General features: G+C 34.5%; 18 protein-coding genes across 29 annotated transcripts; 8 read left to right on the top strand and 10 right to left on the bottom strand.

The window, feature by feature from the left end:
* The first annotated feature begins 875 nt into the window (after positions 1 to 875).
* LOC108967450 (peptidyl-prolyl cis-trans isomerase FKBP2) lies at positions 876 to 1,528 on the top strand. Its single transcript, XM_018930865.1, has 2 exons — positions 876 to 1,154; positions 1,212 to 1,528. The coding sequence occupies exons 1-2, from the start codon at positions 996 to 998 to the stop codon at positions 1,470 to 1,472; spliced, it is 420 nt and encodes a 139-aa protein (XP_018786410.1). The 5' UTR covers positions 876 to 995; the 3' UTR covers positions 1,473 to 1,528.
* Positions 1,529 to 1,538: 10 nt separating this feature from the next.
* On the bottom strand, positions 1,539 to 2,879 carry LOC108967449 (transcription initiation factor TFIID subunit 12). Of its 3 annotated transcripts, none has more exons than XM_018930863.1 (3): positions 2,739 to 2,879; positions 2,027 to 2,611; positions 1,539 to 1,955 (listed from the first exon to the last, which is right to left on the bottom strand). In XM_018930863.1, exons 2-3 carry the CDS (start codon positions 2,279 to 2,281, stop codon positions 1,635 to 1,637), a joined length of 576 nt encoding a protein of 191 aa, XP_018786408.1. In that variant the 5' UTR covers positions 2,282 to 2,611; positions 2,739 to 2,879; the 3' UTR covers positions 1,539 to 1,634. The 3 variants fall into 3 exon arrangements, with proteins under 3 accessions (XP_018786408.1, XP_018786406.1, XP_018786409.1); XM_018930861.1 differs by having other exon boundaries at positions 2,027 to 2,569; XM_018930864.1 differs by having other exon boundaries at positions 2,027 to 2,252; positions 2,739 to 2,878.
* A 1,321-nt stretch (positions 2,880 to 4,200) lies between these two features.
* LOC108967495 (heme oxygenase 1) lies at positions 4,201 to 5,367 on the bottom strand. Its single transcript, XM_018930956.1, has 2 exons — positions 5,043 to 5,367; positions 4,201 to 4,992 (listed from the first exon to the last, which is right to left on the bottom strand). Exons 1-2 carry the CDS (start codon positions 5,215 to 5,217, stop codon positions 4,292 to 4,294), a joined length of 876 nt encoding a protein of 291 aa, XP_018786501.1. The 5' UTR covers positions 5,218 to 5,367; the 3' UTR covers positions 4,201 to 4,291.
* Positions 5,368 to 5,508: 141 nt separating this feature from the next.
* On the bottom strand, positions 5,509 to 6,970 carry LOC108967496 (dihydrofolate reductase-like). Its single transcript, XM_018930957.1, has 2 exons — positions 6,871 to 6,970; positions 5,509 to 6,785 (listed from the first exon to the last, which is right to left on the bottom strand). The coding sequence occupies exons 1-2, from the start codon at positions 6,948 to 6,950 to the stop codon at positions 6,314 to 6,316; spliced, it is 552 nt and encodes a 183-aa protein (XP_018786502.1). The 5' UTR covers positions 6,951 to 6,970; the 3' UTR covers positions 5,509 to 6,313.
* A 24-nt stretch (positions 6,971 to 6,994) lies between these two features.
* On the top strand, positions 6,995 to 8,557 carry LOC108967497. 3 transcript variants are annotated; one of them, XM_018930960.1, is made up of 2 exons: positions 6,995 to 7,075; positions 7,913 to 8,557. In XM_018930960.1, exon 2 carries the CDS (start codon positions 7,918 to 7,920, stop codon positions 8,428 to 8,430), a length of 513 nt encoding a protein of 170 aa, XP_018786505.1. In that variant the 5' UTR covers positions 6,995 to 7,075; positions 7,913 to 7,917; the 3' UTR covers positions 8,431 to 8,557. The 3 variants fall into 3 exon arrangements, with proteins under 3 accessions (XP_018786505.1, XP_018786504.1, XP_018786503.1); XM_018930959.1 differs by lacking the exon at positions 6,995 to 7,075 and adding an exon at positions 7,642 to 7,755; XM_018930958.1 differs by lacking the exon at positions 6,995 to 7,075 and adding an exon at positions 7,642 to 7,755 and having other exon boundaries at positions 7,847 to 8,557.
* Positions 8,558 to 9,297: 740 nt separating this feature from the next.
* On the bottom strand, positions 9,298 to 12,410 carry LOC108967476 (structure-specific endonuclease subunit SLX1 homolog). The gene is made up of 4 exons (XM_018930911.1): positions 12,370 to 12,410; positions 10,224 to 10,457; positions 9,967 to 10,161; positions 9,298 to 9,896 (listed from the first exon to the last, which is right to left on the bottom strand). The coding sequence occupies exons 2-4, from the start codon at positions 10,446 to 10,448 to the stop codon at positions 9,348 to 9,350; spliced, it is 969 nt and encodes a 322-aa protein (XP_018786456.1). The 5' UTR covers positions 10,449 to 10,457; positions 12,370 to 12,410; the 3' UTR covers positions 9,298 to 9,347.
* On the bottom strand, positions 10,593 to 12,410 carry LOC108967477 (mediator of RNA polymerase II transcription subunit 31). 3 transcript variants are annotated; one of them, XM_018930913.1, is made up of 4 exons: positions 12,370 to 12,410; positions 11,598 to 11,976; positions 11,288 to 11,377; positions 10,593 to 11,228 (listed from the first exon to the last, which is right to left on the bottom strand). In XM_018930913.1, the coding sequence occupies exons 2-4, from the start codon at positions 11,623 to 11,625 to the stop codon at positions 10,696 to 10,698; spliced, it is 651 nt and encodes a 216-aa protein (XP_018786458.1). In that variant the 5' UTR covers positions 11,626 to 11,976; positions 12,370 to 12,410; the 3' UTR covers positions 10,593 to 10,695. The 3 variants fall into 3 exon arrangements, with proteins under 3 accessions (XP_018786458.1, XP_018786460.1, XP_018786457.1); XM_018930915.1 differs by lacking the exon at positions 11,598 to 11,976 and having other exon boundaries at positions 12,370 to 12,404; XM_018930912.1 differs by lacking the exon at positions 12,370 to 12,410 and having other exon boundaries at positions 11,598 to 12,363.
* A 476-nt stretch (positions 12,411 to 12,886) lies between these two features.
* LOC108967475 (DDB1- and CUL4-associated factor 12) lies at positions 12,887 to 15,325 on the top strand. The gene is made up of 6 exons (XM_018930910.1): positions 12,887 to 13,555; positions 13,618 to 13,770; positions 13,829 to 14,230; positions 14,296 to 14,511; positions 14,581 to 14,769; positions 14,844 to 15,325. Exons 1-6 carry the CDS (start codon positions 13,259 to 13,261, stop codon positions 14,994 to 14,996), a joined length of 1,410 nt encoding a protein of 469 aa, XP_018786455.1. The 5' UTR covers positions 12,887 to 13,258; the 3' UTR covers positions 14,997 to 15,325.
* Positions 15,326 to 15,463: 138 nt separating this feature from the next.
* Positions 15,464 to 20,322, bottom strand: LOC108967474 (GRIP and coiled-coil domain-containing protein 2). Its single transcript, XM_018930909.1, has 6 exons — positions 20,142 to 20,322; positions 19,976 to 20,069; positions 19,573 to 19,868; positions 16,276 to 19,515; positions 16,108 to 16,225; positions 15,464 to 16,049 (listed from the first exon to the last, which is right to left on the bottom strand). Exons 1-6 carry the CDS (start codon positions 20,175 to 20,177, stop codon positions 15,979 to 15,981), a joined length of 3,855 nt encoding a protein of 1,284 aa, XP_018786454.1. The 5' UTR covers positions 20,178 to 20,322; the 3' UTR covers positions 15,464 to 15,978.
* Positions 20,323 to 20,654: 332 nt separating this feature from the next.
* Positions 20,655 to 26,884, top strand: LOC108967482 (AT-rich interactive domain-containing protein 2). The gene is made up of 3 exons (XM_018930926.1): positions 20,655 to 21,054; positions 21,131 to 25,445; positions 25,582 to 26,884. The coding sequence occupies exons 1-3, from the start codon at positions 20,768 to 20,770 to the stop codon at positions 26,731 to 26,733; spliced, it is 5,754 nt and encodes a 1,917-aa protein (XP_018786471.1). The 5' UTR covers positions 20,655 to 20,767; the 3' UTR covers positions 26,734 to 26,884.
* A 41-nt stretch (positions 26,885 to 26,925) lies between these two features.
* On the bottom strand, positions 26,926 to 28,257 carry LOC108967484. Its single transcript, XM_018930928.1, has 2 exons — positions 27,566 to 28,257; positions 26,926 to 27,501 (listed from the first exon to the last, which is right to left on the bottom strand). The coding sequence occupies exons 1-2, from the start codon at positions 28,155 to 28,157 to the stop codon at positions 27,041 to 27,043; spliced, it is 1,053 nt and encodes a 350-aa protein (XP_018786473.1). The 5' UTR covers positions 28,158 to 28,257; the 3' UTR covers positions 26,926 to 27,040.
* Positions 28,258 to 28,521: 264 nt separating this feature from the next.
* On the top strand, positions 28,522 to 30,433 carry LOC108967483 (pickpocket protein 28). Its single transcript, XM_018930927.1, has 2 exons — positions 28,522 to 28,986; positions 29,051 to 30,433. Exons 1-2 carry the CDS (start codon positions 28,611 to 28,613, stop codon positions 30,358 to 30,360), a joined length of 1,686 nt encoding a protein of 561 aa, XP_018786472.1. The 5' UTR covers positions 28,522 to 28,610; the 3' UTR covers positions 30,361 to 30,433.
* Positions 30,434 to 30,717: 284 nt separating this feature from the next.
* On the top strand, positions 30,718 to 37,379 carry LOC108967486 (importin-5). 2 transcript variants are annotated; one of them, XM_018930930.1, is made up of 8 exons: positions 30,718 to 31,031; positions 32,426 to 32,575; positions 33,412 to 34,506; positions 34,604 to 35,234; positions 35,443 to 36,162; positions 36,227 to 36,351; positions 36,521 to 36,708; positions 36,769 to 37,379. In XM_018930930.1, exons 1-8 carry the CDS (start codon positions 30,951 to 30,953, stop codon positions 37,097 to 37,099), a joined length of 3,321 nt encoding a protein of 1,106 aa, XP_018786475.1. In that variant the 5' UTR covers positions 30,718 to 30,950; the 3' UTR covers positions 37,100 to 37,379. The 2 variants fall into 2 exon arrangements, with proteins under 2 accessions (XP_018786475.1, XP_018786477.1); XM_018930932.1 differs by lacking the exon at positions 30,718 to 31,031 and adding an exon at positions 32,120 to 32,142.
* A 509-nt stretch (positions 37,380 to 37,888) lies between these two features.
* On the bottom strand, positions 37,889 to 38,995 carry LOC108967485 (uncharacterized protein C11D3.03c-like). The gene is made up of 2 exons (XM_018930929.1): positions 38,214 to 38,995; positions 37,889 to 38,137 (listed from the first exon to the last, which is right to left on the bottom strand). Exons 1-2 carry the CDS (start codon positions 38,829 to 38,831, stop codon positions 37,946 to 37,948), a joined length of 810 nt encoding a protein of 269 aa, XP_018786474.1. The 5' UTR covers positions 38,832 to 38,995; the 3' UTR covers positions 37,889 to 37,945.
* A 1,358-nt stretch (positions 38,996 to 40,353) lies between these two features.
* On the bottom strand, positions 40,354 to 41,981 carry LOC108967454 (uncharacterized protein C11D3.03c-like). 3 transcript variants are annotated; one of them, XM_018930873.1, is made up of 3 exons: positions 40,867 to 41,981; positions 40,610 to 40,780; positions 40,354 to 40,389 (listed from the first exon to the last, which is right to left on the bottom strand). In XM_018930873.1, exons 1-3 carry the CDS (start codon positions 41,461 to 41,463, stop codon positions 40,363 to 40,365), a joined length of 795 nt encoding a protein of 264 aa, XP_018786418.1. In that variant the 5' UTR covers positions 41,464 to 41,981; the 3' UTR covers positions 40,354 to 40,362. The 3 variants fall into 3 exon arrangements, with proteins under 3 accessions (XP_018786418.1, XP_018786419.1, XP_018786417.1); XM_018930874.1 differs by lacking the exon at positions 40,354 to 40,389 and having other exon boundaries at positions 40,487 to 40,780; positions 40,867 to 41,175; positions 41,236 to 41,981; XM_018930872.1 differs by lacking the exon at positions 40,354 to 40,389 and having other exon boundaries at positions 40,487 to 40,780; positions 40,867 to 41,768; positions 41,818 to 41,981.
* A 1,420-nt stretch (positions 41,982 to 43,401) lies between these two features.
* On the top strand, positions 43,402 to 44,646 carry LOC108967473 (DNA repair protein RAD51 homolog 3). The gene is made up of 6 exons (XM_018930908.1): positions 43,402 to 43,613; positions 43,674 to 43,780; positions 43,842 to 44,029; positions 44,108 to 44,236; positions 44,336 to 44,524; positions 44,584 to 44,646. The coding sequence occupies exons 1-6, from the start codon at positions 43,453 to 43,455 to the stop codon at positions 44,614 to 44,616; spliced, it is 807 nt and encodes a 268-aa protein (XP_018786453.1). The 5' UTR covers positions 43,402 to 43,452; the 3' UTR covers positions 44,617 to 44,646.
* A 1,429-nt stretch (positions 44,647 to 46,075) lies between these two features.
* LOC108967472 (annexin B9) lies at positions 46,076 to 55,770 on the top strand. 3 transcript variants are annotated; one of them, XM_018930907.1, is made up of 6 exons: positions 46,076 to 46,170; positions 50,506 to 50,585; positions 51,342 to 51,824; positions 51,892 to 52,117; positions 52,172 to 52,353; positions 55,554 to 55,770. In XM_018930907.1, exons 2-6 carry the CDS (start codon positions 50,556 to 50,558, stop codon positions 55,605 to 55,607), a joined length of 975 nt encoding a protein of 324 aa, XP_018786452.1. In that variant the 5' UTR covers positions 46,076 to 46,170; positions 50,506 to 50,555; the 3' UTR covers positions 55,608 to 55,770. The 3 variants fall into 3 exon arrangements, with proteins under 3 accessions (XP_018786452.1, XP_018786451.1, XP_018786449.1); XM_018930906.1 differs by lacking the exon at positions 55,554 to 55,770 and adding an exon at positions 54,903 to 55,433; XM_018930904.1 differs by lacking the exon at positions 55,554 to 55,770 and adding an exon at positions 53,238 to 53,867.
* A 170-nt stretch (positions 55,771 to 55,940) lies between these two features.
* LOC108967471 (uridine 5'-monophosphate synthase) lies at positions 55,941 to 58,667 on the bottom strand. The gene is made up of 3 exons (XM_018930903.1): positions 58,209 to 58,667; positions 57,640 to 58,147; positions 55,941 to 56,969 (listed from the first exon to the last, which is right to left on the bottom strand). The coding sequence occupies exons 1-3, from the start codon at positions 58,347 to 58,349 to the stop codon at positions 56,155 to 56,157; spliced, it is 1,464 nt and encodes a 487-aa protein (XP_018786448.1). The 5' UTR covers positions 58,350 to 58,667; the 3' UTR covers positions 55,941 to 56,154.
* Positions 58,668 to 61,130: the final 2,463 nt, after the last annotated feature.

Raw genomic sequence — 61,130 nt, 5'->3', positions numbered from 1 at the left:
TCATCGTTCCATCGAATGCGATATCTACACTATAAAACTAATTCCCATAACAGCATTTTTTAGGGGGCCGGAGTTGACACAGATTTTATGTGGCCAAGGGTTGATATATTAAAAATCTAACCCTGTATCAGTAAATAAAAAAAAAATACTACATAACTAAAAAAAATAGATGTGTAAAAGTTTCTTGCACTAAATGTTTTTTGTACAGATTTTGGCCTATTTTAGCAATTGGGATTCGGAGAAACTATGAACTTGCCATGATATTTGAATAGACAGGAAAGCTCGAGCAAGCATCTAGGTGACATGAAAGTGCAAATCTTATTATATATATGTACATACTTACATAAGTACCCTACCAGACACCGATTTCAAAAGAAGAAAGTATTAACATATGTAGTATAACAACAAAATAAATTACAAATATGGAAAAGAAAACTATATACATATAACGAAATTTAAGGGTTCGGAAGCTTTTATACCTTATGAAAAAATTTCTTAAGCAGAGAAGACGTATAACGGMTAAATTAGTGAGTGTACTTCATTACTAATACATTTCACAAAACATCATGATTTTAATGAAATACATACAATAAAATATACAAAGTGTTTTAAAAAGTCACAATCATATTAAATAAAAAATCGAACAACTCATTTATTTGTATATATGTACATATKTATGTATGTATAAAATCAACAAATGATGCGCCAAATTGGAACCAACATTACATCAAACAGGAAGAAAAATATCTAGACAAGAAATACATGATAGTGTAAATCAGGTATGCATTCATACTTTGCGCTACCACATTTTACTACTTTGACGGTTTCTTAAAAACGGCAGCACTACTAATTTGTTTATCAGCTGTCAAAATTCTTATCTACTACAAATAACTACAAATCAACATCTACTGCGTGGAACAATTTAATTGCTATATCTATCTATTTAACAATAAGACAATATTCATAATTAACATTATAATAACATTCAAATAAAAATGAAGTTTTTTCTAATATTAGTTACATTAACTGTAATAACACTGAACGCTTTTGCCAAGGAAGATTCGAAACCCACGATAAAAATTGGTATTAAAAAGAGGGCGGAAAATTGCGAAGTAAAAGCTCGTAAGGGAGATACCATTCACGTTCATTATAGGGTATGTTTATATAATTATATAGACTTTAACTTCTCTTTAACAAGCGTATATTTATAGGGCACGTTAAAGGAYGGTACCGAATTCGACAATAGTTATGATCGTAATAAAGCATTTTCTGTGAGACTTGGAGCCGGTCAAGTGATAAAAGGATGGGACCAAGGGCTGTTGGGCATGTGCGAAGGTGAAAAACGTCGCTTGGTTATACCGCCTGAATTGGGTTATGGCAAAGCAGGAGCTGGTGACAAAATACCCCCAGATGCAACGTTGGTTTTTGATGTTGAATTAGAAAAGATTGATAGACCAAAAGTTGATCTGTAAAATCACTACTAGGTGAATTTCAATTTTCTTAATAAAATACTATTTTCCGAATAAAATCAGTTGTTATACTAGTATGAACAAAATTTGAAATGTATTTTCATAAAAAAAAGCTTAAAAACTATTTACGTATTTAAATAAAGATTGAAAAGTTCAGCACTCATTTTAATACTTTTTAATTGTTTTACGTATAAGTGCTAATCGTTGTTTATGTGCCTCTGTAATAGCTGCACGTTTATAGGGCCGCAACTCATCTGTACCGAATCCAGGTATCCACATATTCCATTTTCGTTCTAAATGTAGTTGAACATCACGCACTTCCACTTTTGAAACTTTTCTGTGTTTTGCAAACGCACAAGTCGCCTTTACTGCGTCCTCCACAAAATCATCTGCAATTTGTAGCAAGAGTTCTTCAACATCTTCATCAAGTTGTGCGGTGACATCAACTTCACGCACTAGTTCAAGTAATCGCGGTTTCGTTAAAATCTGTTGTGAATTAAAATTATTAGTAAGGTTTTCTATAATAAACTTATTTTATTTCCAAACAATTTACTTACGGGTTGATTTTCCGTTCCTCCACTTGTCTTTCCTCCACCACCCCCACTGCCACCAGCTGTTCCATTTGTACCTGAATTTCCAGAATTCGCATTTTGTGTGCCGCCGCTGCCACCACTTGCCGCATTATTGGTAGAAGTAATTCCAACAGAATTAGAGTTTGTCAAAGGACTACTTTGAGAGGGCGATGCCATAATGAAGTCCTGTGAGTCGTCGTTAGCGCCGTTGCTATCGAAATTTGTAAAAATATCCGACATTGTATGTTTTGATTTTTGTTACCAATGTATCGGATATGAGGTAAGACAATATGGAATTACCAGAAACCAGTCCAGTATTGAGGGGAAAGCTGGACTAGTGTTTTTAGTACTTGGATAGGMTGTTTACAGGAATTTTCATTAACAGGAGTGCATAGAGTAAAATATAAAGGTAAAACAGTTCTGTGACAAATTTAAGAAGATGCTTTGTTCCAAATATGTGGTTGTTTTAAAATTTTGTGTCCAAGAAGTTTTCAGTGAAGTAATCAGTTAAAACGTGTGTAACTTCGTCTGTAGTTTTGGTTTTAAAAAAATGCGTTAATTATAGGCACGCTATATTATAAATTTAAAATTTATATTAAATTAAAATAATAATAATAGTAGATAGACAAATGGGAGGGAGGTTCAGGAAATAAGCTATATTATTCCTTGTGTATTTTTGTTTAATTTGGCCACTTACTTCACTACTATTTCTCAAAATGTTCACCACAACAATATTTTTTTATTAAAAGTGTGTTTACTACAAGTTATTATATTCTTCACCGAGAACTAAATTGTTTTCTATTGTACTGTCAAAATATGGTGCAGATAATTACAATCCACAAAAGGTTGCCAGATTTTGTTTGACTCATATTTAAATAAACGCGGTGGCCACACTGAGAGTTTAAAATTTCGATTTTGACAGCACGTGAAGAATTAATTTTGCTTACAAATTTATTTACGCACGATGTTATTTCTTGTACAAAAAAWAATTATTAATTWATTAATTCGTTTTACATTTAATTWCTTTCGTACTAATTTTACAATTTAAGGGAGACCTTGGCGTAAAGTTGATACTTCATTTAGGGTTGCCGCGTCGGCGTTAACCTGTAGCTCAACGCTTTTGAGTATGCTAGTAAGACATAACATATGCACTAAATATTTATATGATTTGACGAAATTTTAACTATAGACATATATATTTACATCTTTAAAAAACCATTAGCATACATGAATACTCATACATCCTATTTAAAATAATTACACAGAAATAAGTTTAACAAGTTTTCGTTATTCAAGATAAAGTCGAGAACGATTACACAGTAMAACAGCTAATCTGGGGGGTGAGAAATTCCAAGTCAGGGTGATRGTACTAGGTCAGTATAGTAAAACCCTCAAAGGGTGTGAAAGTCACAGCTTATGGAAGTCGTCAGGCAAAGTGTCGCCGAGTGCAATAATTGCTTAAATTTGCTGGTGGAGTAAGATTGTGTGGCAACACAGGGATGATCTTGATGATAAAGAATTTTCAGGAGATGCAGAAGGGCCAACAGTGGAGTCACACATTGAGATTATGTGTGGTTCAGAAACTGACCATAGCGATGAATGCGATGCCACTAGTCCCGAACAACCACCATCGAAAAAGTCTAGGCAATATTTATTAAAATAAATAAATAAAATAAAAATAAAAAATTTTAAAAATGTTTACTTTATTTTTTTAGTAGTTTATGGCCTGAAGTCTGGAGTTATTGGGGAAAATTTATTTTAAAAAAAAGGCGATAAATGACACTTTTTTGAATAAAAACAAATAAAAGCAAATAGAAATTGTAATTCTTAATTTTTCTAAATTTGTTTCATCAAAATCGGACAAGTGGTTCGCGAGTTATGTTAAACTACGTTTTTGCCAAAATGTTACAACTAAGCGAAAAAACATCAAGATAAGGAAAAAATTTAAAAGGTCATAAAAAAAAACTGACACATACGAACGCCAAACCCTTTGAGGGTTTTACTATACTGACCTAGTACCATCACCCTGATTTGGAATTTCTCACCCCCCAAACAATAATCCCAAAAATGTTCCACAGTGTTATTATTACATATATTATCTAGATAATCTAGGGTTACATAATTAAAATTTAAATTTTTAAGGGATAGTTAACACCTAATATTTTTTATCGATATTTTGTATTTTGGAGCACTAAACTATATACATACATATTTTTTTATCTTTACCAGTCTATACAATTAGTGCAGGTTCTAACGCTTAGCTAATTTTAAAGCGAAATATACACCCATCACGAAAACTAAAACCATTGCCAATTTTCGTAAATTTGCACGGTTAACACCCTTTATAGAACGAACAACATCGCCGTTGTAAATAAAAACATTACGGCTTTCTTCTATAAATTCGGCACGTAGGTCGTCATTAAAATTTCCATAATTATCATTGAGTACTTGTCGTAATTTATCCTTCAAAACTGAAATTTTCTCCGGAAAATATGTTGCAGCACATCCCTCTGGGCAAATGGTGACTTGACAGGGCATTGGACGGTTCTCTAAATCGTCAACTTCCGGGTTTGAATTAGGTAATTTCACTTCTTCTTGTTCCTCCTCAGCTTGTTTACCAAACCAAAGTTTTCTCTTAATCATTCGTTTCTTTTGTAGTAATTGACCGCCAGACATTAAAGCCATATACATTTGATAAGCGTACGCAAACAAGAGTAATTTATTTTTTGCATTGACTTCTTCTAAATGATCGATATATTTTTTAACACTCTCCCTTGGTTCGTAATTATCTTTCCAATTTTTGCCAAGGAAATACGCCAAATCTTGTTCAAAAGCAGATTTGCGATGAAGTTCTTTGGGAAGTAAGTTTTCAGGAAGATTTTCCTCCAAGAATTTGTAAACTTCGTAAAATGCTAATAAACCATCAAACCAAACAGCATCGTCCGATAGCGCTGAAACAAAACGTTTTATAACAAAGGCTATTTCATCCTATGACACTCACCTAAAGCGAATTTTGCATTCACCAGCACATCACTAATTTTATGCACGTCTTTCGTGGCTTTACGCAATTCCTTCGTAAAAGTCATATCAACAACAGGCTTTGTAGCAACATCGTCATTTGTTTGATCTGATGTTAGTTTTCGTTCTGAAGAAACTGTTTGCGACACAGATTCCATAATTATTTGATTGCGCGATTTTTTTGGCAACACACTTCTAACGTAATCTTATACAGGCGTTTTTGGAAAACAACAAATTTATTGAAATTATTTTCTCCAAAAATTAATTGATAGACAAGGAAGAATAGTAATAAACAATACCAAACAAAATACTTCACCATCTGTGAATAATATAAGCACTTTGCAAGTGTTGCCGGACAAATTCAATTTACTTACACAAATAATATTGCTAGTCATGTAAATGTTAAATTGTTTAACTTTAACAAATATTAATAGTTTTGATAATAAAAAACAGGAAGATTAACATTATTAAAAATCTCAAAAATAAATTATATGTATAAAAAAATATTTTATCAAGTTCTTATTCAGCCCTATTCTGCATTTCGACTCGAATCGAAATTTTTTCAGCTTGGCAACTTTGGTATTCTGCGTTTCGATTAGTTTCGATCAATCTTCGACATTTCCAATTTTATGTATTCTACATTGCGATCGTAGTTCCGTTTTTGTAAGTTAAAACGTAATATAAATGCAGAATAGGGCTGATTATATTATGGTTCCGGAAACTTTAAAATACAATGTGTTGGCARCACTGTTGGTGAATCTTTTCTAGAGTGAATAACCGCCAACTTATAGTATTTGTTGACAAATTATTTTTATAAATGCGCCAACAAAAATAGTATTGAATATATATGTACGTATAAAATTAGTTATAAAGTAAAGTTTTTGAAAAGACGCTCAATAAAATGATGCAAAATAATGCACACTTCAACTTGTCGGGGAAAAGGAAATTTAAAATTGTTGCCTAAATTTTGAGTTCAAAGTTTCCCCTTCCTCTTCAGGAAGTAATACAAAGGTATTGTTTAATATTATGCTCATAACTTTGCATTTGTTTTTAAATTGTTTCCAACCAGAGGTGGCTGACTGCGAAATAGTGGAATTAGTGTACATAAAAGAARGATACTTTTGATTTTTTTTTTTTTCAAATCAAAAGATACTCGTTTTTTCTTGTTCTATAGCTCTGTTAGCGTATATATTGTTAACAAATTAGAAAAAAACACCTAATTTTTACTAATTATCAATTAATTAACTGTAAGGATTACTTTTGGTAAATTTTGAATTCATATTGCACACCATTTTCTTCCTGTACACCTAATGGCGTCTCCGGATCCGGTCCTATTTCTTTGAAACTATTTGGTATTTTAGGGAAAAATATATCACAGTTAAACTTTTGTTTAATGTTTGTTATATAGAGGCGATGACAGCGCGGTGAAGACATAGCTTCTCTGTAAACCCCACTTCCGCCAACTATCCAAACATTTTCAATTCGTTCTCGCAAATCTCTTTGTTCCAATCGTTTCATTGCTGACACTAGATTAGGAAATAAAAACACATTTGTTGGCAGATCGGTTGGCGATAAAGTTGAACTTAAAACAACATTTATGCGGTCTGCAAGCGGTCGCTCGTGTTCGGGTATACTTAAATAAGTACGTCGTCCCATTATAACAACATTATGCTTTGTGATATCACGTCGTCGTTTTGTTGTTTGTGTAAAATATTCATATTCCGACCTTGAATGTATAAAACAAAGTACATGAAGCTTGTTAATAATTGCTTTTAAATATACAAAAGAAAAAAATAAATACACATACACACTTTAAACTCCATGGCAAATCACCGTTTAAACCTATACCTGAGTTCTCGCAAACAGCGGCGATCAAATTAAAATTCAACATTTCAATTAAAATTTGTATTTTCCTGATGTTATACTTATAAAGCAGTTAAATATTAATTTAGTAATAAAGTGATTTTGCGAACTAATCACTTGTAACAACCGCTCACTTCAAGTTCCTGTTGACGAGTAAGTCTAGCTTTTGGTATTTTAGAAATAAATAATACACGATAAGCCATTCTAAAAAACATGTTTTAGAATTCATAGCCAGTTAGAACAACCATTGCAAAAATGTGAGAGGCCCAGCAGGAAATTCAAATTTTTCTATAAATATAGCTTGGCGAAATAGGCTAAAATAAATTTTTGCAAATAGTTTACTATAGGGGGAAAGTAGCTTAATCGTGCGAAACAAGTTTTTTGAAAAAAATCTCAATGGATTTTGAAATAAAAAAAAAATAAAAATATAATCGCTTTACCTATGTATGTAACGCTGGGAGGTTTTACTCCTCCTACTTTAAAAACCGCTATTTTATTCTTGCAATGTCAACATTCATTGTATGTTCTTGTAAAATAATTTTGAGTGAATTCATTTAACTTAGTGAAAACTGGATACTGGTTACGTGGCAAATTTTAAACAATAATAATGTATATTTTTTATTATTATTTCTACTTTGTATGTATTTATCGCTTTCAAATCTCAAAAGTTACAAAATATTGAAAATTTTAACTTTTTAACTCTCATTTTTGACAAAAGTTGTAAAAATAAAATGAAACAAACTACATATATTTAATGTCCGGAATAAAACATATTGACATTCAGCAACTAATCCACCACAACGCTGCTGTAATGCTCTTTCTGTAAACTAAATGTAAGCTAAAGGATTATATTCAACTATTCAGTAACTTTAAATTATATATATATTTCTATTATTTGAATTATTGCGGTTATGATACCGGAAGGTGCATAACTCAAAATTGCTTACCCATCGAAAATGTGTTCTAAACGGTGCAAACATTCCTTTAAAGATCGAATGCCCACTTGTGGCATAGAGCGCAAAACACATGAATGTCCAATACCATTACCTGCGTGCATATTACAGAAAGATGACGCTGTTGACTGCGATAAGTGCAGGCCACCGAATAGTGCACACGAGCATATATGCTTGTGCAAACCAGATCAGACGGGGTCTAAACTTTCAAGTCAACATGAATCAGAATTTCAGTCGCCACAACAACAAAGTAGCGTAGAATTTCAGCAATCAACAGAAAATACAAATAATGAGCCCCTTAACGGAACTAGCAGTCATGAAAATACAAACAATCTGCAGCCTACTATAAGTTATAAGAAGCAAGAGAAGGTTTCTCCAACACATATAAGATACATGGACGAATGGGAGGCAATGGGCGTTATGTTGGCAACAAATGGTCGTGTTTGGGGTTTAGAAGATAAGGGATTTGCACGACAATACAAGGCGGCATTAAGCGCGGTAAATACTAAATTTGAAGAGGAAGCTGCCAATATGGCTGGACGTTCAACTTATTAATGCCCATCATAGTAATATATTATTGAATTGAATAATTTACCTGACAATGTAAACATTAATATAGCCAATATTTAGTAATCCTTTGGAATCTACCATTTAAAGTATAAAAAAATATAAAAATAGCAAAACTTGGAGCTAATTTGGAGAATAATTAAAATTTGGTTGGAAAACTTCCGTTTGAAATAAAACTTAATTGTAGGAGAGTGCTAAGAATGCAAAGCTAAGAATCCACAATACATAAAATATTGATTTAAGGGGGAAATGGAGATTTTAATTTTTTTCGATTTTTTTTACTGTATATTTCAAGATCCCATTAAGATATCCAAATTAACGATCCCCTCATAGCTTCAAAACTACTGCACTGATCTTTTTGAAGACTCTTTTTTATACGTAATACGCTACGACCTTAAGGCTGGAGAGTTTTTTCAGACCTGTTAATCTTTTTTTATTACACAATACAATAACTAATTAACCGTTCTTTTTTTTTCTTCAAAGGGTTCCCAGAAAGTAAAAAATAGAAACTTTGAAAAACAGTTTAGCGTTACTTGGGAAAAGCGATTATCTAACGATATCATTTTGATTTCAGATTGCCGCATTTTTTGATATTTCTCCATGACAATGTTACAGAATATTCTTCAAATATTGTACTATAATGTGCCATTACTCTTTATAAAAAATTTTAACTGTTTCATAAAAATAATCATATAAATGTGCCTTGTTTTTGTGTATATACATACATGTGTATATCTTTATATGAGTACATTTACATACATGCATATGTACATATGGGTATGTAAATATAAATATGTGGTTAATTCAGTCTTTTCGAGGCTAAATAATGGTGTGATTGAAATAAAAATGTACGTGTTTTGAAATTTAAAAAACATCGCTTTATTTTCCATTCAATTAAAAAYTCATCAGTCGCTCAATTCATATATTTCATGTTGATCGCCACTTATATTTTGTATATTTGCTCCATCAAGAACGGAAGTTTCCATAAAATCAAACTTATCGAATTCAGTGTTTTTTTTAGATTCAGCACTTTCACATTCACTATCAGATTTACTTACACTAATATCACTATCATCACCATATTCATCGTCCTCTTCAATATGTTCCACACCACTTTGTTGAATTTTACGCTTACGCTGTAGTAAAGCGACCCAAGTAAATTTTTCCTCGCACAAYGGACATTCACCCGCAATAGGTATGTAATGCCCACGATTGTTTTCATCGGAAGATAATATATAATTGGCTAAGCAAATAATGTGACAAGTGAGCTTGCATAATGAATTAATGCATCCAATACGCGAACGGTCAGGGTCCTCAATACGATGCATACACAAGTGGCATTCGGTTGCCCAAATAGCCTTTGGTGGTTCCTCGCCATTTTTAGGTCGAGTGGCTTGAGATTTTGGTAGTTGAACATGGCCGCTTACAATTTCCATATGAAGCGGTGGTTTAAGCTGGTAAAGAATATTATTTTTTTTCACTCTTTATGCTTTATAATCAAAATAAAATTGTATGAGTACTTACTATAAAATCACATTCGTATTCTCTTTCTAACCAACGAATTGTGAGTGGTAATCGATTCCACGGGCCCACATTTAACATACGGCTCAATATTCGAAAATTGTACTGGAAATTACTTTCTTTTGGATATTTACGTCGCAACTCCGAATATTGTTTAAGCCGTGTAGAAAGTGCCGGTTGCTGCCACGCCCACTCAAACTGTAAACGATTGTAGCATCGTTTTTTTTTATTGATATTTATAGGGTTACATTAATATTCACCTGCAACGCTGAAATATTATTTGGAAAACCATGTACTATCATAACCATGTGCCAGGGTCCTTTGTTACTGGTGCGTTTGGCACCACCAAAATCTTTACCTCGATTATGCTGGTTTATACGGCGTTTGGGGTTTACGGTAAAACCAATATAGCAGCGTCCATTGTAGCGTTTTTCAGCACTTTGACTGCAAAGCAAATACACCCCATAGAAAAACGAGTTACTCATGCTGAATAACTAAAATAAAAGAAATAAAAAATGATAGATCTAAAACAATGGTAAAAATTCTCGACATTAAATTTCTTTCGTTCTTTTTTCGTTTCAAAGTTATWAGGTACAAAAAAGTATGGGATACAATAAAACAATCACACGTAAATGGTTTAGATAGTAAAGCTTTCTATATTATTTAAAGTTCATAATGACTAAATAAATTACTAACTAATGAGAGAAAAACTATGCAAATCTAGAAGCGCTTTCAGTTATTACTATTAGCGGCGGTATTATTTCCATTTGGTATGCCCATTAATGCGTTGCCAACACTTTGCTGTTGTTGTGCTTGCTGGGGTTGCTGYTGTTGTTGTTGTTGGAGTTGCGCATTATTCACCAAGCCATTTTGTAAGCCTGCATGCGCGTTACCAGCTCCCTGTTGCTGTTGCCCCGCCTGTTGCTGTTGCTGATTCTGTTGATTTTGCTGAGCATTTTGCTGCTGTGCATCCATTGCAGCCAAATCGGCAGCATTCATTTGCCCGATACCATTGACACTATTAAACATTTTAATACGCTTACGAGTATAATGTTGCCACTGCAATATAGCTTGATCATCGATGAATTTGCAACATTGCGAATTGACAATCTCACGTCGAAAGTGTTCGTATTGCAATAGATCAAGAAAATACAAACACATCGGGTACATTAGATATTTGGCATATTCAGGCTCTTTCCAATATTGCAGGTATTTAAGATAATTGATAAATGCTTGATCCTTAAAGTAACCTCGTTGAGCTAAAACTACAAGCGAAACTTTGTTGTTATTACTGTCTTCATAAAAATGAAATGCATTTACTTACAGTTTAAATAATTGGGATTAGCCAGGCACTGTACGAATTCAAGTTCAACTTGCCATCGTAATTTTTGTTGATCCTCTGATTCAATAGCCGCTWAAAGGGGAAAGAAAAATTAATATTTTTTTACAATCATTTTCGGAAACTTTCCATAAAATAAATATATAGTGTAGAGGGTTAAGATGTTAATCCAAAAGTTATTGTGTTGACATTTTTCGATTTACAAATTGTCAAATCAATGCGAATCACGAAATATGTATGTTATTGTTAAAATTATTAATTTTAATATGTAATAAAAAATTAGCAATTTACTTACTCTTACCCTTTCCATACATCTTGGCCATGGTGCATGGAAGGGCTCTGTTCTGTTTCTTAATGGTGTTGTTTCTAAATGTCAACTGTAGAAGCGCCTTTATTAAGACGCAAACATACAGTAACCTTGACCGGAAAGTTGTATTTGATTGTGGCGTTGGTGGAAGTTGTAGTAGCAGTTGTTATATTTGGGTGGTGGTGGTGTTGGAGAATGGTGACAAGTGATAATTGTTGTGGTACTGTTGGGCGTAGGTGTGTGAACGTGGCGATGAAAATGCGATAGTAATGTTGGTTGGTCGGGTGTAATGTTCTCGAACACAAATTTATTTATATCAAGTTTTGAGCTGTCTTTTCCTAAAAGTGTATATCTCCTACTCGACTAACTGCACGCACAATTAACGCATATACAAGTGTATTATGTGGAACACAAATTAAACATATGCAGATATATAAAAGAGATAATTTAAATGCAAAGGTTTTAGACCGATATTACTTTAGCTAGGCTTAACCCAAGCAGGGGTCATTACATATAACGCGTTAGCCAATGTATTATATTTACATTCATTCAGAACAGTTATGAAAATTGGGTAATATCAATAAAATCAATTCAAACATTAACTCTTACAGTAAAAGGTATAAGATAAATACACGAAATGTAAATGAAAAGCACAGAATTGGCGGCGAGATACAAAGTACCTCTCGCCTTTTATATGAAACAACTACTAATTTGTCAAATTATCCACAAAATYACACTTTGAATTTTTAATTTTACAAACCGTATGCGTTCATTGCCCAAATGCAACAAATTTGTTTTAAAATTCCTTCCCTCCTCAATATACAATTAAATATTTTTCGACGGAATGTAAAAAATTTGTAGAAGTGCAGAAAACTAAATCAACAAGAAAAAAATTAAATTTGGCAGAGGTAATTCTGGAAGTTGCCAGATTGCATTTTAAATATATATGGCTTAAACATGAAGTGAGGGCTTAAAGTGGCCATACACGACGCACATGTGCGTTCGATCTGTATGTGTGCGATCGCGGCTTACACACATGTATGTCGTGTATGGCGCTGTGTGCACACAAAATCTCATATTTCTCGTGTTGTCTGTGTAAAAAACGAACTTAAAATGGATTTGTATGTTGTGTGTGGCAAAAGATTTCTTCAGATCGAAAGCACGTGTGTGTCGTGTATGGCTCCTTTTCCAAAGTTTCGAAATAAATTAAATTTGCTAAACAATTTCTGAATCCAATTCAATATTTTGTAAACTAGTTTAATTATGTGATAAAAATAATGGACAATAAAATGGTTATAAAGCAGGAATAAAAATAATATTATGTCGTTTAAAATTTTGGAATTTGAACCAGTTTAAAAGACTGTAAACGTGGCATTATGTCAAACTATTTCAATTACATTACCCTTTATCGTTTTCATTTCACACTGACATTCGTTTTTCATTGTCGCAGAGAAAAAGTATCGTACAGAGATTTTTACGGCGACCGTGGTAAACAAAAAAATATATTTTTTATTTCGAAAACTTTAATGTGTTTCCGTTGTTTGAGTGTTAAAAAAAGCATATATAGATAGCGTTCAAGCACAGTTTCTGTCTGCTGCTACCAGGAGGGTTCAAAAGTCATATAGTGTGGTATAGTAACGACAGCAAAAATGTTTGAGATACGTAACAAAAACACTATGGTCTTTAGTTCCATGGTTAAAACTGTGCGACATAGTGTAGTAGGTACCCATCCTTCTTGTCATGTACCAGCACGTCTGGAAGAACGACGTGCTAAAGCACGAGCCTTACGCCAAGAACGACGCCGAAAACCCGACAAACCTGACGATTTCGTTACCTACGACGATTCTGGTAGTGATGAAGAGACTCCACAGCAACAAGAAGAGGTCTTGAATACCTCATTCAATCTATGCGATTATTTACGTAGCAGAGAGACAGGCTTAAAAGAGGTTTGAAATGAAATACACAGAGTTTATCTGAGAAAGTGATTTTTAATATTTTATATATTCAGCAACGCAGTTTTAACTTTGAGAATACTAGCCGCTATGTGTTGACGCATGATATGCTACGAGAAACGCAGATACATTTAGGTTATATCAATAAGGTGTTTTGCTCCAAATGGTTAAGTAATCGTCAAGTTGTTTTTGGGACCAAGTGCAATAAAGTGAGTAACTAYAAGATATTACATCCTTGAGTTCTCTTTAATTTGTATGAGTTTGTAGCTACTGGTCTACGATGTAAATATGCGCCGTGTGGATGCGATTCCAACGCTTTCCAATAATCGTGCAAATCACCCTGAAGTCCAAGGTGGTTTACATGCTATCGAAATCAATCCAAGTCGATCATTCCTCGCCACAGGCGCACGCAACTCGGCGGATATAGCAGTTTATCGCTTGCCGACATTAGACCCTGTTTGTGTGGGAGAAAACGGACATCGGGATTTAATAATGGGCATGTGTTGGTTAGATGATCAATTTTTGGTGTCTGGGTCTAAAGATTCACGTCTGTCATTATGGCGTATAAACGAAGATCTCATGGATTTTCCGGATGGCGGTAAGGAAGCATGTCCTACCTTCGCCACCATTAATCCATTATGTGTAAAAGACGTACGCACAGCACAACGGGTATAAACAAATGGAATTAAAAATACGTTCATCCGAACATATAAATAAATTGTAGTATTTTCCAGATTCGTTCACTGTGCTTCAACAAAGAATTCAAAGAAATTGCAGCTCTTTCTCTCAACGGTTATATACATATTTTCAATGCTGAAACATTCAAACAAAAGTTATCACGTAAACTGCCAAATTGCCAGGATAATGTGAGCATAGCTTATCACAGCGATGGGCTCTATGCTGTCGGCTGTCGCTCATACACCATTCTGCTAGACGCACGAACACTACAGGTGAATTTCAACAACAAAGTTTCATATGTATATCTCTCTTTAAGTAAATCCTTTTATTTTTTGTATTAGACAATCAAGAAGATCACTTCACGTTACAATGGATGTGGSATACGTGCCACCACATTCGAAGGCAATCTCTTAACAGTTGGTACCGGTTTGGGTATGCTGTTATTCTATGATATACGTGCTGGTAAATATTTGGAAAGCAGCGTAAATGCTTCACGAACAGTGGCGCTCAAATGTAGTAAAGGTATTGTGGTGAGTATATTTTTTTTTGTATATTCGAGTCATGTACTTCATTTATACATATATGTCAAATTTATATTGTTTAGTATCCTGAAGATGAAATGGATGGCTTCCAACAAGTGAAATATGTACCAGCTATTTATACACATTGTTACGATAGCACAGGCATGCGACTATTTGCTGCTGGTGGTCCCCTGCCTGCTACACTTGTCGGCAATTATGCAGGTGTTTGGCAGTAATTCCGTAAAGCAAACAAAATATTTAGCTGTAACTTAGCATAAATGTTCAGATACTCGTATCTGTGTGTGATTTTTGGAAGTATTTCCACATTTATTTTAGATTAGATTTTTAAGATGCGATTTGTAACCACTAGGCCAATATTTTATTAATGTAGTCGAGTGTTTCACTTTCAGCAATCAATAAGCCTAAATCCTTTCATTTAAGATTAAGTTTTCTTAAAAAGGCTCGGATTAGTAAAAACTTTTGTTTATAAAAAACAATAAATAAAACTATATACAATTTATTTTAACGATATTTATTTATTTTTTTCTTACTATCATTGCACTATTATAAATCTGAAATGAGTAAATAAATGGAGCCCATCCACAATATAAATTTTAATTGTTTTTATTGACATAATAACATGTTTATATACTGTCCATAACTATATACACATATTCACTATTTTCTAAAAAAAAAGTTTAAATAACGTTTAATAATTTAGCACTTTATTTACATTTGGTACATTTAATTAATTTTCAATCTATTGGAATAATGTTTGGTGGGGTYTTTTGATTTTTGCCAATATTTTCGAAAAATAATACGTTATACAATTTGTAAGGTTCTTTSCTTTTATATGTACATGCATGCATGTAAATAATACAAATATTGTTGCCTAAAGTTGATAATTGCCTAGGATAAATACATTTCTTTAGCATGGCATAATAATTTTACGTATACCTATACATATTTTAAATATAAAAATTGCATTTATAGACACTGACACAGAGTAATGGAAATGAAAACAAAAAACAAAAAAATACTTTGAAAGCAAATAAAATTGGCTTGAATAATTACGAAAACATCAAACTTGTGGTCGTCAACAATTTGTTGTGTAGGTATTTACTGTCTTCCGATATTTTACATCTTTATATTAATTCAAAGCTCCCAACACAAATTATGCTCAAATACTTTAAAATATACTATATAGTTTTTTCGATTTCAACTATTTCCACCGCTTCCGAAAAGTGGTAGAAAACTGCCCCAACCACGTCCTTGTGTTTCAGTGGGCACTGAAAATGATGTAAGTAATTTGAAATGCTTACAAATGCATATATGTATTTTACTTACATTTTTGTCCTTTGGCCACGCAGTTCAAGATGTCTTTTTCTTCGCGACTAAGTTTTAATATGGTTTGAAGTACCGGAACTAGACGTACACGCTCGTCACCATTAGTCAGCATAAGGAACTGTAAGAGAGATTTTAACAATATGCAAGTAAAAATATAAATTCACTTACCTTCAATACGACGTTCTTCAAATATTCCGCATTGTGCATATGCTGTTCCCGTTCGACGGCACGTTCTTGTCGCCGCAACTCTTCCTTTAGCATATCATTCATCTGTGTCAATTTTGCCAAATCTTGTTCATTCTCAGCTAAAAGCGCTGTAAGATGGCGCACGCTACTCTCTTGCTTCGCAAGTAATTCTCGAGTTACATGTAGTTCCCCCTGTAAGGTCTCAGTATTGTTATTGCCGGAATTTAATTCATTCCAGCCCAGGCTGTTGCTGCCAATCGTGGTAACGGTGTCCGTTTGGAAGGCATGCATTGGTGTGTTAAGCAATTCATCTAGCGGCATAAAGTCGTGTTGGGAGCGTCGTGAACTACTGGAAATCTTTCGTAGTGCTTGAACTTTAGTGGTATTGATAGCTATATTGGCTTCCTCCGAACCCTCTGCATCCTCACGTTCGGCAAGCATTAGCAATTGATTTGAACTCGCTTCGATGTATGTGGGTGTATGCATTGAGGATGCATTTACGTTTGATACTGCAGCTGCACCTACAGTGGGCGGTACACGCACTGTTTGGTTCTGTACTGCTCGAAGCTCATCGATTTGCTGTTGATATTTTGCTTGCATATCTTGCACTTGCTGTGCGTGACACTCATGTGCTGTTTCCAATTGCAGCCGATGTGTGCGAAGGGTCTCCTGATGTTTTTGCAATTGCAAGCGTTGTTCTTGCACTAGATGGTCATTTTGCTGGCGTAACTCGTCCTCCAAAGCACTTAGCGCTCGGGTTCGGCTCTGCAGATTCTCGTTGTCTAAATACAAGTCTGCTATTTGTTGTTCTAGTTCGACAAGTTTTTTAGTTTGCGCCGTGATCGTCTGTCGCAGTTGCTCTTCAATGGCTCGCGCATGCGTTAGCTCCTCTGCTAGTTCACGCTCACGTGTGGTGTCGGTATTCTGTTGTTTTCGCAAGACGGCTTGTGCTTTTTGTTTATATTCAGCATGTTCGGTTCGCAAACTATTMAATGAGCCTTCGACGTTTTGCAACTTAATTTGTGTTTCTTTAAGATTCACTTCGGTTTGGTGTAGACGCTGCTCCAATTTCTGTTTTTCATTTTGCGTTGATAACAAGGCGGCGGAGCTCTCAGCAGAGCATTGCGATATTTCCAGCTTGATCTGTTCGAGTTCTTGTTTTAAACCTTCTTGTGACAGCTCCAGCTGCTTTCTGGCCTCACTCGTCACCTGTTTGGCATGTACYGCATCCTTCAGTTGCTCCTGCAATAGGTCAACTTGTTCCTTTAGTTCCTTCGCATGTAATGCTTCTGAATCTTTTGCCGACTCAACAATTGCTATTTCTTTGCGTAATTGTGTAATGGTATGTTCTTTGTTGGATAGGAGCGCATTGAGCGACTCTAGTTCAYCGATTTTAGCTGCAAGTTTTGTGGTTGCTTCCATAAGCGATTTCTCTGCTGCTTCAATTTCTAAATTAAGTACATTCGCTTGCTTGCGGGATGACTTCAACTTTTGATTCTCCGTTTTTAGTGACTCGATATTTTTTTGTTGTTCTTCATGCTCTCGTTGCAAAAGTTTTAATTGTTTGCGCGCCTCCTCCAATTCCGCTTTCTTCGCCACATGCACGGACTGCTGTTGCTCCATTTCTTGCAATTGTCCAGTTTGTTCTTGCAATTTTTTCTTTAGTTTAACGGCAAGGCCACGCATTTTATTGTACTTCTCTTCGAAACTATCGTCGATTTCGCGCAATCGCGAGAGTTCTTCSGCTCGTGAAATGGTCGATGTAGAGAGTACTTCGCTTTGTGCATCAGCGTTGCTGCGTAGTGTTTGCAATTCCTCATTGAGGGCTCTCAGCTGCTCGTCGCTCCGGCTGCTAGCAACTTCGAGTACATGTGTCTGCTGGCGAGTCAAATCGATTTCTCGTGTTATTTCACGAACTTGTGCCTCCTTTTCTGCTATGGCTACATCCTTTTGCAATAGTTTTTCATCAATTTGCTTCAACTTTGTGTTGGTTTTTCTCAGCTCATTTGTTAGCTCCTGTTGCTTTTCTTGTTGACGCGAAATGACATCACCTCGCGCTTTCAATGCTTCATTTAATTCGCGCATTTCGCAAAGTAAATCAGCGTGCTCCCGCTCCATTTGTGAATATCGTTTATGAAGTTCCATATAATTTTCATCGGTGAATTTAGTTGAGTCTTCTGACTTATGCTTTTCATTTTGTTGTTGTTGTAATTGTTSTAATRCCGAATTTTTTTCCTCTTCAAGCTGTTTTAGTACGTCTCGAGTTTGCTGTAAATCTTTATGAACTTGCGTAGTTTCACTCAACTTTTTATTCAAATTATCAATTTCAATCTGCAAGCGCTGCTTGTCCGATTGCAGTTCCTCTATTCTTTTGCATTCCTCAATTAAAGAGTTTCGCTCARTTTCCAAAGTATCCAAGCGCTCTAACAATTCATTTTGCAAGATATTAATTTCACCAGCCTCTAAACGAGGTTTACATATGTGACACTGGGTTTTTAAGTCAGAAATCTCTTGATTAAAGCACTTTACTTCCGTTTCATGTTCCTCTTTTTGTTTGTCATTATCTTGTTCTTTTATTTTGTCATTTAGTGAAACAATCATATTTTTTAATTCCTTCTCTTTCAATTGTGCCTTTAACAAAAGCTTGTCCTTTGCCATTGAATCCTGACGCACACGTTCGCATAGCTCTTCTAATTCTTGCAACTTTGTGTGGAACGGTTCGACACTAAAATAATCCGCCGTTGATAGCTTAACTGTAGACTCATTATTCAATACATTATTTGATTTTAATTGTTGTCGAAGATCTTTATTCTCTCTTTGCAGTATATTAACTTGAGCGAATATAAGTTTGGAAGCCTCTACTATCTCGTTTTGCCACTTTGATACAGCTTCAGCGTATTCGTGTTGTGTTTCTAGCAGTACGCGCTTACATTCCTTTAGATTTTTCAACTTACGATGAATTTCTACAAAACGATCTTTCAAAGCGTTAAACTTAAGCCGCTGTTCCGCGTGGATTTCTTTGGCTCGTCTGTACTTGCGTGAAAGTTCCTCTAACGCCAGTGTAACACTATTTTCGTGCTCTTTGAGTGCTTTATTTTCTTCTTGGGTAACGGATACTGTACTCTGTAAAGCAGTGTTAATACTTTCTGCTTCCTTCAACTTATTTACTTCAAGTTCAAGCAATCCCAAATGCTTTTTTTGTTCCATCCCCAAAATATTTACCTATGTTACAAATGCATGAAATTTGATATAAGATTTGAGTAGTTTACTTCAACATACTTGCTTTAGTTGATCTTCCATGCGGTCAATATCCTTCAAAAGCGATTCATTGTCATCATTAAGTCTATTCAACTGTCGCTGCAGTGACTCGTTTTCGATGCGTAATTTGGTTACGGCCTCTTCGTCTGCTGTACATTTTTTTTGAAGATCACAGAGCTCGCTTGTTAGCTTTAGTTTTTGTTCCGTAAATTGCTCGAGCGTCTCTTTCATGATCAGAATCGACATTTTGTCGGCCTCTTTTTGAGTTTCACTTTCCATGAGCGCTTCTTTCAATTTACGATTTTCTTCAGCAAACTCTGTGAAATAAAAATGATGACGTAGTTTTTATTTGTGCGACGAGAGCCACATCATATAAAAAATATAATAATTAGCTTATGACAATATTTGTTCACAGTGYACCAACCATCTTTGGCTTGTTTCGCCTTTTTGGCGATTCCTAGCAGTCCCTTATATTTATGAATCAATTCTTCTTTACTCAGGGCATCAATGGGATTCTTCTATTTTGCGTAGAAAAGGAAGATAAACAAAAATTAATTGAGAATTACCACTACAATTTTATGTTGACATACCGACTGCCCAGGAGAGATTACAACCTTTTCATCCATTGCCAGGATACGTAACGATATCGAAGCCGATTTTGTTAATTTTTTATATTTTGGGGTAATATTTTTATAGCCGTTTAAGCAATTGCAAACTTCATTTCCAAATGATAAATTTGATAATTTTTAAATGCAAAACTAACAAAGTCATTTTTACTTCTTCTAAAATGTCATTAGTATAGGGTTACCAAGCCTATAATTAACATATGTTAAATAGTGTTTCCGCAGCTATTAACATATGTTTTAGTTCAGTCATTTTTAAAATAAATACATTTACTGTATGAATTTCTCTTTTTATATAGAGTATTTAGACGATTTTAAAGAAAATTAATGAAATTATACAGAAATATGTGTGTGAACGTCATGTTASGGAATGTAGTTTGTGTGTAAAATTTGATTTCTTGTGAAAAAATACATCTCTGTGGCTTCTTCGAGCAGTTGGTAGTGATTAGTTGGCAACGCTATTAATTGAGAAAATATATCTTGTTCAATTTTTCCGCGTTCGTAGTTTTATTGATATATATTTTAAAAATATTATTTATAAAATAATCTATGTGTTACACCATTACTATTATTTCTGAACTATAACAGCAATTATGTCTCTACAAGAATCGTTGAAAGGTTCAGTGCTTKTAGGGAATGACGCCAACCAAGCACCGGCAACAATTGCAAATGCAGTCCCAAGTGCATGTCCTGCTAATAATGGAACAGCTTTACGTATAAAAAGTTTTCATATAATGGGTACACCAGCAACAAATATTGATGCAGTTGTGTCAGCAAATCCAACTAATACCTCTAATAACATACTTCCCAAGGGAAAAACTTTACCCAAAGCTCCAGACGAATTTTATCGTGACCTACAACAATTTCATGAGAGGCGTGCGTAAGTACATTTTTTGCAATCCAGGCAACAGTTATATCTCGTACAATAATGATAAAWTTTTTTTTTTTTATTTTAGTACACCAATTATGTACACGCCGAAAATTAGTGGACGAGAAATAGATCTCCACCGACTTTACAGTGAAGTGACTGAACGCGGTGGTTTCAACAARGTGAATCAAAGAGATGAATGGGATGAAGTCTTGCCAGTATTAGAAATTCGCGATAAATGCGTAAATGCTACTGCCGCAGTGAAGTATATATACAGACGGTGTCTAGAAAAATATGAAAGGCAGAACTTTTTCGGCGAAGATCCAGATAAAATGGAAGCACTAGAATCTGCAGATGCTATGGAAGGTTGTGGTCGTTCACGAAGTCGTTATCCGGCGTCTATTTATTCAAGCAATAACGTTAATACCAACGTCAATGCAGTTCCAATGGCTTACAATTACAGGCAACATATTGTTAATATGGATAGACGTCGTACTTATAAATTCTCTACCGATCTTCATAAACCGTCACCTTATGAGAAGCTTATGCTTTCTCTAATTTCACCGCTTCCTAATGAGCAAGATTTTGCAATAAATGTTTGCTCATTAATGTCAAATGAAAATAAACACACACTTAAGCTGAACGAATATCCAAAACTTTTGGATGTGTTGCTGGCACATACGGGAGTGTTTCCAGATTTCACTTTGCGCAAATTGTTTCAACATGTTTACACACAAGTACGCGAGCATTCACTTTTCAATTTTTGGCGCGACTTGTTACGTGACAAACCACAAATTTTAGATTTGTATTCTGATGAACAAGCTRTGCGTGATGCAGGACTAATCAATGAAGAAGATACCGAAAAGGTAAAAAAATTTGTMGACGATATGGATTTGGATTTTTTAAATTTGGGACCCGGTGAAGGCACACAAGAGTATGTAGGTCAACGTGTCCTGCAAATTGTTGCAATATTTCGAAATCTTAGCTTTTTTGAGGAAAATATCAATGTATTTGCAAAAAATCGATCATTTATGCGTTTCATAGTGATGGGTGCCAATATACGCTGGGGTAATCTACATAACCAGATTTTGGATATAGCCGGCAATATCGCCACTGAAATAGAACTGTTAGATCCATCGACGGACGACGTCTCGCGCAATTTATTAGTTACACTCTGTGATGGCATTGAAAGTATGGATCGCGGAGTAATCATAAACAGTTTGGAGACACTTTATAAACTCTGTCAAACCGATGGCAATGAGGAGCACATTAACAAGTGTTTAAATCTTAAGTTTTATGAAAACATTTGTCAATTTCTTTGTTTAAATGATATCATGCTTTTAATATTTACACTTGAAACCATATACGCGCTAACTTCATTGGGGACACGGTCATGTCACCTTATAATGCAGGTACGAGGTATTGTAGACCAGTTAGTGTCTTTGGTCACTGTCGAAGCCCAATCATATGGGCCAGATGGTTGTATTTTGATGCGAGTTGTAGAAACAGTGCCAGGTAATATGTTGCCAATGGTTGCACAAAACATCGCGAATCTGCAAAATGTCGCAGTTTTACAGAAACCTCCACATGTGCTTGTGCCAACATCTCAATTGCCAGCACCSCAAGCACCCGTACCTATGCAAGTGATGCCAACACAAATTACACCTTCACATCCGCAATTGACTACTGTGAAAGTACCACAAGTTGTAACTGATTCCTCCCAAAATCCACAACCTATGTTGGTGGATCAGACAACCACGATACAAACAGCAGCGACTGTGCCGCAACAGGAGGCATCGACAGTACAGCAGAACGTAACGAATACAGCTCAAGTACCGACGGGTGCGGCCCAAAATTTCACACACGAGGACGAACAATATGCTTTGGCATGGCTAGGCGCTACATTWGAGCGAGTAACAACATCAGATAGTCACGTGGAGCAACAAGAACTCTATCGCATGTACTTAGCTCACTGCCAGAAGTTCGGTAAACACTCTGTTGTTAATCATTTACAATTTCCTCGTCTTGTACGCTTGATATATACGAACAATGTGGGTCCCATGTCGGCGYGTCGTAGTGATGGTACGGAATTGTCAGGCTTTTACTACGTTGGTATACGATTGCGCGCCCAGCCTTTACCCATACAATCCACCAAGTTACCTCAAAATCATACTGCAACCGCTGGAACACCGCCTGCACGCAAACTGAAGAAAAAACCCAAACTGCAGCATGAACCCGATGTTACATCTGCAGATCTTACAACTCCTACACTGACTGCGACTAATATATCCACATCAGCTATCCAAGAGCTATCTGATTCCCAACCAAAAATTGTTGAAGAAACTATTACATCTACTGCATCGTCTGAAACCACATCCACCAGCTCAACTGGTGACACAACCTTGTTAGTAGTGTCGACATCAACTTGTTCTACATCACCATCGTTGTCTTTACAAAACTCCTCAGATTCAGCAGTGCAACCTTCTTCTTCATTGATCAAAAGTTTATTGGCCAGCAAAGTGACACAACGTCAGCAAAAAAATCAGAAGGAAATAACTACTGCAGCCAACAGTAGCCAGATGTCGATTACTTCGACAAATACTTCAGTGAACGCTCTTACACAACATCCAATAAAAGTTGCCAGTACGGCTATTAGCGCTTTAGTGAATAACCCCCTAATGCAGAATACTCCCGTGAAAGTTGGGCAGACTACCATTAAGCCGCTGAATCCACAAGTGCCCTTGGAAAAAATACCATTGCTTGAATCAACACCACCACCATTGGCACCACTTAGTGGCAATAATGTTGCCAAGGATGCAAGTGGACGTCCAGTAATTATTGCCAATCAAATGCTAGTAGAAATACTTGATAAGAAAGGTGGAGAACCACCAATGCCCAGCACAATTATTAAACGTAAAATGGAGGAGGGTACGGAACCCGCAAAACGAATGGCTTTGGAACCAATAAACTCCAAAGAGGATCCCCCAGTAACACCATCAAAAAACGCCGCTAATTTATACGCAGAGATGGCTGCGTCCATATTAGAAGACGAGGATTTAGAAGACATACCACCACTACCAGCTGCAACAACGACTTCGTCAACATCTACTATCTCAACGCAATCAAAATTRAATGAATCTATTCAACAGCAACAAATGCTAATTCCAGCAAAAATTCAACAAGCTAACCTGCCAGGTGTTCAGCGTCAACTAGTCTTTCAATCAAGTCAACCGCCTCAGTTAAAGCTGACCGCCCACGGCGGTGTTGGGCCTTCTAATCAGCTGCCCACAGCTATGGCTACCATAAAAACAGATCAAGGATTACAAACAGTACCGGTTATTTTACAACAAAAGCCACTAGAACAGGCACAACCCCAACAGTTGATACAGCAAGTAATCACACAAAATATACCGCAAGCAGCGCCACAGCAACAACCAACTCAGTATGTGCTCGCCACAAATCAACAAGGTCAGACATATCTTGTGGCACAACAACCGCAGCCACAACCACCACCGCCACAACAAACGGTGTTAGTCACTCAAACGCCGCAACAACAATCGGCTGGTACAAAAACAATTATTATTCTTCAGCAGCAAACAATGCCCGGCCAGCAAACACATCCTCCGCAACCGCAGCTCATAACAGGTGGTTCACCAAAGATGATCATGCGAACGCCACAGGGTCAAGTGTTAGTAGCACAGCGCCCTCAACCATCGCTGCCCGCATCAACAACACAGCAGTATTTCATAAATCCACAAACGGGCACTGCCACACATATTCATGTTCCGGTTACCGGTAGTGCCATTACTGCTAATGTTTCGAACAGTAATCAGTTTCTACAACGCAATCAAATATTGTCAACTTCTCAAGCAACCACTATCGCCCCAACGCAAACGAGCTCTGGACAAATTTCACCGTCGTTACTTTCACAGCTGAACCACATTCCAGCTACGATTAAACTTCATCAACCACAGATGCCGACAACAACTGTACCCTCTGTAAATCAACATCAGCCAGCAACCATTTCGCGTATAGGTAAAACAGTTTCCATTGTGCAGTCTACACCAGGCTTGACAGTATCACCGTCGCCCATACAAATACCGCAATTGCAACAGCATCAATCTATTATACAACAACACATAATATCCGGACCATCCGAAAAACGTCAAATGATACTTGGTGGACGAGCTATTGAAATTAAGGAGACAGTAATTACGCAAGCACCACCACCTGCGCAACAGAGTCAATTGAACTCTCAAACGATTATAACGAAACAAGTACTGCCACAACAACAACAGCAACAGACGCCACAACAAATCCAACCAATACGCACAGTTGTTGAACAACAGCAGCATCCATCAATTATTCAACAGAAGTTGTGTTTGCAACAACAGCCCCAAAAGGTAATATTGATTTACATACATATATACGTGTATATGTTTGAGCCAAACAAATTTAATACCATCTCAWAATAACTTATTTGTATTGAATTGTAATCAATCATTCTTAATTTTCGCAAAATATATTAATTTTTTGCAGTCTGGTGAACAAACCAATATAATGCACTCTTCTTTGTCAACCAAATCTCCGACTGTATCTCAAAGTGTCGTCCAACAATCAGCATCACAGTCCCCGCAACCATCCAGTAATGTTACTGTTGTGCAACAAATAAAAGCGCACACACAACAGCAAATTGCACCATCAGTTGTTAACAATAAAATGGTTGCTTCGGAGCCACCCCCTCTAACTCAGACCGCACGCTCAACCAATACTAGCCAACCGCAACCAAAGGAAGTTTCCAAATCCAATGAAGTATCAAATAATTCTGGCAATACAACAACCACCGTAGCAACAGTTGCACCAACAGTACAAGCTGTGTCAACTTCAAGTACCCCACCACCAGCAACCACTGTTCAAACACCATTGCCGAAACCCACGCTTCCGATGCCACAACTGCCTCAAGTTCAGTTGCCACCTGGTGTGGCAGCGGCCGCTGCAGCCAATGCAACACCACCATTAGATCCCAACTGGTTATATGTTTGCGATTGGCGCAACTGTCCGCGCCGTAAATATAAATCTAGTAATGATTTGCAGCATCATGCCTTTACAGTGCATTGCCCGGATCATCTGGATCCGGCTGCGGAAATTTTCTGCCAGTGGGGTGTGGGTCCAGGTCTTTGCGATGGCATACCACGCAAACGTTATTCACTTATGACACACATAATAGATCGTCACTTGACGCCCGATAGTTTACATGCCGCTGCTCAACGACGAGTAGCAACAGGCACAGTCAATTTGCAGCCGACTCAATCACCGGTAACTATAGTTCGGAATGTAGAGGCCGCACAAGCGCAGGCGCAACGTAACAATACCGCCTCGCCGGCGCCATCGACATCATCGTCTTCATCTGGTTCACAACTGTATGGAATCGGAGTCGCCACTAGTTCAGCTATGAACGCTATCAAGCGGCATACAGCGGACTACGTCAAGGAGGTAATGGATGAAAATGAAGGACCGGTAACGAAAAGCATAAGGTTAACCGCCGCATTAATATTAAGAAATTTGGTTACCTATACCAGCACAGCGAAGCGCAATTTACGGCGTTATGAACCGCATCTATCCAATATAGCATTGAGTAATGTGGAGTCAAGTGGCGCGATTTCGCACATTCTTTTCGAGTTAAATAATTAACCTATATACATATGTATATCCATTGTAATAGAGTTAGTTCTACATAACAACCTTTTACATATATACCAAACGTATTCGAATTATTTTTTTATATTTTAATATTTAATATATGGTGAAATGATATTTATGTTTATAATCAATGTAAACATAATGCAAACACTTAGCCTTCCTCCAAGTAAAAASTATAATAAATTACGTAAATTCTTTATTATTTGTTAAAATAAAGAAACAAAATAAAATATTTKGTAAGGCTTAAATTGAAACTACAATATATTTAAATAAAATCTTATCTCCGTATTTTTCTTTTTTATGACAATTCCAARTTAATTAAGTTTTGTTTAAATGTTCGTAAAATCTTTTCATAATTATTTAATTTCTCCATAAGCTCAACTTTTTCCTGTATGTAATACTCCTTAGGCATTTGTACGTATTCTTCACCCTTAAAAATAAAACATGTGACAGCTCCCGCATTCACCAAGGATTCCGAGTTTATTTTTGGAGAGTCTTGACGTGTTACATTTTCTTTCCGTATTTTTGACTTAACGTATTTGTTATTATCCTCACTTCTTTGGATTATTTTACGTTTGGAAGCTGTTGTACCATTATCGTTAGTGTTGTTATTAAAGTTATTAAACTTGGATGTGATAACTTTAGAGCTAGAAGGTTCTTGGGTTTCATCGACGCTCGAATTTGTAATGCGCCTTTTGATACTATTTGTTTTTAAACCCTTGAAGGACATGTCYTTTTGTCCTGGATGCCTTATTGTACCTATAATAAATACAAATTACAATATTGACTGATTTGAAGTTTGTTTTTTAATAAATTAATTTACCTGATAATTGTTCCTCTTCATATACTCTATCCACTAAAAATATGTCTTTCACTTCTGTCTGTACATCATCAGCATCCTTCATTGTTGTTGTGGATTCAACACAGTATTCTGCTTCTAAGTTATTATCTACTCTCTCGTACTCCAGCAATCCATCTTCATCATCATCCTCACAACCACTTTCTTTAACTCTAATTAGAGTAGAACTATCATTTAAATCACCATGTATTGAAAACACCATTTCTGTGTCTAAGGCATCAGCTACTTTAACCAGCCCAACTTCACATTCCCTTTCGATATTATCCTCGCCTTCCTCCATATCAGCGATTTCTTCCTGATACGGAAGTGGCACCGCTGTGTTTGTCAACATTGTTCGCCGGGCGTTTCTTACGATATATTTTCCTTCAAAATGGTCGGAACACATTAGCATTTGTGTTTCCGGCAATCCATCGGTAACTTTACCTCTTTTCATCCATTGTTCATATCGAGCGGGTTCTTTTGGGAATCGAAAAAGGGTAAATTTTTTATTGCCGCAAGGTGCGCAATCGTATGTGTAATTTTCGCAGCCTTTATAAACACAAGCTTTGTAGGGCATTATTGTAAAAATATTTTTACCTCCGCAATTTTTTTACAAAATACTAAACTGAATTATTTGACAATTCACAGATGATAAACAAACACTTTGATCTCGTCGCTATCTATTTTTGTACTTTCTTTTGCCTTGCCAACTTAGCTAAACGTCACAAATATTATGTTTTGCCATATTTACACAGTTAAAAAAATGTAGCTTTTTACACTTATCGCCATTTATTTTCATTTATCATAATAATCGAACTTAATAAAGATAAACTTGGATCTTGTTTTACAAAAAAATTTATTTAGCATGAGGCAAACAAACACATCTTCACTGGGAACTTCCTGCACAAGACAGAGAAATTTTTAATTTGGGCACTCTATGGCAGAGATTATGTGTTTGTTTTATACCGTTACCGTTCATTTTAATAATTAGTTTTATTTTTTTTTCATGTCGTAAATTATCTGTTTTAAAATGAGCCTTATGAACTTAAATAATAACAAAAAGCCTACAGTGAATTCGAAAGRAATAGATTCGGATCGACATATACCACATTATGAAAAACTTAGGAGAAGTATTAAACAAGTATACTTTGAGTACTGCTCTAACACATCTATTCATGGCATACAATACTTTGGAGAACGTCGTCCTTTAATAGAGAAATGTTTCTGGTTTTGCGTGTTTTTGGCATCAATATACTGCTGTTCAAATTTAATACACAGTATTTATATAAAATGGAACGAAACTCCAGTGATAGTTAGTTTCTCAGAAAAATCGACACCTATTTGGAGCATACCATTTCCGGCGATTACTATATGCTCTGAAACCAAGAGGGTTCCCAGGAAAGAGGGTTGGTAGTAAATTGCATTAATTCTATAGTAATCGAACGATGATGATTTATATTTTTGTTATAGGTGTAACTTATGGCAAGTTCTTAAAAAGCTTTCGGGAATAYGTAAAGGCTAGGCGTTATTTTATACCAAAAAATATTAGCCGTTCGGATTTGGAAGAATTCCGCACACTTCTTCATATCTGCAATCCTCAATTAGTAGAACATGGTACACCAAAAATTTCAACTGATCTTATAGACTACTTCAGAGTTTTGGAAAATATGCAACCGGAGTTCAATAGATATTATTACTATTGTAAATGGTTTAGTCACTTCGGTGAATGTGATGAACTTTTTACACCTACTTTTACAAATGAAGGCATATGTTATACCTTTAATGGTCTCAACGCAACAGATTTGTATCGGGAAGACACTTTTCAATATCAGCGAGTTGGATTTAAAAACTTTTCTAAGCATAATCTAATTCTAAAGCGGCCCCTAAAGTGGTCCTTGCAAAATGGATATGCAGTTGACAGTGGGATTAAAACGTATCCGGCAAGAGTTTTAGGTGCAGGAGCGCGAGCAGGATTTTTCATTGCGTTGCAGAGTTTTCGTCAAGAGGTAGATTATACGTGCCGTGGTCCAATACAAGGCTTCAAAGTATCACTACACTCACCCGATGACATTCCACAAGTTTCAAATCAGTTCGTGCGCATTCCTATGGGAAAAGAAGTGGTCATTGCTGTTAAACCAAATATGATCACAACGTCGGCAGGTATTGCAGAATATCCCCCACAAAGACGCCAATGCTTTTTAGAACATGAGCGTACACTGAGATTCTTTAAAGTGTATACACAAAATAATTGTGTATTAGAATGTTTAACAAATTTAACCCTAGCCAATTGTGGGTGTGTRAAATTTTCGATGCCTCGCACTTTAGAAATGCCAGTATGTGCCGAGAATAAAATCCCCTGTTACGATAGAGCCGAAGATGTATTGCTTTTACGGGAATTTCGACAAGGTCTAAAAGAATCCCGTTTGAATTATTTAGGCGCCACACAATGTAATTGTTTGCCGGCTTGTACTTCACTTGCTTACAATACTGAAATATCACATGGAAATTTCGACCTAGAAGATATGTTAAAAGCAACTGGTGATACTACATTCTTTGAAGATTTTCCTGGATCACAAATGTCTCGCCTCTCTATATACTTTAAAGAGCATCAGTTTATAACATCGAAGCGATCTGAATTGTATGGTGTAACTGATTTCTTGGCTAATTGCGGAGGTATTTTTGGTTTATTTATGGGCTTCTCTATATTAAGTTTGGTTGAACTCTTATATCATATCTCACTACGTTTATGGAGTAATATGCAACGCTTAACAGCATCATAATGTCGTCATTTTTGTTTATATTTTTGTAATGTTGTTTTTTTACCTTATTATTACGATTTATTCACTTTTACATTTGTTTTTATTTATGTAATATTATTTATTTATTCAGCTTCAAATTATTATTAAGTTTTATTAACTTTTACAATTAATAAAATTAACTAAATTTAGTTTTGTAAATATAAATATATGTATAGTGAAAATTTTAATTTTCTTTGTTGAAAACGTTCGAATTACCTACACACTTATGTATATATTAATTTTGACACGGCAACTCCTACATGTAACGAATGAATTGAATTTTTCGCGCTCGTTTTCCAAAGCACAACATACGAACGAGCGGGCAATTTGTGAATTCGTCGTTTCTTTTCACCATTCGTGCGCTGTAGTGTGCGGTTCTGTGCGTGCTTTTAATGAGATTTTATAATAAATAAAGGAAGGAAACAGTTTTCCAAGTGAAAAATTATTTCCAGTCCTAATATATTGTTATTGAATATCAGAAATCGTTGTATTACAGGACTAAGTTTTCGATCAGATTTCAAAGTTTACGTTGTGTCAGTGAATAGAAGGAATCTTGTAAACGGAATTRAGTCATGGCCGCCGACCAAGTGCAATTTCAGCAACTCTTAAATTCGTTGTTGTCCACGGACAATGATGTGCGCCAACAAGCAGAGGTGGGTACAACAAATTACWTTACTAATTTCATGACTACCATATTTATATGTAAGTCTAGAAACATTTCTACTCGCTAATAATTCTTAACACGAGGTACATGAGGAATTAATAAAAATTCTCCTTATTATTTATTGCGCAGTGTGGCGCTTCCTATAAATTTAGGAAAAGTGGAACCAAATAATTTGCACCGATCAATGCTAATATATATGTATATTTATATATATATACAAACATATATTTGTATAATCATTCATATATACTCCTTGCGCTTGCAATGTGCATATTGTCATTTACAAACATACGCTATGCTGGAAAATATATATACAAATATGCATTWGGAATATACACGCATATGCCTCGGGTTTTTTAAATTTGCACTTTGCAGTCGCTATASCGTATATCATCCGCTGCAACGACCACGACAACGAACGAGTGTTAAAAAGGAGACAATTTAGCAAAACGTGTTTTCATTATGCTACACATGTTTTCGTTATTTTGGTTTTATTGTTCTTTCCTTCTCTTCTACTTATTTAAATATTTTCCTAAAACACATAAGTATGTAGTTTGGTTTACGGGTTTCAAAATCCTTTGCATATGAGTGTACCATTTCGTAATTGAGAAAGGCAATAAAAGTGCAGATTAMATAGGAACATATAATGTCTGTTTGGTCAGAATAGTTATTTTTTTTTTTTACGTATTGCTTTAGATGACAAATTCGTGAAAAATGGATTACACATACAGGTACATTCTATTTTTGACAGTTGAATATGCGCAAAAATTTGCAATAAGTGAAGAACGGAAGAAAAAGCAATACAGACARCCAATCATAAAGGTGGTAGTGATATATTTGCGATATTGGCGACTAGGATGAATGACGAGAGCTTATGGCACGAATTAGAATCTAGCGATTATATGAACAAATTTCATTTATTTTTAATATATGTATGTGCCAACGCCCATTTTAACCATGAACTGAAATAGGAATCGCAATAAGTATATTGCGTCTGCAATATATATACATATATGCTTATAATTTTGAATAATTTCGTTAAAATTTAATGCCTATAATATTTCTTAGTAAAAGTAGCTGCAGCCGTCGAATTGCTAATGGTAAAGTTGGTTTTGATTAAGCTATGACCTTGAAAAATGCTTTGTGTTATGGGAGAGGTTGGTGTGTTTAAACTGATTTCACACGACATTGCTTGTACATCGCATTATTTTGTTGCAGTAGTTACAATCTCGGACATTACATACCCCTGTGACCTCCTTTATACTATATGCATATTTAGGTGCTTAACCTTCCTTTTTTTTTTTTTTTAGCAAATTAAGTTATTACAATCATAAATTTATTATACATTTTTAAATTATTTAATAATGTTTATTTTATAAATAGGATGCTTATAACAATTTGCCATGCGATGTCAAAGTAACACATCTTTTGGGTACAATCCACAATGGTCAACAATCGGAGGAGGCACGTCAAATGGCGGCAGTACTTTTGCGTAGATTATTTACATCTGAATTTACGGAATTCTACAAAGAGGTGAGTTATTCAATATCGAAGAACAACTTAAGATCTYGCTTTTATTATTGACTTACGTTGGGATTTTGATGAAATGATTGGTGTGCTAAACTATTTATCTATGTAAAMATACACCTGGCGATATGGATATGAAAATTTATATATGAATAGTTGTATTTGCATGCATACTCATACCTAATTTTAAATGAACAGGTCATATGTGAAAAATGTAATGTAATTGATGCTTATATGTTTGTTAAATATTCGGGTACTAAAGTTTTAATCATTTAACAAATGGATGAAGACAAACTTTGATATTCCAAATAAAATTGGAAGTTTCACAGTTTAGTTGATTTGATAACGGAATGGCAGCCTGTTTAAAACAGGTTAATTTAATTAATGTCCGACCAAAGACAAAAAAAAAAAATAGTCTTGCATTGTATACAGTATAGATCCATCCTAATATTTCTACTTCATATATGTATCTAATTGATTGGAGGATAAATGGTTTCAAACAAGCAGACATTTAGCTTCAGTAACGTATGAAACAAAAATTGCATTTTAATTTTGCTAACGGACAACATAATAGGTCGAGGTTTAGATCATCAGAAGGTCACTAGAGATATAGTTTCATATTATTATATTTCTTTCTGGTGTGCGCTCAACTATATATGTACATATATGTATTTACGCTCATACTTAATATGTGAATTGGAAAATAACTTAGGCGACGTGTCAGTTTTCTTATTAAATTTAACTTTGTATGGTATAGGAAATGAAATAATTTAAAATGATAATTGTTTATTTATTTATTAGTTTTTAGTTGAATAATCTTTTTTCCATTCCATTGTACATAGTTGCCGCAAGAATCACAAGCTCAGCTGTTGCAGCAGATTTTGTTAGCCGTGCAGCAAGAAGTTACACCAAATTTGCGCCGCAAAATCTGCGAACTAGTTGCCGAAGTTGCACGCAGTCTTACAGACGAAGATGGTAACAATCAATGGACGGATATCTTGCAATTTCTGTTCCAATGTGCTAATTCACCTTCGGCACAATTGCAAGAATCGGCTTTGCGAATTTTCGCAAGTGTTCCATCTATCTTTGGCAATCAAGAGGCACAATATTTAGATTTGATCAAGCAAATGTTGGCCAAGAGTTTGGAGCCTACAGCTGATGTTGAAGTACGCTTTCAAGCTGTACGAGCCATTTGTGCTTTCATACTGCACCATAGCAAGGATGGGGAATCTAATGTATTTAAGCATTTCTCAGATTTATTGCCACGCATGATTATGATTACTGCTGAGAGTATTGAAGCACAAGATGATCAGAGTTTGCTGAAATTACTTATCGATATGACCGAAACATGCCCGAAATTTTTGCGTCCCCAATTGGAGAACATCTTCGAAATGTGTATGAAAGTTTTTGGTGCAACCGATGTAGAAGATAGTTGGCGTCATTTAGTTTTGGAAGTAATGGTTTCTCTGTCGGAGAATGCACCAGCTATGGTACGCAAGCGTGCCGATAAGTACGTTTTAGCATTAATTCCCTTGGTATTGCAAATGATGACCGATTTGGACGATGATAAAGAGTGGGCCACATCCGATGTGGTAACCGATGATGACAATAGTGATAACAATGTCATTGCGGAGTCATCTCTGGATCGCTTGGCTTGCGGATTAGGCGGCAAAACAGTGTTGCCTCATGTCATGAATGCATTGCCGAATATGTTGGGACACGCCGACTGGAAGCAGCGCTATGCCGCACTTATGGCAATTTCGGCCATTGGTGAAGGTTGCCATAAGCAAATGGAGGCCATGCTGGACCAAATCATGGCAGGCGTATTGAATTTCTTGCGCGATCCTCATCCACGTGTTCGTTACGCTGCTTGCAATGCCATTGGTCAGATGTCTACAGATTTCGCACCCACATTTGAAAAGAAATTCCACGACCAGGTGAGTGCATTAACAGGCAATCGTAAAAATWCTCTTTTGAAACAATAATTTGTAAACAAATAATAAAAATATTTAATTGAATATTTCTTTTGTGCAGGTGGTGCCGGGATTGTTATCTTTGCTCGACGATGTGGAAAATCCTCGAGTACAAGCACACGCTGGCGCCGCTTTGGTTAACTTCTCTGAAGATTGTCCAAAACACATTTTGACTCGTTACTTGAATGGAATTATGTCGAAGTTGGAGACAATTTTGAATTCCAAATTCAAAGAGCTGGTGGAGAAAGGCAACAAATTGGTGTTGGAACAAGTTGTCACCACTATCGCATCAGTCGCAGATACTTGTGAAAAGGAATTTGTCACTTACTATGATCGTCTTATGCCATGCCTGAAGTTCATCATACAAAATGCCAAGTCCGAGGATTTGCGTATGTTGCGTGGCAAAACCATTGAATGTGTCAGTTTGATTGGTTTGGCAGTAGGCCGTGAAAAATTTATCACCGACGCTGGTGATGTTATGGATATGTTGTTGAAAACACACACCGAAGGCGATTTGCCTGACGATGACCCACAAACATCCTACTTAATAACCGCTTGGGCTCGCATGTGCAAGATTTTGGGCAAACAATTCGAACAGTATTTGCCGTTGGTAATGGGACCCGTAATGCATACCGCAGCTATGAAACCAGAAGTAGCTCTACTGGACAATGACGAGGTAGAGGACATTGAAGGTTGGTGCGAATTTCTTTACCCCTACGATATCGATTTAGTTATGTCCTCGATTTTCCATTTATCTAACAGTCTGAAATMAAGTTTTAGCGAAAATAAAAATTTTAAATGTATATTTATAACAATTTAAATTTGATTTTGAACTATTATGTTTTTCTTAACAACTAATGCAACCATTCAACAACCATTTTTATCTTTTGATTCTTTCAGATGATGCCGAATGGTCATTTATTAATTTGGGTGAACAGCAAAACTTTGCTATTCGCACTGCTGGCATGGAGGATAAGGCATCAGCCTGTGAGATGTTGGTTTGTTATGCACGTGAATTGAAGGAAGGTTTCGCTGACTACGCCGAAGAGGTGGTACGCTTGATGGTCCCAATGTTGAAATTCTATTTCCACGATGGCGTACGTACTGCGGCGGCCGAATCATTACCATATTTGTTGGATTGTGCTAAGATCAAAGGTCCCCAATACTTAGAGGGTATGTGGCTCTATATTTGCCCCGAATTGTTGAAAGTTATAGGCACAGAACCGGAAGCGGATGTACAATCAGAATTACTTAATTCATTGGCTAAATGCATTGAAACATTGGGTCCAAATTGTTTAAATGAAGAATCAATGACACAAGTATTGGAAATTATTACAAAATACATGGGTGAGCACTTTGAACGTGCCGACAAGCGTTTGCAAGCCCGTAACGAGGAGGACTACGACGATGGTGTTGAAGAGGAGTTGGCTGAACAAGACGATACCGATACATATATACTTTCAAAGGTGGTGGATATATCGCACGCTCTTTTCCTGACCAACAAAGCACAATTTTTACCCAATTTCGAGCGCATTGCACCACACTTTATAAAGCTGCTTGAACCGAATCGCTCATGGTCCGATAGGCAGTGGGGCGTTTGTGCATTTGACGATGTCATTGGCAAGTGTTGATTATATTTATTGTGAGTACAATGCTTATAAGTATTTTTCCATTGTTTGTGCAGAGTTTTGCGGTCCAGCATGTGCTGCTTATCAACAGATTTTCACACCGGCCTTGTTACAATATGTTACCGACAAATCAGCCGAAGTCCGCCAAGCAGCCGCCTACGGTTGCGGTGTATTGGGACAGGTAAAATGCAACACCGTTTTTAGTAATGAGTAGGGAATAAAAACTTAATTACTACTGAAATTACTTAGCATTGCAAATTTTTAAAAAGAAAAAATTTAAACTTGGCGTTGCATATTTTTGAAACCAACTTTATAAAGCAAAAAAATTTTAACTTATTTTGTTTTCTCAGTTTGGTGGTGAACAGTTTGCTGTTACATGTGCTCAAATCATTCCGTTATTGGTGCAAGTTATATCTGATCCAAAAAGCCGTGACCACGAGAATATCAATCCCACAGAGAACGCTATTGCCGCAGTTTCAAAGATCCTGAAATATAACAGTAGCGCCATACCTAATGTGAACGAGATTATTAATGTTTGGTAAGAATTTTCATAGATATGTTTGAAAATACATATATTAAATTATTTTTATTGGAACAGGTTCTCTTGGCTGCCCGTAACAGAGGATGCCGATGAAGCACCACACATTTATGGCTACATGTGCGATCTAATCCAGGCCAATCACCCCATCATATTAGGAAACAATAACAGCAATTTGCCACGAATTGTATCAATAATAGCCCAAGCATTTGTTACAAAAGTTGTGGCGCCGTTGAGCGATATCGGCACACGTATGTTGGGCATAGTGAAACAAGTGGAGTCCAATCCAGAAGTATTCCAGGCATGCGCTAGTATACTGACACCTGAGCAACAATACGCCCTGCAGGATGCCTACCGGGAATTGGCTGGTGGGGCACCAACAACTGCATAAAGACAAACAGTTACGGCAAATCTATTGACATCTGCTGCTGATGCTGTAGATAAGTTCACAGTTATGTATGTGTAATCAAAATAGAAGCAAAAAAGAAATAAGTAACAACTCACATTATATATAACATATGAAATCGGAGTTCAACAAAAAATAACAATTCACATAACAGTTAAAAATTGACCTGTATGACATCAGACGTAAATTTGCGGTTTTGAATTTAGTTACGAAAATCACATAAAGCTTGAGAAAGTGGCAAGTACGCTTTCAATGAAACGTTAAATACTTATTAATTAATTTTTTGAAACAGCAAAAATTATAATATAAATACGACTTTATTATGTATGTATATGTGTACTAAAAATATAAATAAATATACAACTATGTATATATACATATATAAATATATACAGTATTTGCTGTAAAATTTTTTTGGTGATTGTACGTTTGAAGTTTTAAACATTGTTTCCATATTTTTCGTTGCCGAAAATTAATGGGCTCTTCACAGCTAGGCGACTTGTATGTTACCGGACTCTTTGCGAAAACTTCAGGTCCGGTGAGAATTGTCCTCGATCTCCTCCACTCTCTCCTCTTATCAAACCGTCGTATCTGTTATAAATGATATGATGACAAGTTCGAAATTAAATTCCCTTTGTATAAGTAGGCACGCATTAACTACATTGAATTAACGTGTAAAGTGTTAGCTCTCATTTGCCTCAAAATAAATTCCTGCTGATAGATGCACTTTTATTGAGATAATTTTATTTAATAAGAATTAAAATTACCAAAGCGTTTCTTGTAATGATAACAATTTTTTTTATTAAACTTTTGTAAGACATTTTTGCAAAACTATTGCTTTTTGCGAAAAACTTCGACCTTCAGCGGATGGCAGACATCATCAGGCACCTCTTCACCAACCGTTATAGATACATCACCTTGCGGACAAGCACTCAATGCAACCAAAAGATTCATATCAGCAATAAATTCAATATAATCTCCTTTACGGGCTGGACTGGGCTTACAGAAATATTGTTGAGTATCCTGTTAAATACAAAATATATGAACCGTAACCAACTATAAGAAAGCATTGTATGTAACAAAATTCCTCTATACTCACTCTAGTGAAACCTGTGCACATAAAAATGTTCCATACATCATGCACATCTTCCTCTTTTAAGCCACGTTCCTCGATCACCGCTTTCGTTAGCGAACTGTGACAGCTGCCCACACGATCATTGCCAGTGATCAATTTGTATGTATAATCATCACAACGCGTACCAATCACATCATGCAATGAACCACCATCCTCATCAATTCCATAGGCTGCCAATGAGTCATAAACGAAAGTGGCCATTGGCCTTAAATAAGGTAAATTGCTCCACAAGCGATCGTAAACTTTGAGATGTGTGCTGTGCAATTGACGTGTCTTGCCCGAATAGAAACGTTCTTTGGTATTATCCAAGTTCCAAAAATTCACATCGCCCACCTGTGAGCCCTCGCTCACAGTAATGCGACATAAATCGCCGGTCTGCATTGTCCATGTGCGTGCACTGCGCTTTGGGACGACCACTGTCTCCACAATCTCGCCAGTGAGCGACTTAAAACGTTTGTCGTCGTACAGCGTTTTATCGACCTGTGCCGATGCAGGTTTATTATAACATATCAAAGGTGAGTGCTTAGGAAAAGTACGGTGTTTAAAACCGCGTCCACACCAACCACCATTGTTCGCCGCCATATTTGGGAATAATATGTCAACTATACCTCAAGCAATTACTTAGCAATATATTCTACGCGTAACYTTAGCGATCAAATAGAACTGCAAATTCTAATCAGTAGATGCTAGTTTTTATTCATTTATAAGCAAAATTCAAAGAGAGCAACGTATTTAACAAGTGGGAGTTACATTTTATTCACTTATAAGCAAACTAGAAAGAGAGCAACTTATTTAACCAGTGAGTATAATTTTGAGCAAAACTGGTTGTGATAAGATAAATAGATGACGATTGTACCGATCTTAGGTCTATTGTACCCTCTTCTAAATCACAAAGACCCACCTTTCCGCAGCATATTGATAAATTATTGTAGAATTTATTTATTCGAATGAATAGCTATATAGATTGCGACGGAAAAGCATCCGGAAATTGTAAATAAATTCTCCAGGTAAATGATATTTCAAGTAAATGTATTTTGTCTAAGATGGTACGACCAGGGGCGATGATGAAAATATTAAAAAACTGAAGGACGTGGTGTTTGAAAATCGTCAAGTAAGTGTTGAAGAGATGTCAAGAGAGTTCGATATCTCTCCTGAGTCTGTTCGAATGATTTTGGTGGATGTTGTGGGTATGAAACTTGTCCCATTAAAGCTGAATTTTTCCAAATATAGTACGATTGTGACCGAATTTATAGGCAAAAACGCAATGAGTACCATCAATCACCCTTAAAGCCTTCGCAAAAAGTGTATTACATCTGCTGGTGATTAAATATTTTGCGTTTTATTTACAATTTTCGGGTACTTATTATTATTATTATTATTATTTTCGGGTACTTTTTTGTTGCAATGTATGTAGGTACCATTTGTATATATGGAGATACATATATACATATGCACGCATATTGTTTATTAAGCAGACAGCTACTATATAAATTCGTATGCCATGTTGAATACACAAACAGCATTGGACAACTATGAAATTTAATCGGTGTTTACGAAATGGGATAGAGATCGACTAACTGATCCTATACATTTTATTTATATAAATATGTATACTTTTTATATGTACATATATGTATAAATATGTACGAAACTAATAGAATCTATGGATAGTGTGATAGAATTGTGACTTCTGAAGAAGTCATSTATAAAGTAAAGTTGAATCCAAGAAAAAATATTTAAAGTTAATAAATAATATTATGCACATATATTTAAAATATACCGCTTTTACTTATTTGAACTACCTCGTACTTACTTATATCGTTCTGATAGTTCTCACTTTTTCACAACATGAAACAGCTTTTGCATCAATTGATCTTTACAAATCTACACTTTGGCAAGAAGACAATAACCAGATTTTATGATGAAATTATCACGAATTCGCCTTAATTCGGTTTGAATATTATATCAAAAACAAAAATAAGTAACTACGTTCGGAGAAAAATGCTTGTTGTAAAATGTAAAAACAAATTTTATATTAATTTTTGTGCTAAGAGTGTATTTTTTAAAATCTATCTTTCAATACATGAACATATGTCTAAACGAAAGTATATTGTCAATTATTGTTACTTTTGCGAAAAATTTCAACTTTCAGTGGATGCCACATTTCATCAGGTACTTCCTCACCAAAAAGTAACTACGTTCGGAGAAAAATGCTTGTTGTAAAATGTAAAAACAAATTTTATATTAATTTTTGTGCTAAGCAGGTATCTAGAGTGTATTTTTTAAAATCTATCTTTCAATATATGAGCATATGTCTAAATAGAAGTATATTGTCAATTATTGTTACTTTTGCGAAAAATTTCAACTTTCAGTGGATGGCATATTTCATCAGGTACTTCCTCACCGACCACAACTGAGACATCACCTTGTGGGCAGGCACTTAGCGCAATCAATAGATTAATTTCGGCAATAAACTCGAGATAGTCGCCTTTACGTGCTGGGCTGGGCTTGCAAAAATATTGTTGAGTATCCTGAAATTTTTGACAAAATAGCAAATATTTGATTTGCTATCATATACAAGATGCCATTGCATGTAACAAAACTGTTTTATACTCACTCTCGTAAAACCTGTGCACATAAAAATGTTCCATACGTCATGCACATCTTCCTCTTTCATACCACGCTCCTGGATAACCGCTTTCGTTAGTGAACTATGGCAGCTGCCCACACGATCTTTACCGGTAATCAATTTGTATGTATAATCATCACAACGCGTTCCAACTACATCATGCAGCGCACCACCATGCTCGTCGATACCATAATCCGCTAACGTGTCGTGGACGAGTGTGGCCATTGGTCTCAAATAGGGGAAATTACTCCATATGCGATCGTAAACCTTGAGATGTGTACTATGCAACTGACGTGTCTTGCCCGAGTAGAAGTGTTCCTTGATATTGTGCAAATTCCAGAAATTCATATCACCCACCTGTGAACCCTCACATACAGTAATGCGACACAAATCGCCAGCCTGCATTGTCCATGTGCGAGCGGTGCATTTTGGTACGATCAGTGTTTCGACGATCTTACCTGAAAGTGTTTCAAGTCGTTTGCTTTCATACTCTGCTGGATCAACTTGTGCCGAAGGCGGCTTGTTGTAACAAATTGTTGGCTCATACTGTTTAAAGATGCGCTTTTCCTTCGAAGTACCAACCATTTTTTTGATTTTTGAAAATTTCTTTAAAATTATAACGGCTACTTTCCGTGAACACACACAGAAGTTGTTTAACGTACAAACACTTCTTTTCTATGAACACAAAACTCGGACGGTCTCTATTTATACCTTGTTTAGGTATAACGCAGTTATGTATTTTCCCGGATTTATGTAGTTCAACATGAGAGTATTTGACAAAACTATTTACTGATAAAAGCAATCTCGTGAGCGGTGTCATAAACATTAGCACTTGAAAATTTTCGCTSCAAATTATAGACGGGACCAAAGAGAGGTGCCAATTTGATTCTCTGCAAGTTGTAATTGTATATATGAACCTTCAAGAAAGCACATTCATACACTATTCTACAATGGAAGTGTCATCGAGCCGATTCGTGCTCCGATCTGAACGGTTTCATTGAAGATTGTACCGCAATAATATGTCTAAATAATTGGAAAGGATCCGGCCAAGAACTTTCAACTCCGCACCATACCTTGAAATTGTTTCAGGAATGTTTTCTGTAGTTATAACAGCAACAATAAAATATGACAAATTTCGCTAAGATACCTTATCAAATAAAAATGTTTTCAATACAAAGACTTAATTCCGATAGTTCAGTTTGTATAGTAGCTATGTGCTATATTGGTCCGCTACCGACTGTCAGCTTCAAATAAAAAAAACATTTCAAAATTTGAGATCAACAGGGCTAAATCGATTCAGCTAGTCACACTGACAATTTTTAACTATATTTTATAGTGTTCCAAAAGTCTCCTTATATATCCTGTCCATTTTAGAAAACTGATACGTGTTATTGATTTAAAAGCGTGAATAATAATGTTGGTTGATGTCTGCAATTTTTCCACGTGTACAAGTTTTACTATCTTTTTGTACGAATTTTCGTGAATACTTAATTACTCATCACAATTTTTGCAAGTCCAGTTCAGCACGTAAAGGATACTGCCTTGAGTTTATTGCCGAAGTTAATCTGTTGACTGCGCTGAATGCCTGCTCACAGGGTGATGTATAGATAGTAGTTGGTTTCCGTTTCAATTTAGTTAATTTTTGATACTGCATTTCTAGGTTCCATCTAATATTGAGATTAAATCCTTCTGGCATAGTTTCAATTTCAATTGTTGTTACACCACTATCAATGTCCTCAGTAATTTAACTCATATTTTTTGCCACTGTTGTCAGTAGTATTTTTCAAATGAAATTTACTAAAATAAGTAATTACAAAAACAAAACAAAAATGTAGACAAATGAAGTGGAATTCAGAAAACAACGGTAGTCGCACTAAGGAAAAAATAATTTCCTTTGTGTAATTCAACGTACACCACATGCGAAGTTGCTATTGCTGTTAGAATATTTTTTATAAGCACTAAGGTTAGCTTATTAGACTGCAGGAAAACTAAAATTATAACCTGCACATTTCCGGACATTTTACCACATATTTGTAAATATTTTAACAGTTATTCTAAGGCAATGTTACCAGTTCGGCCTAAATTGAAATTTGTGCTTTGCATATTTACTTTATGGACAAATAAATTATTATTATATAAAAATCACCAAAAAAATAGGAAATCACCGGGAAAACGTTTATGTAAAAAYAATTGTCGGAATCGGAAACAAAAGCACAGAGTTGTATTAAAAGAAAATATATACGTGAAAAATTGGCATCWTGTCAGTAAAAACTAGTATATGTTTCTGATTGTTCTTATTTTATTATTTCTTTTTATAGACATTTGCGCTTTTTGCACTTACTTATTAAGAAATTAAATTTTGTACTAGTTAAACAGTTTAGCAAATCATTACGATTCGATTACGTGATGCGCTTTCATCTAACCCAAGTATAATAATATTAAAAAGTTTTACAACACTGTTGTGGCCATCAGCTGATCATGAAACATAAAACGTAAACAAACCGGCTCCCACCAATTGTAAATAAACCCGCCAAATTTCACAATAATATAAATTTTATTCAAAAGTAAAATACGATGTTTAAAATAAGTTCTTTTGAGATATGGCGACAAGAGAAAGAAATGCCACGCATTATAACTCTTTGTAAAAAATTAGATGATATCTTAGAAGGTGGTCTTGCAGCTGGTTTGATTACTGAATTTTGCGGTGGACCAGGTTGTGGGAAAACACAAATGTGGTAATATCATTGATATAATTTAAATTCGAAAATCGACAAATTAATGATTATAATAAACAGTTTGCAGCTTTGTATCAATGTGCAATTTCCACGAAGAGTGGGTGGCCTTCAGGGCCAAGCTGTGTATTTGGATACAAATCAAGATTTCAGTCCTAATCGTTTGCGAGGTAAAGAAAACTTGAGTTATTTTTTGTCATGTTATCTTTACTAAATAAAAAAATAATTAAGAAATTGCGTACTGTGCCGAAAAACGTTTAATTCGTGCCTTACCCAAAACTGGGTTTGACTTAGGCACGCAATATCCTTTTACAGTTAATTCAATACTGGCAGGAGTAAATTATTTGTATTGTAAAAATCATATAATACTACAAGCGGCAGTCGAGAGTCTACGTGAAATGCTAATTAATAATAATGAGGTACAAATAATTATTTTCATATTCTTAAAAATATTTAAGWTTATGAAATTATATATTATACTTATGCAATTTTGATAGATAAAGCTGATCATCGTTGATTCGTTCTCCTTCCCTTTGCGCTTAATTGAAGATGTGGCAGAACGTATTGGAGTAGTTTATAATTTATTATCGCAGCTACAGCAGTTAGCGACAGATTTTAAAGTAGTAGTAAGTGTCAAAATTTAATTAAAAACAAGAAATCATTCAACTGATATTGTTATGCATATATGCTTAATATTTTCAATATAAATATTTATTTTATTGCAGGTTGTTATAACAAATGAGTTAACAACGCGTATTACTGGCAATGACTGGAACATATGTCCAGCATTAGGCGACAGCCACGGACATAAAATTAATCAGCGCATCATTCTTAGTAAATGTATTGAAGAAAATTGTTTCGTTGCATTGATGGAAAAGTCGAATATAGTACCAAAAGTASCTCTACCTTTCGTGGTACTTTGTCGTCTTTAAAAATTCTTACGTTAAACTACTAAAGATTTTTTTACTTTCAGATTAAACAAAATGGAATTCGTGATTTATCATAAACATCAAACAATTTTTAACTCTAGCTTGCTATAATATATTATTTTTGCAAAGTGGTAAGTGGACCAGCTCCTATCATATGATTATTTTTACCTTCATGATTAATTGCTTTGACGTTATGAAAGTCAATTACTCTATAGAATTCCATAAGTGTAGCAGTGCAATTTAATGTAAAGCGTTTTAGTTGAATTCCAACACGTATTTGTAAACACTAACAGCGTATTCAATGTTTAAAGAGATTTAAAGTTTGTGTGAGTACGAAACTGTTGAGAGACGCGCTCTCTATTAGTTTAAAAAGCACAGTTAAAAATGTAATTTGTTCTCAAGCTTACTTTAATGGTTATGATTCATCCATAGCAAGTACACATTTTTTAAAATTAAACTTAGCACATTATTTATAGTTGTAAGAATTTTCAAAGTGATTTGACGGCGGAAATTAAGAGGAATTCTGAGTTAGACTTACAATAATATCTATCAGTAAGTTTCTAACATTTACAAATCTGAGATAAAATAAGATATGCTTGACATAAAGTTCACATATATTTCATATAGTTAAGATAATGCTAATAAAAATGTAGAATATCTTAAACATTATTTTAAAATGTGCCAGTATATTGATATGTKTACATTAAAGCCGTTGCTACAAGTATGACATATTGCTCGAAACTAGATTTTCTCAAAATATATTTCAAAATCAGTCATTTTTAAACAAACAATAATAAACTACTAAGAATTAATTTATATGCATACATTTATCCATACTTGTACACTATGTATGCATAAAATTGGCGCCAACAATACAGTATAAAACTTGAATTTTACCTTTAATATTTCAGTATTCAGGAATGTTTTTAAAATACAAATCTTAAAAACTCACATTCATTAATAMTTATCTCTTTTAGTCTTGCACAATTCAATCTCTACGGGATACACCATTTGTATTATCTACATATGTATGTTTATTGGTGTTGTCATTAGTCATATTGTTATTGCTTTTATATTTGTTTTTTGTTGATTCACCATGGCTTAATTGCATGACGTTCTTTTGGAAACAAATATGCTGTGAATATGTGCGCTTAAATTTAAGCCAAGTATATGACGTTATTTAGCACAAAGCGTCTAATATAAGAAAGCTCTCGATATTTTGCGCAACAACAGAAAAAATGAAGAATGTTTTATCTTTGTTATAGCCGGCGTTTGGAAATGTTGCTCTCTCTCAGTCCAAGAAGTTGAAATATTTAATTGGAAGAGCATAATACATAGGTGAGAGAGAGAAACTATWGAAAAAGAGGGTCTCCTCCACTCTGAAATCATTTACAAATTAGCATTTGCTCTACATGCCGAAACATTCAAAGCCGGTAGTAGTTTATTGTTAGTGCAGAGCTTATTGACTCTTGTTAGCTTACGCTCCCCCACTGATATTCATCTACTTTTGTTCACTTTCAATGCTCGCGCGAATAAAAGTAATTACATTTGTRCGGCGTATTTCAGTCTACGTTGAGGCGTTGAAGCAGAGAGTGTACACAGTTGGCAGTACAAAAATACATTCGCTTGTGGTAAATAGAAATTTTTTAAAAATAGTTTAATGTACAACTTTCACTTTGTGTGAATATATGTATTTATTTGTGTGCTTTTTTTTTTTTTTTTAATTCTTACACACACAAATTACGTCTGCAGTGCATTTAAAATGTGTGAAATGAGCAAAAAGTGTAGTGAATATCTGTGGCTTTGTGGAGAATATAAAGTTTTACCTCAAGATTAACAAACTGGGCGCGGTTTTCGGTTTTTTGATTATTTATAACGATTATTCTTCAACTGTTAGTTTTTCTATATTTGTATTTATTTTTTGTTCAAAACGAGTAAATTAATTGTTTTTTTGGAAATTATATATATTTCCCATTGGAATGAATAAATTCAAGCGCTCTAACAGCAGCTGATGACATCATCATTCCAACTAAACACCAACATCATCACCGCCAACATTTGTAAATAACAACAACAAAGTGTCTGAATACAAAGGTTAGCAATATGATAAATGCTAAACAAAACCAACTAACGATGTAATTACAATGAATCAACTGAAGACATGCTCACTGTATACAACAATAACAATTAAAAAAAAAAATTGTTCATACATACATATACTTGCACTTAAAACATATGTACATACATCCATAAAAACAGAAATAGTATGTACGTATATGCATATGTATACTTAAGAATCACTGAAATAAGCATGTACGAAGATTTCTTCTGGCAGTCTTTGCCAACGGGGCAGTGCTGTTTGCTGTATATGATAAATAATGTATTAAAAAAGGCTATAGAAAGTTCGATGTGCATAGTATATACATATATTTTGGATATGTATCTACACAAGTGTATATGTAGCGGTATACATTTACACATAGACAACTTCAATTATAGCTTTTATAAAGCGGCATCTGTTTAAGATCGTGTGGCTAAACAAAATGTTTTCGGCATACTTTTGCCTATAGAGCTTAGCTGAAGAGCGTTTTGATCGGCGCAAATGAGAAAAAGTGCTACTGGGTAAAACATATATATGCATACATACATATGTACATATGTATATACATACAGAGTGAATGCAACGGATGTGAGTAATAAAGCAAAAATCGAAGTTACAAGTTCATTATTATATATTATATTATAAATGAACAATTTAAATAACAACATAAATTGCATTTCTTACACCGTATCTTCTCAAACCCTCAACACTTGTAAGATGATTCATGTTCATAATATTAAATAATCGAGCTTCTTATATTATAATTTAATGCATTTTTTTATTGTTGTTAGTTCAGGTGAATGCTTTTTTACAGATTTATTTACTTCCACGAATTTTTTCGTTGATCATATGACTCAGTGTAGCGTAATGAAGTATTTCAGTGTATACACATTTATACATATACATATATGTACAATACCTGTGTAAATATATATGTAGATACATACATGCATACGAATATTTCTGTTTGTCAATGATTCATTGTATGTATAGTCATCGATCTTAATGGTTTTATTGTTAGTTGTTGTGTGAAATTCCAAAAAAAAAAATAAAAAAAAATGCAAAAAAGCTATACCAAATTATTTACGAAGTTAAAGAAATACAAACATGATTTTAATTAAGTTTGGAATGCTTTTTGCCGCTAAGGTAACAATCAAAAGTCGCTAAAAAGTTTTACCATTTCTCCTCCTCTTTCTAAATAATACAAAATCTCTTACTTGAACAACTCGCAGTTTATTTATTAATTATTAATGCAGTTATTGTTATTTTTTAATATTTTAATTCGAACTTTAATTTTCTTTACTGCCTTATTGGCGAATTTTGTGCAAAAATATTCCATACACAAATATTCTAATTAACAAAGTGAATACATAACATTCAAATATGTATATGTAGTTATATACRCACCTGTGTGCAAATTCCTTTGAATATATTACATTTGCTGCTAAATGGCTGTGTCAATTGCTAAAGGCTTACTCGCTCTAAAAAGCTCACTTTGATGATTTCTTCTTAAATTTTGTATTCTGCATTTGTTTTCCTGCTTCAGATTTCATTACAGTTATCTCGCTTAAATATCACACCTACATATGTATGTGATCTTTTCGTAGGCTTCTTTAGAGCTGAGCGTGGTGTCATGGTGGATTGCCCTTACGAGCAAATATCTCGCTTTGTGTACGCGGTCACAATTGTTGCAATCAAATGTGAAAACCGGGTGTGGTTTTTTCATGCGATTCCAGTAGCTCAATCCGAATATTTATAAYACATATGTGTATATGCATGTACCTATACAATTTGCCGGTTGTGAAAGATTTTGTTGCTTCGCATTTTAGGCGCTTAATTCTACTATGTACTTTCACATGTGATATACACACATATAAATATATACATATACAGTGTATGTCTTAGAAATGCAAACCAGTTTTGGAATCAAAGCACAAAAAATTTACAACCAGCAAGCTTCTCCGTCAGCCACGTCACACCAAGCTTTGTTCTTGTTAGCTTTTATTTCAACTTTCGTATATGCTTTTTGTACATATTTATGGTGTTTTTCACATCTATATTTTTATAATTTCTTTATGGCTTRGTATTAAAATCATAAAACGCACTTGTTCGCATTCAAAAGGCAATTCCAATTTTTCTTCGGTTTCTTTCGACTCACATTCTACTTCAAGTTTGCTCTCTGGGCGTGAATTATTTTGCTGAATTGCTTATAAAGCGCATTGTCAAGAATTTTAAAGACGTGTTCAAGAATAGAGCCATCGATTCTCTTAACAAAATGACCTCAAAATGTATTCATTTCACTAGAATAATGGCTTTTATTGTCGTTCATCACAGCCTTTTGAGTGTGATCTATCTATATAATATGTGTGCATGAATATATGTATTTATGTATATAAAAAAACGTATGTATATAAAAAACTTATTTGCTTGCTGTTTAGTCGAGCGCCTCTCCCAAGTTTGAAGGCGCCATCGCATTTTGAATAAGTTTTTGTGAGTAGTTGAGTTTGTGAGTTAATGTTTGTCGGAAAAAGTATATAAGGATGTGTTACATGTCTACCGAGATTTCAACTATCCAGACTGTCGCCGCAAACCGGCGTATGTCACAATCCACTCTTTACACACCTATAGTTTGACGCGGTGTCCTTATRTACTCGTTCATGAATATATTTGTATGCCTATATGCTGCTAATATTAACCTACAAATATAAACTTTGAATGTTGGTTCATGCTTAAGAGTGTATGTTATATGTTATGAGCAAATAGTCTGCCCAGCCCATATATACAAACATACGCTGCTTGTATGTACACATTCTGTATATTGACCCGACAAAACTTTCACTTTCAACTTGTACAGAACTTTGTATGCAGCGTTTGACCCCTTTGAGTCACTTTTACAATGGAAGAGCAATGCAAGTTTTATGTTTGACCAACTTTTTACTAATTCCAGAAAATAAAATACATACATACATATGTATATACATACATACGTAATTACCTCAAGATTAACAAACAATACATAATTACACATGGTCGCCAATGGACTGCGGTCTGGCGCCATCCTTGGAAGCAAGTGTGATTTGTTTTTGGCACTCAAAGGACAGATTGCGACGCAAGTTAAATATAATTTATTGTGTCTAAAGTAGCGTGTCCTTATTGAATGAGGGTGTGTTCCATTGGCTATACGCGAAATATTAAGTTACTGGCTTACATAGATCGGTGTGTATGTTACATATGTAATTCTTGTTTTTCTAAACCGTATTCTGCCACTTTTTGGTTTTAATTTCTGTTTTTGAATGGCGTCATCGTTTTGTATACACAACAATTTTCYGAATGCTAAGCGTATAAGTACACACGAGTATGTATGTGCTATTTCACATGCCATGGCGTATGCGTAAAACGCTAAAGCTAATAAAAATGTGTGGTTAGGGTAGCTAGGTTTCCAGATAATGTRTGTATGGTGCTGGTGTTTCTTTTGTAGTTATTGTTTCTAATAGTTTTAGCTTTTTTAGTCGAAATGACGCATTTATTTGTATATATATATTTTTTTTTTTTTGAAATTCGGTTTTCAGGAATTAATTGTTTAGATATAAATTTTAACAGTACAAGAAAATAATTTATTCTGGCGTTTCAAAGTTATATTGAACAAAACGTTCAGATAGTGTTTTGGTTACGTGCTAATTACTCTATTTAGTAASTTATATTGAATAAAACAGCTTCTGAACGGCGGCGTCATTGGGCCGCAACACTTTSTGAACGTTTTGTTCAATATAAGTTACTGTAATAAAGTAATTAGCACGTAACCTCTAATACATATATAGTCTTATGATATTTTAATAGAATGATATTCTTTTCTATTTCATTTCAGCGTGTTTTTTACATTTTTAAGTAACTAAATAAACTAAGAAACCAAACAAAATGAGCTCCGCTGAATATTATCCATTCAAGGTGAGTTTATGAATTACTAAATTTATTCTGTGAGTCATAAACTAATTTTTATTATATACGCGCAATTTTGAGTGCACCAAGTWATTGTTTAGCAAAGGTTATTCATCGTATTGCCTATATTAGGGTATACAAACATTGCACACTATGAAGATTATGATATATGTATGTATATATCAATGAGGATTATCTATGAAGATTATCATACGTTTTATAAAAATTGTGATTTCGAAGCATAAATTGCAATTTTATCGGTTGAGAAATCTTTGCACATTTGACTGCACGTACAAAAGTAGAAAATATATATATATATTACTTATTGGTTTATGTGTGTATATAAATCTGTAGGTATCCCAAAATGTTTCRACTTTCATTTCGAAATCCATATACAAATTTTATACACATCTTAAATTATACTTCTATAATATTAATAAGGAGATTTTATTAACAAAATAAATAATGTGAAACTGTTAYTACTATCAATTGTCAGATTGTAATTGAAATGCACGAATGTGTTTTCACAACTTTCTGCTAATCTAATCAGTTAGTTTGTACGACAAAGCCTGTTAAATATTTGCAAAATGATAAATCCGCGCAGTTTATTATCTCTTTTGTTTAATAAATTTTTCTTATCATACCGAAACGTATATGAACATACATATGTTCATGTATGTCTATGGATAAMATACAATTGATTGATTTATTTATGATAAAAGGGTGTTGTAATACTATTAAAACTTTCGCAATTTTCTTTTACAGTGYACCCCTACCGTCTACCCCGCTGATCCATTCGATCCCGTCGAAGATGCTGCCATTCTACGCAAAGCCATGAAGGGTTTTGGCACCGACGAAAAGTCCATCATCGAAATCTTGGCACGTCGCGGCATCGTGCAACGTTTGGAAATCGCTGAAGCTTTTAAAACTTCCTATGGCAAAGATTTGCTTTCCGAACTGAAATCAGAATTAAGCGGCAAATTYGAGAATGTTATCGTCGCATTGATGACACCATTGCCACAATTCTATGCTAATGAATTGCATGACGCCATTTCGGGGTTGGGTACCGATGAGGAGGCAATCATTGAAATTCTTTGCACACTCTCCAATTATGGTATTAAGACCATTGCACAGTTCTACGAACAGAGCTTTGGTCGTTCATTGGAGTCGGACTTGAAGGGTGATACCAGCGGACACTTCAAACGCTTGTGCGTATCGCTGGTGCAGGGTAACCGCGATGAAAACCAGGTAAGTTATAATTTTATTTAGAACGTGATTTTTGTATATGTATACACGTTTTCTAAATTTCTCTTAGGGTGTTGACGAAGCCGCCGCTGTTGCAGATGCACAAGCTTTACATGAAGCCGGCGAAGGTCAATGGGGTACCGATGAGTCCACATTCAATTCAATTTTGATCACACGTTCGTACCAGCAGTTGCGACAGATCTTCCTCGAATACGAAAATATCTCTGGTAACGATATTGAGAAGGCGATTAAGCGCGAATTCAGCGGCTCCGTGGAGCGTGGCTTTCTCGCAATCGGTAAGTGAGGTGTTGTAGTACAATTTTATGAAGTAATAATATTTGTTATTGCAGTGAAATGTTGCAAGTCGAAGGTTGACTACTTCGCCGAACGTTTATACGAATCCATGCATGGTATGGGTACCAAGGACAAGACGCTCATTCGTATTGTGGTTAGTCGTTCGGAAATCGATTTGGGAGATATTAAAGAAGCATTCCAAAATAAATATGGCAAGAGCTTGGAATCATGGATTAAGGTAAATTAAATGGTTTTATACCTATATTTTTTTTATTAACTTATTAGTAAAGCTAGGACTTTGCAGTGCTTGGTTAAAAACTTAAATAATAATATACTTATAACACATATGTGTAAATATTAGCATATAACTGCAAAGTCCGGTTTATATAAATTTATTTTTTAAATAGTTTTTTTGATTTGACTAATGGGTTCTATTTTAAATCAATCGGTGTTTGTATGACTTTCTCATTTTTTGTTATGCTGAATTAAGATTGCATGTTTATATTTTAATTATTATTTCTCACACATATTTGGTAGTGGCTTTGATAGTTAGAAAGTTTCTTGTAAAAAAGAGGCTTTCATAATCAGGAAGCTTCTTGTATAAAAGATATTGCAATGCAAATGAGTATATATAACTTTTTCAAAGAAAAATTTAGGTACAAAGATAGTTGTGTTATACTATAAAAATTAGTACAGCATTATGCTATCATACAACCTTAAAAAATTAAAACATCTTTCGAAATTTGGTCGCTATCAAATGGCTTGAACTATTTTATACAAGTATATRCTAATTTTGTGCTTAATTTTGTTAGTTTTTTGGGTAGTTTGTTATTTTATTTGCTTGTTGACATTAATGCCTAATTTTCCAAAAAAACGAAAAATATTTTATAAAATTTTGTTAAATGCTTGCTAGCTTGACTTCTCCTTAATTTGTGTGATTGCAAATTATTTAAAACCAATATTTTTTCTGTCACTCTGCCCATTTCCACGGTGAAAAGAAGATAACCTAGAGAAAAGATTTATGGTGTAACACCACAAAGAAAACCCTTTTTTAATCTTAATTATTTATTCGTTTCTGTTCAAAATCCGAACTCAAATAAAATAAACATTCGACTTTTTCAGGGCGACACCTCTGGCGATTACAAACGTGCCCTATTGGCTATTGTCGGATTCTAAGACCGAAAATAGACTTTCAAAGAAAACAAATAAAACTGAATGTATTTTTAATTTACTAAAAGTACCTAATGATGAAAGAAATATTGTATAAACAACGGAAGTCAAACAAGCGAAATGCAAATGGCGGTGCTGTTCACCGTTTATCTCCTAAAAATATGCCTTATATATGCACGTCAAAGCGCACATAAACTTACTCGTTCATACATATAAAATCTCAAGAAAACATTCTCAACTCAACTACCTATTTATCTACAAATTAATCTGCCTATAAATTATTGTATATAGTTGAAGTTTGAATAATTGTTGACTTTTGTAAAGAAAATAGCAAAAAGTGCCCGTTGAGGCATTAAATGTTATTCTACTAGTATACCATTCACACTTTTTTACGTCGAATATTATTGTGTTATGCATCCAATCTCAATTGTTATTTTTATTTATGTATTATTCCACCTTAAGGAACATATTTTATATATGAAAAATCATTTGCGCTCGGTTTTCCTTATATATATACTTAAATTTACATATGTAGTTGAAACAAATGCTTATGAATAAATGTGCATTTCATATACAAACAAAGTGAGAACTATTTATTTATTTTCAACATCCCACATCACAATTGATGCTATCAATGCTAAACTTTATCATGCTTATCTAATCAGATCGTAAATTAAAAAAAAGAGTCGCTAGCTTAATAGTCAGGTTTAAATGATAGAAAACGGGCTAATAAGTACAAAGTACTCAAAGGTGGATTTATAGAAGCGATACAATTAATCGTCAAAATACTAATATATATTGGGAATATACTAATTTTAATATAAAGTAGTTGTTTTTGTATAACTTTAAGGTATTATTTTGCCTATTGCATATTATATACATATCTAGTCAAAAAGTCAAAATTTGTACCTCTTTTTTGTAAAATCATTTAAAACAGATATTAAAATCTGGAGTAAAGTCTACACTAACACCATTCTGTTTTTGGCATAACTTATATTTAATTGGGTACATATAATAATAATAAATGTATGTACTTGGATAGCTATATTACAAAAATATTTCAAAAGTGGAATGCATTCGAAAAAAACATATTAAAAGAAAACTACATTTAAATTATATTTGTCTTTCCATAAAAAATATCTTGATATATATTAGTAACCCAGATACATTTTTTATAAAGAATGCAAAATAGTAAGAACAATAATTGAATTAATAACTGGCAGCCTTGCAAATTTAATATATGATCGTAACTATGGCTGTTGAAAATACTAAAAATTGCCATTAACATTTAATAGTTGTAATAGTTGGTTATTCAGATCATTTTGGCAAACATAAAATTTCGTATACTTTATCAAATTTATAATCCATATACACTGATGAAGCTTTTGCTTGCATTGACCGAACACAAGCACGCGCTCATAATTATTAACAAAATTCACCCAAACTCTAATTAACTTATATAATTATTTTAAGCAACATTGTAACTGTTACCAACCTTGTACAAATATTTAAAAACTTCTCTTTGCTTTTGTCTCTTCTTCTTTCTATTAACTGCCTTTTTGAAAACACTTCAACCCACCAAATCCCCACTAATCTGCAACGTTGTGTGCTTTGCAGGAGGATTCACAGTCCGAGATCGGTTTTGCKCTTGTCACTATGGTTGCCTGGTAGAATGCTTGATGTTTACAGTAGAACTACATACTTACATATGTAAAAGACAAGACGAAGAAAGCATCATAGTGCAGCTCGAATAAGGCTTTGCATTTAAGGTTATCTGATAAACAAAAAAAAAAAAAATAATAAATGCCAAAACGCCTTTATATGATATTAACAAGCTTGTGATTATAAAAAAAAACAACTACTTAAATATCTTGAAACAAAAAAGTATGAACAACGTTCGACCGCAAACAAACATGCTTTAACTATTTATAAAAGTTTTCAAAATTATTTCTTGTATGTAGAGCTCATATTGCTATTACATTCAGGACTTTGCGTAGAAATGTCTTTCTTTTGGGATATAGATAAAATGTAAAGCTAAAAGTATTGTTTTAAAATTTTTGGCGTATACCTTACATTTATATGTCGTATGTATTAACTCTTTATTCAAAACTTTTTTACTAAAAATATATTTAGTATATTTGAAAACTATATTTTCAAGTGCAACAACCGATTTCATCAAATAAAGTATTATTCGCGAACAAATAAACACAGACTTTTAATTGATGTTAAAATGTACATTTGCCATGTTTCTTCTTTTATTTTTTACAGGATGACGTGAATGGTGATAGCGGCTATGCTTTAAGCACTTTGGCGTCTTATTAAAATTTGTCCTAACATATTTAACTAGTGGATTAATTTTCCTATGGAGAAGTACTTCTACTCATCGTACAAACCTATTTAAACATATTAGTAAAAATTCGGATACGTATTGTAATATTATTATTGTGCTTCTCTTTAAATTGAACAAACAAGTATTTACCCAATAGCCTTCCTGTGTTTTATTGAAACAAATCAAACTTTTTGGGTTATAGATTTGTTAACTTAAGAGCACACGTTTCTCATTGGAAATGTTTGCCCTTTCACAACCCGCAGTCATCATTTGATCGGTTATATACAGTTTTAAAAACTTGTACCCTTAATGAAAATTGACTTTACAATTTTCTATAATTTTTATTATTGGAACATAAAATTCCTACAGATTATTTATGGTTACTATCAAAAGTGCAAAATCAAATGCTTGAATTTCCCATTTGACAAAAATAATAATTAAAAGACAGATTTATCAAATTTTAATTAATAATTATTTGTACCCTTGCCATAATTATAAAAGGTAAGACAAATATTTAYTATAGAATACATTCCTATGATCCTATTTCGCTATGCGATCAGTATATGCTGACCAAAGTCGATCACGGTATAGAGCTGCTGCTTTTTCAACACACTTAGCTTGTAAAATTCCACGTCCCACCACACCGATATCGGCACCACGTTCCTGCACTACATGTTCAGGCGTTTGATATTGCTGCCCCAGCTGGTCAACAGTATCATCGATTTTTACACCAGGTGTAAGTTGAACTAAACCAGGAAAATGAAAGCAGCTGGCCGATTGACACACAACACCAGCAACAAAATCAATATCTGCGCCTTCAGTTGCAATCTTACTAGCCGCTTCTGAATACTTAGCATCGATTAAACTGCCTGAATTAGACAATTCGGCAAGTAAAAATACGCCATGTTTTCTTCCATCTGATGCACTGTCATCAAGACCGGCTTTSAGTCCTTTCAATATGCTACGGCCTGAAAGTGCGTGTGCTGTAACCAAATCCGCCCAGTTCGCTATTTTATATACGCCTTTGCCATATTGAAGGGATACCGTATTTCCAATATCGGCAAATTTACGATCTTCCATTATTAAGAAATTGTGTTTATCAGCCAAGCTGCGTAACTTCTGTATAAATGCTTCATCGAAATCCTCTACGATGTCAACGTGTGTTTTAAGGACGCAAATATAAGGCCCACAAATTTCAGCAATATTAAGAATTTCATCAGATTTAGTGAGGTCAGCGGCAAGGCAAAGATTTGTCTTTTTGCTAGCCATCAGATGGAAAAGCTGCTTGGCTAGCTCAGATTTCGCTAAAGTGGCGCGATGCTCGAACGAAAGCTTAGTCCTTGAGAATTCATTAGCTGAAAGTAAGAAAAGGGAAAAATCATAGTCAAAATACTTTGAAATAATAATACAAATATTTTTAATTTAAACGCTTTACTCGTGTTAGTAGTTAACGTTACCAGAACGAAAGAGCATTTTACCTGATCAAGAACAATCATCGCTGCAGCATTCCGCAAACAACAACAGTTTTAGATACAATGACGATATCAACCAAAATTGCTTGGAACAATTAAACAAGCAAATATTCTAAATCTAATTAAATTTTGCTATAATATTATCTCATCAATCAGTAAATATCTGAATGCTACTAATAAATAAATATTATTATTAAGGTAATAAAACATATATCCAACAATTGTTATAAGCTAATCAATTTATGTATGATGATGATGATAGACATATGTATGTATTTTGGGTTTTTCACGACTATACTATAATTATTGATAATTTTTTTATAGTGATATTAATTTATATATCGTATATTAATTATGCGCAAACGTTTTATTATATTTTGTTGCCTATGCTTTCTATACTAAACTGATATTAATAAAACCTTTTGATATCTTAACAATCTGGCATATAATTTAATGAAAAAATTGATAAAAATAAAAATTGCAAAAAGATTTACCCAAATAAACACAACCATTCTTTATTTAAATGACTTACTTTTTCTGTATGTTTACTCACCAACTTTACTCTGTGGATTTACAAACGATCCATCGCCCTTAATTTGAGATGTAGCAATATATTTTGCAACAGCTTCCACAGTGTCGCGTTGAATCTTTCCCGCATCGAGCAATGTGTTAAGGAGAAAAGACAGCGTAAATAAAGAGTGCACGCACACTTGCTGTTTTGCGATATTCACCGCTCCCCCTTGCTCTCGATCAACAACCACGACGGCATCGGTGACAACAATACCTTCTCTTTGCAAATCGCGTACTGTATCCAAAACGCTTGAACCAGATGTTATGACATCTTCAACAATTAGACACGTGTCTCCCGCATTATAGAGACCTTCAATAAGCTTTTTTGTACCATAATCTTTTGCTTCTTTACGTCGCACCAGCATAGGGGTACCTTGCTGTACGGAGACCAAAGTGGCCAATGGAAGAGCTGTATATGGAACACCACAAACATGTTTCGCCGTCAATTGGTGCTCTTTGATGTGGGCGGCAATCAAATCCGAAACTGTTTTCTATAAACAAAGTTAGAAGTGTAAAAACATACAAATGAATGTATATTAAAATAGAATCTACCATCACTTCCGGATAGCTAACAATTACGCGTAAATCAAAGTAAACAGGTGAATTAATGCCCACTTTCATTTTGAAATCGCCGAATTTGAAAGCATTGATTTCATATAATTTTATTGCGAGAGCCTTTCGTTCATCAGCCATTTTAGTGTATTTTTTTTTAACAGGTGTTGAAATATAACTGCCTAATATTAGTCGCTTTTGAAAKCTATCACAAATGCACGTTTTTGGAATGGTAGAAATCACGCTGCCGCTGAGATATCTAATAAGGTATTGACGACTCCAATGAGCGATGGCGAACAACTGTGATAAGATGTTTCCAACCGGCCTGCAAAGTTAGCATGAGTAGGGTTGACATTCCCCGACAATAGTTGCAGACCTATTTCGTAAGTATGTTTTTATAACTAATGTATAATTATTTAAAACTGTATTTCGCCTAACATATGTTTGTTTGTTATAACATGGTTATTAAAGTGTTTTCTTTACTAAATTGTTTAATTAAAAATCCACTATCTCCAATAAAAAAATATGATTTGGTAGCTCTGTTTTTTTATCAAGGTGTTGTCAGATTACACACTCAATGTGTTCGTAAAATTAGGYGAATTTAATAACACAGTGTTAGTAAAAGTGTTTGAATTTCAAACTTCGTGAGCTGTTCTTCATTAAGTGTCAGTTTAATCCGGAAAGAAAAACTTTGATTTTAGTACTGTTGTATTTTCTTAAAGTTTCACTTGTCTGCTTACTAAACTTATAAATGTGTAAAGACTTCTGTTCGGCCATATGTTCCGGGTCTGCCTAATTTTATTCATAAGTCTTTACTGAGTTGTTGATTTTTTTTTTTAAGAAATGATACGCGACTTTTACTAAATTCCACTAAATTTTTATTTCGTCTATTAGGGTAAGTACAATTGGGAGTTATTATRTAAATGTCTATAATTTCAAAATCCATTTAGTGATTAGTGACTGTTTAAAATTGAGTGTTCAAAAAGCCGCTTTAAATCTTTCTTTAAAGCGCTTTGAGATATTTATACTTTGAAGAGTATATATTAAGCTTGCAACGAAGTTTGTAATACCAAAAAATGAGACAACGAGTACCCTTTAAGTCACCTTGTAACTTTCAAGTTAAATCACATTAAGGCGCGGCGCCTGCTTTTCTTATATAAAGACAGCTGTTCGCCAGCTTGCCCTGAAGACAACGTGTCACTTACRATCAAATCAAATCGAGGGCGAGTATCACCTAAGCATTGATCAGGCACGGCGCTTGCTTTATTTATATAGCGACAGCTTGCACCCAGCTTCCTCTGAAGCCAACGTGTCGCTTACAAATCAAAGCACATCGATGCGCGAGAGTCACCTAAGCACWGACAAAGCACGGCGCATGCTTTATTTATATAGCGACAGCTTGCACCCAGCTTCCCCTTAAGCGAACGTGGCGCTTGCAAATCAAAAMACATCGATGCGCGAGAGTCACCTAAGCACTGACCAGGCACGGCGCCTGCTTTTMTTTTACGGAGCCAGCTGGCAGCARTTTCCCCTGAAATCACTTGTGTCTGTTTAAGATTTTTTTATGAAATAGTTAAAATCTATTTTAAGAAATGTCTGAGGATTATAATATAACATTTTAATAATTTTTAATATTCTGTTAAATTTTAATGGAGAAAATAAAAAAATAGCATTGCAAAAAATATTCTAGAGCGTCTTGAAAAAATTTGAAATTCAGCGCACATTATAACTCGGTGATCATTTAAAATCAAAATTATATTGTTAGATAAGCGTTTTGCCTTTGRATCTTTTGTATAAAAGAATGTAATTTTTTGCTCTTAAATCGRTTGAATTGTTATTGTCTATAAGGGTTCCAAATTTCGAAACGATTGGTGCAGTAGTTTTGAAGTTATGAGAGGCACCGACGTTTTTTTTGGAAAACGCTTCAAAGATATGAAATCTGATGTGAAAMGTTTATTAGACAGGTATAAAAATACCCCGAACTTCGTCAATTTTACTTCAATCGACTTTAATATAATCTTCTTGAGATATTATGTTAACTTATGGCAATTCGAAACCCTACTTCCCCCTTGAGTGGTAATATTTATCTACTTAACTCTAACAGCTTTTCTGAAAATAAAAACGCCTGGCTTGTATTTGAATTGAAATGATTATATTTTATTTGAATATCTTGACTTAAGTTTAAATAAAATATTAATTCAAGTACAAAGTTATTCATAATTTAGTACAATATCGCACATTAGCTTGTTTCGCTCAATTCTTTTGTGTAATTATTTATATGCTCATTATTATATCATTTGCCTTACATTATGCACACCTTTCATTTTTCTGAAATACTTTGAAGTAATTTGTTAAGTTAATGAGTTTAAGAATTATAATATATGCATCATCCTAAACATATTTCAGTATCCTCATTGCTGCCAAAAAAATRCGCTCCTTTCTTCACTTCCGTGTCTACAAGTCTGCTTACTTCGTCTCAACTTCTAATTACTATGCTTTATAAACGTTGCTGGTTTTTCTGAGTGAGTCCAATTGAAGAATTTATTTTGTAATTGTTGCTACACCAATACCATATCACCATTTTAAAATTTTTTTTTCAAAATTTTAATTTCTAATTTAATAAGTGAAAAACAGCTTCTGTAAAGTGAATATAATTTTTATATTTTTCTTTAATATTCATTTAACCAATATGTATGTACTCGTATGCATGCATTTCTTTACAATGTTACAAGTATTTCATATGCTCACTGGTTTTCCTAGTGGCGAGCATMTAATTTTTCATTCTTCCATATCGTTTGATTTTACAGTCCATATTTTCTTAAAAGTAGTTTTTTTTGTTTTAATCTTACTACGTACTACCAAGTCGTCTTTTGTTCGCAGCTTACTATTACATACCTACATATACATATATTAATATTTGAA

The sequence above is a fragment of the Bactrocera latifrons genome, unplaced genomic scaffold (assembly GCF_001853355.1).
Source record: "Bactrocera latifrons isolate USDA-ARS-PBARC rearing strain unplaced genomic scaffold, ASM185335v1 scaffold_189, whole genome shotgun sequence".
Taxonomy (NCBI): Eukaryota; Metazoa; Arthropoda; class Insecta; order Diptera; family Tephritidae; genus Bactrocera; species Bactrocera latifrons.
The sequence above is the reverse complement of the archived record's forward strand: the minus strand, read 5'-3'. Positions and strand labels throughout refer to the sequence as shown.

Excerpts from the sequence above, each read along its gene's own strand:
- LOC108967449 (XM_018930863.1), bottom strand. The coding sequence starts at position 2,281 with ATGTCGGATATTTTTACAAATTTCGATAGCAACGGCGCTAACGACGAC. Across the intron at positions 1,956-2,026 it reads GAGGAACGGAAAATCAACCC|ATTTTAACGAAACCGCGATT; the intron begins GTAAGTAAATTG and ends AATTCACAACAG.
- LOC108967495 (XM_018930956.1), bottom strand. The coding sequence starts at position 5,217 with ATGGAATCTGTGTCGCAAACAGTTTCTTCAGAACGAAAACTAACATCA. Across the intron at positions 4,993-5,042 it reads GAATGCAAAATTCGCTTTAG|CGCTATCGGACGATGCTGTT; the intron begins GTGAGTGTCATA and ends GTTTTGTTTCAG.
- LOC108967496 (XM_018930957.1), bottom strand. The coding sequence starts at position 6,950 with ATGTTGAATTTTAATTTGATCGCCGCTGTTTGCGAGAACTCAGGTATA. Across the intron at positions 6,786-6,870 it reads GATTTGCCATGGAGTTTAAA|GTCGGAATATGAATATTTTA; the intron begins GTGTGTATGTGT and ends TATACATTCAAG.
- LOC108967497 (XM_018930958.1), top strand. The coding sequence starts at position 7,879 with ATGTGTTCTAAACGGTGCAAACATTCCTTTAAAGATCGAATGCCCACT.
- LOC108967486 (XM_018930930.1), top strand. The coding sequence starts at position 30,951 with ATGGCCGCCGACCAAGTGCAATTTCAGCAACTCTTAAATTCGTTGTTG. Across the intron at positions 36,163-36,226 it reads TGCATTTGACGATGTCATTG|AGTTTTGCGGTCCAGCATGT; the intron begins GCAAGTGTTGAT and ends TTGTTTGTGCAG. Across the intron at positions 36,709-36,768 it reads AACGAGATTATTAATGTTTG|GTTCTCTTGGCTGCCCGTAA; the intron begins GTAAGAATTTTC and ends TTATTGGAACAG.
- LOC108967485 (XM_018930929.1), bottom strand. The coding sequence starts at position 38,831 with ATGGCGGCGAACAATGGTGGTTGGTGTGGACGCGGTTTTAAACACCGT. Across the intron at positions 38,138-38,213 it reads TGTGCACAGGTTTCACTAGA|GATACTCAACAATATTTCTG; the intron begins GTGAGTATAGAG and ends TGTATTTAACAG.
- LOC108967454 (XM_018930873.1), bottom strand. The coding sequence starts at position 41,463 with ATGGTTGGTACTTCGAAGGAAAAGCGCATCTTTAAACAGTATGAGCCA. Across the intron at positions 40,781-40,866 it reads TGTGCACAGGTTTTACGAGA|GATACTCAACAATATTTTTG; the intron begins GTGAGTATAAAA and ends CAAAAATTTCAG. Across the intron at positions 40,390-40,609 it reads GCCATCCACTGAAAGTTGAA|ATTTTTCGCAAAAGTAACAA; the intron begins ATTTTTCGCAAA and ends CTGAAAGTTGAA.